General features: G+C 36.9%; 1 protein-coding gene and 1 pseudogene across 4 annotated transcripts; one reads left to right on the forward strand and one right to left on the reverse strand.

The window, feature by feature from the left end:
• Positions 1-2,403: 2,403 nt before the first annotated feature.
• LOC130879166 (cytochrome P450 2C26-like) lies at positions 2,404-32,664 on the reverse strand. 4 transcript variants are annotated; one of them, XM_057777341.1, is made up of 9 exons: positions 32,497-32,664; positions 30,639-30,801; positions 30,311-30,460; positions 25,451-25,611; positions 23,780-23,956; positions 13,930-14,071; positions 12,680-12,867; positions 8,765-8,906; positions 2,404-2,585 (listed from the first exon to the last, which is right to left on the reverse strand). In XM_057777341.1, exons 1-9 carry the CDS (start codon positions 32,662-32,664, stop codon positions 2,404-2,406), a joined length of 1,473 nt encoding a protein of 490 aa, XP_057633324.1. The 4 variants fall into 4 exon arrangements, with proteins under 4 accessions (XP_057633324.1, XP_057633325.1, XP_057633326.1 ...); XM_057777342.1 differs by having other exon boundaries at positions 25,451-25,580; positions 30,310-30,460; XM_057777343.1 differs by lacking the exon at positions 30,311-30,460.
• A 14,711-nt stretch (positions 32,665-47,375) lies between these two features.
• On the forward strand, positions 47,376-51,714 carry LOC130879272 (spermatogenesis-associated serine-rich protein 2-like; annotated as a pseudogene).
• The last annotated feature ends 2,698 nt before the right edge of the window (positions 51,715-54,412 follow it).

Genomic DNA, 54,412 nt, shown 5'->3' on the forward strand with positions numbered 1-54,412 from the left:
ATTTTCTTAAAATTAAACTATGTAAAAGATTATTCTGTGTTGTTTTAAGTATCTTGAAATATTTAGTGTTATAACTCACCAAGGCCAGCTGGCCTGGGTCTGAAAAAGCATGGGATAAAGCCGGACTTGCTGAACATAATGGACAATGAGGACTACTGAGAACTCAAGAACAATGGCAATGGGTTTTTGATCCTACTGCATGTACTGGCTTTGTGGGAGCCTAGGCAGTTTAGATGCTCATCTTACTAGACCTGGATGAAGGTGGGTGGTCCTTGGACTTCCCACAGGGCAGGGAACCTGGATTACTCTTAGGGATGATGAGGGAGGGGGACTTGATGGGGGAGGGGGAGGGAAATGGGAGGTGGTGACTGGGAGAAGGCAGAAATCTTTAATAAATAAATAAACAATAAAAAAATAAAAGTCTTTGGGCTCAATAAAGAAAAAGAAAACTCTAATTGAACAAAATATAAGTATCTTCATCCAGTATTACAGAAAACCTTATTTTAAAACATTTTATCTGTGCATAGATTGCATAGGTTTCATGAACATTGCTTCTGCACTGACACTGATGTGTATGTAGACATATGTCTGCATTCACCACTGCTATAGTGGCTAAGGGGGAACAGACAAAGTGGCTTTCTTTGGAATTGATGGGAAAACTTATGAGTGATGTCATATACCATGAGACATAAAAAAATTATAGCAGATGGAAATTGATATTTTAGTTGTCAACCCAACAGGAAGAATCTCTCTGAGGGGAAAACATCCTATGAAGTGACAGACAGAAACAAATGGTCTTAAAGAGTTTGTAGCTTCATGCTTTATAAGACTACATCTCTAGATAGATAACAAAATGATTGCTCCTTTCTTGGCATCTGTAAGGAACAGCTCACCAATTAGAGAGGTGACTGAGAAAAAAATGTTCCTTCCTTCCTATGTGATGAGTTATTTATATGTATTTCATGTGAGTTATTGGAATAACTCTGTTTTTATCATTTACTTAAGAATTGAAATGTGACATTCAAATGTTGCTCCTGGATTACTTGATAGATTCTGTTGGGTAAATATATCTGTGAAGAATACAGAAGAACTGAAGAATTCAACATAAGAGAATAAAAAAGGATCCATGAAGAGAATGTATAAGTATCTTTTCCCCCAAAATATTCAGGTAGAAAGTCTTAGTTGATTTCTTTCATACCTAGGCAGTTTAGGAGTTTGCTCTCTCTAGGTTGTGGTTGTTATTTCTCATTTAATAACTTCCAGTGCTGCGGGGAGAGAATATAGCAACTAACATAATAAAAATGATGCTGCTTCTGATTGTTATTCTTGCTGTAGAGAATATGGGAGCTTAGAGATATGATAAGCAATATGGAATTGAAATACATGCCCAGGACTAAACATGAAGAAACAAATCAAAAGCATATTTAAAATGTTCGCATTTTGTATAAGAGCAAAGCAGAAAATGGCCTTACTCTCCTGGTATATTCCACCTATTTCTCTACAGCTTGCTGCTGCTCCTGTTCACTGTTTATCTCTTTAAAATGCAAGTGCTTCCAGTAACTGTAAGGAATCCCCAGCCAGAGTGTTCTCACCCCATCCTCTTCAAAATTTCTTTTGCATATGTGTGTTCTGGGTAAGAGTATAGGCCTGTATTTGACTCTTTGTATGTTGTGTGTGTAAGTGTGTGTACCTGTACGATCATGTGGAGGTCTGAGTTCAGTCTTTGGTGTTGTTACAGGGTATCCCAGTGAGAATCAGAGCTTGGCAATTGTTCAAGACGAGTTGGCTCTACCCAGGGATGCTTTAGACTCAGTCTCCTACTGTGGTATAAATAGTAATCACCACCAGGTCTGACCTTTAGGTTTTGTTTTGAATATAAACGTATGTACTTGAGCCCTGTATGACAAGAACATTGCTGTCTGAGCCTTCTCAACAGTATTCCCACTTTACATTCTGAAAATCTCTTGTTATATAGTCCAGCAGAACCTTTGGGAACTCCTTGTTCTTTCATCTCTTATTAAAACTGATGGAAAGTCTGTTGAAATCAGAAATACAAATTTAATATGTTATTGTCAAGGGCATACAGGAGCCAGAAACATGATTGTGAATTATTATATAGTTGGACACTATACATTTTATGTGGAAGCCATGTTAATTACAGGTTTAGCTACAGGTGAGTACAAGGGACAGTAACAGTGCTACGGAGAATTCGAAATGGCAAATATCTTTGACGATGACTTCAGAGACTATAAAATGGAGACCAGATGATGTCCATGGGAAATTAGAGAACAGAAGCTGTGAGAATGTGGAGGGACACTGTATGCCTTCTGGGAAAGTGTTAAATGCAAACTTTGAAGGTGATTTCAGAGAAGAACACAGCAGGAACCAGGCATCTGATCTCCATTAGACAGGAATGAAGCAGAGCTGTAAAGGGGGAGGTAAAACAACAAATCCATTGACCCGTGGGGCATCATTGACATCTTTCAGGGGAACCAGAGATTTCAACTTGAAGTTCTGTAAAATGGTGGTCAGGAATAGAAACAGCTCCATGCGGGCCAGACTTTCTCCTAAACACATTCGTTTTCCTGTAGGGGAAAAAAAAGTCAAAAATGGTAACTATGTCTTGTATGTGAGTGAGTGTGGGATGCAGTATGTTTGTAACTAGCACAAGAGACTAATGTAAGTGCTGAGTAATTGGATGGTTGCTTAGTTTTATGGGTGGGTTAGAAGACAATTGCTTAAGCAAATAAATAAAGATAGCGTGTCAGGAGTTGTGTAATCCAGTCTCAGATCAGCATATATAAGCAAGTCCTATGGGTCTCTGCTAAGGAAGTCCAGTGGAGATAGTATGTAACTTGTCAGGAAATAGTGGATCTGGGCACACAGAAGAATAGTGATATATTTGCTAGCCTTGTGTGCACTTTTCTCTTTCACTATATTGATGATTTTTTTTTTTTTGGTGATTTTTAGTTTCACTTTGGCTGTCACACCTGCAACAGCTATAATTTTCCCTAGAAACTCCATTCTTTTTCAAATGGAATCCCCTAAGATTCATCAGGGGATTAATACTTCTCAATTTTCTTATTTGGAAATATTAACTGCAATGCCTTATTCTGGAACCTTTCCTGACTCAGTAGAGGCAGTAAAAAATTAACTAGGTATGCCTCATAATTGTTTTCAGGGAAAGGTAGATAGCAAAACACCGTGAAGAAAAGAACTCAGAACGGTAATGGCAAGAAATAATGGGTTCACGGGAGGAAACAACACCTGGAACATTAACCACACCTCACAGTTCTGAGAAGGAGATTGAGGACATCAATACACAGTACCACCAGTTGAGAATAAGTTTCCTGGATACCGAGTAGGATATGGTATACTACAAGAGGACAAAATATAATGCAAAGTCTGGAGTGGATAAATCATTTTTAACCACACAGGAGCAATTTGTTGGTGGGAGAAGAAAGGTACAGTGGAATGGGAGAAGAGTGTGTTGACAAACTTTGTCTTTTATAGAGCTAATGAGAGGAATAGCACCTTCTTGAAGGCCAGAAAAATATATAAAAGCATTTCCTACAGACACAAAAGAATTGCTGAGGTTTAAATATTGTTTTCCTTAGACCAATATACCCATGTCTATAACCTTTAACTTTTAAACTGCAAGTAGCTGCCAGCTTACATATGTGCTGTAAGAACAGTATGTGCTTGGCTAGATAGTTAAACTTGCAAAAATGCCAGACTCTATGCATAGACTGAGGTTGTATAAGGGATGAAAAAAATGTGTTTGGGTAGTAGATGAGGGGATAAAAAGGTTTTTATGATGGGTATGATGTAATTCTTAGAAGTCAATAATAGAAACCAATAATGAAACTATTCATGAAATCCTGGTAGAACAAGCTCTGATAATGTATAAATAAAGATGGCTCATATTATTTGGTGCTAAGTGTGTGTAATCATTATCTAGTCATTAAGTGGCCCTTAACTTGAGGCAGGATTCTGGCACTGAGTACATGTTTTTTCCAAATAACATATGATCTTAAGAAGTATATTGTTGAAGACAGGTTATCCAGAAAGAAAAGCAAACCAGAGGAATGCATGAGCCATATAATTATATAGCAACCTAAATCAAATTACCCTACCAGATATGCACTGATTATTTAACATAATCATTGATGATCTACCTTATTCTGAGCAGTTTATGAACCTTTCTCTAAAACTGAACACATACATGGACACAAAGCATTTTCAACAGATGCAAGTAAGTTAAAAAAAAAAAAAGACCTTGCAAACTATCTGATTGCCATGGACTAAAGACAAATACCACCACCTAAAGAAACTCTTGAAAGTTTAAAAACTCATGGAAACTGAATAAATCTCTACTGAATGAAAAATGGGTCAAAGGAGAAATTAAACACTTTTAAAGTTGAATAAAAGTGAACACTGAAAACAATGACCCACGATAAGTCCCTCCTAGGAGTTTAACTCGTAGACCTAATTGTCCAACAAAACAAAAGCAAGGGAGAAAAAGAAAGGGTGGTAAAGAGAAAGAGATACATAGAACTTGCATTAACTAAATGGCACACCTGAAAGCTGTAGAAGAAAATGAAAAATATGATACCCAGGAGGTAAAGATGGAAAGAATAATCAAACTGAAGGCTGAAATGAAATAGAAACAAAACAACAAGACAATGCAAAGAATCAGTGAAAGTTAGAGTTGACTCATTGAGAAAAACAATACACTTGATAAACCTTTAACAAATATACTAAATATACTAAAAAGAGAAGCAATCTAATTTAATAAAAGTAGATTTGAAAATGGCATAAGAAAAAAACACTAAGGAAAGTCAGATGACAATAAGGGTACAGTGTAAGAATATGTATCCAACTAAATTGGAAAACCTAAAAGACAGATATAAATTTTTGATATATACAAATTACAAGAGTTTAATCTGGTGCAAGATAAGAGATTTAAATAAACTTTTGACTCACAGTGGAAAAGAACTAGTAATTAAAAGTTTTCAACCAAAACAAGCCCAGGGTCAGATGGACTCTGTGAAGCAATTTATCAGTTTCAAAGAACAGTAAATAAAATTGACTCCCAACTACTCTGCAAAATAGAAACAAAAGGAACATTGCCTACTTATTTTTATGAGGTTACAATTACTCTGATATGGAAACACATGAAGACCTAACTGAAAAAGGGAATTCCAGGCAGATAGGGGTGGTGAGGCCCTTTACTCAGCCCTGGGTAGTCAGAGGCAGCAGTATTTCTATACATTCAAGGCCAGCCTGGACTTCAGAGCAAGTTCCAGGACAACCAGTGCCTTTACACAGAGAAACCCTGTCTCAAGAACAAACAAAACAAGGAGGAGAGAGGGTGACAGGGAGAAAGTATTGCAGAATTATTTTTCAATTTGCCTCATGACCATACAATTAAAAATTCCCAATAAAATCCTTGCAAACCAAATACAGGACCACTTTCAAACGATTATGTACAATGTTAAAATAGGCTTCATTTCGGAGATGAAGGAATGGTTCAATATACATATACAAATAATTTGATTCACCATATAAAGAAAGTAAAAGATAATGACACAGTTATCTTTTCATTAATAAAGGCTTTTTTTCCCAAACAGCACATTCCTTCGTCTGAAATAGACTAGGGATATTAAGAACTGAGGTCAAATTAATAAGAGTGACTTAGCGTTAGTCCATAGACAAAGTCAACCTAAACAGAAAATCTTAAAGCATTTCTAGTAAAATCAGGAACACAGTAGGAATGTCCACTTTCTCCATATCTTTTTAATATAATATCTGAAGTATTAGATAAAGTTATAAGACAACTGAAAGAAATGAAAGGAAGGCAAATAGGAAAGGAACAATTAAAATAACCCTTACTTGTAAATGTTATGATTATAGCTATAAATTGCTAAAATATACACCAGGACCATCAACAGCTGAAATGCTCTTTCAGCAAAGTGACAGTATACACAATTAACACAGAAAAATCAGCAGGTTTTCTATGTACAATTGAGAATTGTATTTAGAAGGAAATTAAAGAAAAAATGCTCTTTGCAATATTCTAAAACAATGAGAACAAGAACAACAACAACAACAAAAAACAAACTAACCAAACCAACAAACAAGCAAAAAACAAACAAACATATTTTTGAGTATTTCTAACAAAATAAGAGAAATATTTGTAATATAAAAACTTCAAGACATTGAAGAAATAGACAAAGATATCAGAAGATGGAAAGTTCTCCTGTGCTCATGGATCAGCAGGATTACTATAGTGAAATTGAGCACCATATCAAATCAATCTACAGATTCAATCCCATTCCCATAAAAATTCCAACACAGATGTTTATGAAAACTGAGAGAATTTTCAGCTTTACACAGAAACACAAAAGAGCCAGGATAACTAAAAGTATCTAGAATGATAAAAGAATGACTACAGGTATCACTATCTCTGATTTCAAATTATACTACAGAGCTATAGCAACAAAAATCAGCATGATATTGGCACAAAAAGAAAGAGGTTGAAGAGATCATGTTATGAGTTTATTGTAAAAATTATGTGATCCATGAAGGAACATCCATGTCAAGTTATATATCAGAATATATTTTGTAGGTGTGAAGATGCAATATTTGGGACCAGCACCCTGCTTGGTGGAGTAGCAGAGACTCCAAAGATTCCAATAGAGTCTGCTGCCACAACTACAGGATTCCATGACCTCATGGTGACCTGGAACTTTCTTACACCTAGACCTAGGATGATAATATATATGTGTATGTGTGTGCATAATGAAATTCTCTATTTTCTTTTAAACAATTAAACATGTTTGAATGTGTGGGTGAATGAATATGCCAAAGTTACTTGTTTAGGAAGTTCAGAGGATGGATCCTGGTCTCCTGGAGCAGGGAATAGAGGTGGTTGTGAGCTTCCCAGGATTAGCACTGGGCATTTGACTCAGGTTTATGGCAAAGGAAGCAAATTCTCTTATTTGCTGATTCATTTACCCAGCTCTTTATTACCTTTGCAAAAAATGGCTAACATTAGCCCAAACCCCAGCCAAGACTGGGAATATGTGACGAAGGAGGGTCATCTGTGTATCTGTTGCTTTTATTGGTTAATTAATAAAGAAACTGCTTGGCCTGATAGGTCAGAACATAGGTGGGTGGAGTAGACATAACAGAATGCTGGGAAGAAGGGAAGTGAGGCAGACAATATAGCTCTCCTCTCCAAGATGGATGCAGGTTAAGATTCTTCCTGGTAAGCCACCACCTCGTGGTGTTACACAGGTTATTAGAAATGGGTTAATCAAGATGTGAGAGTTAGCCAATAAGAGGCTAGAACTAATGGGCCAGGCAGTGTTTTAAAGAATACAGTTTGTGTGTTGTTATTTCGGGTAAAAAGCTAGCAGTGTGGGAGCTGGGTGGGAATGCAGCCTGCTGCTCCTTCTACAAATATGCTCAAAAGTCTCCCCTCTAATGAAGAGATACAGGCAGCTAGAGGCTACTCAAGAGTAGATCCAGTTTTCATCATGAATTTGGACAATTATAGGTTATTTATTTTTCAGAGCATGTCACTATTCTTAAGCACACTAGAAGGACATAGTGAACTCAGTGCTTTTAAGAGTGCGTTCCATTGCTGGGGCAGACTAAGGGGCAACTGGCAGTGGCACCAGGATTTATCCTTACTGCATGTACTGGCTTTTTGGGGATCCTATTTTATTTGGATGTATACCTTGATCAGGCTAAATATAGTAAGGAAGACCTTGGACCTTCCACAAGGCAATGTGCCTTGCCTTCTCTGAGGGTTGTATGTGGGTGGGGTGAGAAAGTTTGTAGGGGGAGTGGGCAGAGGGGAGGGAGTGGAAACTTGGATTGGTATTTTTTATTTTTTAAAAAAATCTAATAAATTAAAATAAAGAAAAAGAAAAGGGGTGGACACTAGAGGAGGCATAAAAGTGCTGCATACTAGTTGTATAGTAAAGAAACAACGTGTATGAAGTTGTAGTAAGACAATAGTGCAGGGCAAGAATTAAAGATATTTGATGATTGGCTTGAAATATAGGTGTGGTTTTGATGAGAAGTCATTGTGTACATATATAAAACTCAAACAATAAGAATGAGATTGTAAAATAATAATAATTTTGCCTTTCATTTATGTCCTTTTCATCAGATAGAAAGTCATAAATAACAATGTTGATTCATATTTGTGTTTTATATTTGAAGTATTAGAGAGAAAAATTGTGCCTATTTCTCCCTAGCAACTGTCTTGGTCAGGGTTGGGTGATTCTCTCTAAACACAAGTCCAAGCACATCAACCTCTTTTTCATCTGCTTCCCTGAGTGGGCTTCATACCATTGGAGCTTTTCTGTATTTTTTGGAATGTGTTTCTATATAGCTGGCCTGGAGAAGTGTGAGACAACAAAAAAAGTAAAATTATGGCAGTCTTTATTTAATGGTGATTGTTCAAAGGCTAGGTTACATTTATTCTCTATGATGATGTCTTTTGTATCCATCAGATGTTCATATAAAGGAAGACTGCAAATTGTATAACTACTAGCATTCTTTACTTTATTGAAGTGTGTGAGTAAGTGTAACCTCCAAATTTGATTCCAGCAGGGAAGAGCTGTCAACAACAGTGCATAGGTACTAATCACACACAAAATGCAATTCTATGATTCCCTTAGGTGTTACTGTCAAATTTCTCAGAGCTCCTCATGTCACCAAAGTCATGAAAAAGAGGTTATATTACCTGTTGAGAAAGGAATAAAGTAGTCACTTTTCTTAAAGTTTCCTTTTGCATCCAGAAAATGACCAGGATCAAACGTCTCTGGATTGGGGAATTCGTTGCTGTCATGCAGCACTGATGATAGTGATGTTAATATGGTCGTTCCCTGCAAACAACTCACACAAAGACACCAAGTTACAAAGATATTATGGCTCCATAAAGTAGGTACAAAGAAGATCAGGGCATTTCAACAGATAGAACATTCAGGGAACAGGGAGGAGTCTGAGAGAAGCCACAATGCTGTGGCTAATGTGCATTTACTATATTTGAAGTCAGCACTTAAGTTTTGGTAGTAATCCTTCTTAGTCTGTTCCCTTTCCCTGCACACTTGGACGCAGGTGTTTCAACACCTGCTGCTCTAGTTTATCAGTTGCTTTATATAAATCACATGGGTCATGATATCATGTACTGTATGTAAATAGTATAGGACCTCATTCATGATGGAACACCAACAAAGTCTAGACACACAAAAATCAATTGGTTTCTCTGATGGACAGAATTCAGATATAGATACATTCCTACAGGTCAACAAAGGAAGGGTTTCTTCTCACATATACTGTCTAAGTATACAAACATACATATAAAAGCAGGAGGGATGCTGCTTTATGAGGGACCAGAACTAATAGAACATAAAAAGAAGCAATGTAATTCTTTTTTATTTATTCTTCTTTCATATTCTGTATCCTCATCTCCTTCCAATCCCCTAGTCCCACAATCAACCCTCTCTTTCAGACCCGCTGCCACTCTGTTTCCCTTCAGAAAAGGCAGACGTCACAGAGATGTCTACTGAGCAAGGGATAACAATATGTAAGACAGCTATGCAAAGATATCCATATCAAGGCAGGAAGATAAAACATAATAGGAGGGAAAGAGTATCAAGGACAAGAAAAAGTGCCAAAGACACCTGCACCGCCAGTGTTTGCGGTTTCACTAGAAACCCAAGATAAACAACCAAAGCTACTTTCAGAGGACATAGTGCATGCAGATCCATACAGGCTCCATGACGACTGCTTCGGTCTCTGTGAGCACCTGTAGCCCTCCTGAGCTAATTCTGTGAACTGTGTTCTCCTGGCATCCGTGACTCCTCAGACTCCTACCATCCTCCCTCCTCTTCCACAAGAATTCCAAAGCTCTGCCTAAGGTTTCACTGTCAGTCTGCATCTGTTCACATCAACAGCCAGAGGAAGTCTCTCTGACGACCACTAATCTATATAGCAGATTATCTTTAAAGAGCATCTATTATTTTTCATTTTTGTATTATGCCAGTTTTTTTTTCATTCTACCCTAGGTCTCTGGGTCATTTAATTGTTTCCTGTGCACCCATCCAGCAGTATTTGACTTGGGTCTCCTCTCCCGGCATGGGCCTCAATTAGACAAGTCATTGGTTGGCCACTCTCACAAGTTCAGAGCTATCATTACCCCATAACATCTTGTAGACAGGACAAATTGTTGGTTAAAGGTTTTGTGAATGAGTTTGTATTCCAGTCCCTCACTGGAAGCTTTGCCTGCTAGTAGAAGATGGATGGTTTAGGCTCCTAAGCCCCTATTACTAGGAGTCCTAAAAACACACTTAGAGATTCCAGGGATTTCCCCTGAACAAGGTTTCCACCATGATCCCTAAATGCCACCAAATTTTACTCATCTTGCCCCATGAACTCTTCTTCCATCACCCCCCACACACATTATCCCTCCATTTCCCATTCCCATTGGCCTTCAGAACCCACCAAATCTATTCTACTATTCTTCCCAGGTTGATCCATGTAATTCCCCTTGAGCCCTCCTTGTTATTTTGCCTCTCTGGGTCTGTGGATTAACAGTTATCCATTAACTAATAGCTACTATCAATTTATAAGTGAGTAAATACCATGTTTGTTTTTTCTGAGCCTGGGTTACCTTACTTGGGATGATTTTTTTCTAGTTGCATCCATTTGCCTGCAAGTTTCATGATATAATATTTATAGCAACTGATAATATTCTACTAGTAAATAGACCACAATTTTTCTATGGGGTCTTAAATTAGGGGCAATCTATAATTTTTCCTGTTCATGGATCTTATAAGCAAAACTGCTATGAACATAGTTCTGCAAGTGTGGTTTTGGTAGGTTGGATCATCTTTTTGAGTATTTGCCCATCAAGTGGAAAATTTGGTTCTTGGGGTAGACTGATTAACAATATTCACAGAAACATGCATGTTAATTTTTGTAGTGTATTTAAAAGTTTGTACTCCCACTAGCAATGTAGGAGCATCCAGATTGCTACACATTCTTGCCAACATGTGTTGTTACTTGTGCTATTGATCTGACATTCTAACAGGTATAAGATGAAATCTCAAAATACTTTTGGTTTACATTTTCCTGATGGCCAAGGATCTTGAAAATTTAAGGTTTTCTTAGTCACTTATGATTCCTCTATCGAGGCATCTCAATATATATATATATATATATATATATATATATATATATATATATCAAAATATATGTATCCTATATTTAAGTGGAGTTTTTTATTTCTTATTTATAGCTCTTTGAATTCTTTATATATCTTGGATTTTGGCTATCTGTTAGATGTGGAATAAGTGAAAACCTTTTACCATTCTGTAAGCTTCTGTTTTCTCCTATTGAGGGTGTCCTTTGCCTTACAGAAGCTTTTCGGTTTCATGAGGTCCCATTTATTAATTGTTAATCTTAGTGACTTGGCTATCAGTGTCCTGTATAGAAAATCGTCTCTTGTGCCAGTATAGTCAAGGCTAATACGTATTTTCTCTTGTATCAGGTTTAGTGTGTCTGGTTTTATATTGAAGTATTTGATCCACTTGTTTTGGTAATAAGTCATTGCTGTCCCATTTTTTAGTCTATTTACTATTATGTAGTTATATGTAGAGAGTCATAAATTAAGTGCTGTTATATTATGCTAGACTTCAGTACTAAAAACCACAATTCATATCTCAGGAAGATTCTTTTGCCACAACTTAATCAGATATAAATAAATCCCAAATTATGCAAAGACATTGGTTTGACAGGTGGATTTTGCAGTTACATTGATCAGAAATGAAATGTGTGTTCCCTATTCACTCACTCAACTTCATCTGTGTTCTAAATGAATCATGAATTGAAAGCATAATTTACATTTGAGTTTCCCTACTCCCTTCTAGTCTCTGATTGCTCACACATTCTAAGTGTACTGATAAAAATTTTAAAACAGTCTATTTCAGTGAGGTTTCATGCTATCTGTAATTCATCAATTAGTTCAATAATAACATAAGCAATAGTAAAGAAAAAAGATTAAAAATAAAAGTATACATAAAATATTACACGGAAAAATCAAGTATAATGTACATTCTACATACATGTTAAGATAAAGCATTTGTTCAACTAGTAAAATATATGAGTTTGAGTAAAGTAAGATCAATATAAGGATTAAATCAATTTTTACAACTTTACTTAAAAATACAATTACAAGAATATTCATTATTCATTGAAACTCAAAGAAAATATTTCCAAACTACATCAGTGAAAACAAATCATTTTGGAGAATAAAACAAAACACAGGTAAAAGTATAATTTTTTTCTATTGCTTGAATAATGCAGGATATAACCTCCTCAAAGTTTTCATTAATTTTTTCTCTATGATAAAAATCACAAAATTTTCTTGAATGAATTTGAATGAAAATTGGAAAATCATGTGGAAATATAAAACCCCAATCCTTGTCTGAGCAAAGTAGAATTATCACTACTGTGTCCCTGCCTGCTGAAGGACTGCCTTCTTGATTATGAAGCAGCATAAGGAACCCAAAAAACAGTGTGACTCAGACACCGCAACCACACTGTGACCTGGGAGCATCACTAGCACAGAAGTGCAGTACATATGAAACAAGCTTACCTTGGGGATGAGGTAGTTCCTGAATTTAACATCGCAGGTCACTTCATGGGGTAGGTTGTTGGGGGCGATATCAATGAATCTCTGAACCTCATGAATCACGGCATCTGTGTAGGGCATTTGCTTCCTGTCCTGCAAGCAGGGACTGCGTTGTCTGCCAACCACACGGCCAATCTCTTCCTGGACTTTAGCTGATTAGGAGCAATGACAAATGTTGAAATAGGAGAAAAGTAGCAGTGTATGTGTGGGTCTTTGTACAGTTTTACCCCAGTTATCTCATTAATCATCAGTGGGCAGGTTCAACACCAAACACTACATGGAAATACATTTGTGTTTTAACAACAACTGTTTTTATATTGAGTTATTGGTATGGAAAAAGAAAATGTCAATTAAACGCACATTCTAGTTATAATTGCATATCTATTGATACAAACACATATCACACACACGTCAGCACACATGTACACATGCATCCTTTCACTTCTCGATAATAGATCTTAGATTATCATACTCAGTAATATGAACACTCATTTTGGAAAGAATTACAGATACATAAATAACATTCCCTATAACAAATATTAGAGTTAGATTTCATTTTTGATACTTATTTTGATTACTGCATGTCTTTTCACTTTAGTTTGTACTTTTCCCTTTTGTCATTTACAGTATATTAAAGGTGTTGCCTACACCACCAGATAGGAAAACTTTTGTTATGTTTGAAAAGATTATTGTTCAGCAGAACTTTTATAGTCTTTGGTAAAACTTTCAAATACTGATTTAATTTCAGCATCATTGGAAATATATTTCTTAATGTCCAAACAGTCTTGATTTCTTCACAGAATGTAAAATTTCACAGGAAAAAGCATAAAACACTAAGATTACTTATTAATTTATGTGAGGTGATTTCTTTTTTCTTTACCACATAACCAAATTTATCAGAATAAAGAAAGTAATTACAAGAATTCATCTTTTCTAAAAGCCTAACTTTGGGGAAGAAGTCAATATTCAGTCTCAGCTCCATAGATGCTTTAGGAGCCTAGAACAGCCTGCCTGCCAGGAAGCACAAACAAAGGACAATCTTTGATGGACATTTCTTCAGCTGTGGTTTCTTCATTTTTCTCAGTTGTGCTCCCCTTTGCAGCCAGTAGAACTGCAAGTTAAATATTGAGATTTTTGAATAACAGCACACAGGGTACTGGCAGCATCTTGCCAGCATCTTCCAGAATGCTTTGATTTACCACATACAGTCTCACCTGTGACATGTGGGTGCTTCAGCAGGAGCAGGAGAGCAAATCTCATTGTTGATTTTAAAGTATCTGTTCCACCAACAAACAAATCAATCAACGTGGCTGTCAGGTTTTCACGTGTATATATTGATTGCTGATTGCGATTCTCCTAAGGTTGATTTGATACTGTTTAACAAATTCTCTCCTGCCACAGCTAAGCTACAATTGAATATACAATATTGTACAATTATAGATTGTTGATATCACAGAATCTAGAAGGTACAGCAGTGTCTGAAACTAAATGGCATTTCAGAGACTGTGGTATAGATATCTAAACTTCATTATTCATACTTATATTTCCTGTTTGTCAAAATTGCACTTATAAGATTATATGCCTCTGTGTATGTATGTGTATGTGTGTGATTGTGTGGTGTGTGCACAATGTTACCTGTAAGACTGTAGAAAATATAAAGGGAAGCTGATTTTGTTTGTTGTCTATTTTCTCAAATTAAAACACATGTGTTTGAAGAATTTATGTTTCATTTTATATGGACATAAGAAGACTCATTTGTAAAAGGAAAGCCTGTATGCTACACATGGTAAGAGCATTGACAGGTACTTAACTCTAATGCTTCATGTCTACTGTATGACAATAACAACAGGGTTACAAGTCTCTTTATACCTGAGTTCAGTAGACATTTGATTTAAGGCACTCATAACTCATTTTTCCCTTAAATAAGGAAAAATTTGAATTAGAATTGGGGACACAATACTACCTTTCCAAAGGTCTTTCAAGATATTTAAAATATTCTCAAAGATTTTTATGGACTAAATATAGCTGTACATTCATTACTGAGTTCAAAGTGTTTAAACAGGTGAAGCACAGCTAGGAAGATTAGGTTCCCAGTCAAGATGACTTAGCTCCATTCCATTAAGGAGTAAAATAGCAACATGATCTATGAATTTAGGAAGGGTGAGTGAGATACAAATGAGATACTAAGTCATGAAGCTAGAACATGACTCAGTCATGGTCTACATGGAATAAATCAAAAGAATCAAAAGGCTGAATAATGCTTTGACTAAGCTGTAAAGATGCTGTGCTACAGGATTATCAACAATGTTACATCTTGAGATGCTGAGGCAAGTTTAGAGATGAATCATCATTATTTTATAATTATCAAATTGATAACATTTTCATGACTACAAAATGACCTCTAGTGTATTAATATTGTATAGCTATCACTATTAAAATAATTTACCTTCCCTTCACTGCAACTTCCCAAGAAGCTCATCTATTTCCCTTTGTAATACATCTTCATGTGATTTTCTAACCATAAATTGGCATTGCTTATGTCCAAATTAACTTTAATTAACTCTAAAGAAATATACTTAAAAACTAACAATTATATTTAAATGCATTTGGATATACAGTGGTGCAATTTTGGCTCATATTTTGTTCATAAGTACCACTTGTTGAGTGTAGGATTGCTCAACAAAGGGAACACATGCATGTTAGTAGAACCTTAGCTTCCTACTCTAGTGAGGAAATAGTTCTAAGAAAACAGCACCCTGAATGCAATTTGACAAACCAGTAAATTTCTTAATTGTGTCAAAAATATTTATCCTAATACCCACATAGTAGTGATCTGGGATATCCTTCTGTATATGTGTTGGTTTTATAATTGGGTAATTAATAAAGCGGCTTTGGCCTATGGAAGGGCAGAATATAGCGAGGGTTGAAGTGCTATATACAGGGATGGGGGAGGGAGGGAGAGAGAGAGAGAAGGCAGAGTCAGGGAGAAACCATGTAGCTGCTGAAGGATAGGAAGCCAAAACCTTACGGGTAGGTCATAGCCTCATGGTGATACACAGATTAATATAAATGGATTAATTTAAGATGTAAAAGTTAGTTAATAAGAATCTTGAGCTAGCTGGGCAGTGGTGGCACATGCCTTTAATCTCAGCATACAGAAGGCAGAAGCAGGCAGATCTCTGTGAGCTTGAGGTCAGCCTGGTCTACAAGAGTGAGTTCCAGGACAGGCTCCAAAAACTACAGAGAAACCAGGTATCAAAAAAAAACTGAAAAATAAAAGAAATCTGAGTTAATAGAGCAAACTCTGTTATAATTAATACAGTTTCAGTGTGATGATTAGGGTGTGTGCTGCCAGGAAACAAATATATAGTCCTTGTTTACAAAATGGCACCCACTCTCTGGGGCATGGATCCACATAAGTCCTAAAAAACTTAGAGAAAATAGGGCTTCTAGAACTACCACAATGGGAGCCAAGCACAGCTTCTTGGTAGCCACATTTTTTTTCAGATTTTTTTCTGCTAGCTGGTGGTGTGCAGAGGCATGGCTAGGCTCTTTTAATAGAAGACTTCTTGACAAAGCATTAGCAGCAAAAACTGCAGAGCCCTTTTATGAGCCAACACCCTATTTCATGCTGGCAGCACACAAATAGCTCTGTTTTTGATGGAAGGTCTTGTTATGGAGCATTTAAATGGGGTTTGTAAGCTGAGTGCTTCAAATTGCTTAATGGCAACATACACCCACTGTTTCCCTAGAGCTGGGGTAGTAAGCATGGCTGACAGAGCCTGTGAACATGATTCCACCGTGTTGGACTTGACAGAGCAAACAGTCAGGGCCATGAAGTTGGTCCTATTCATGCCTGCTTAACATTTAAAAAAGTGATTCTGGTCAGAAAATGATTACAGACAAACAGTAAAGAAAGATACAGACAGAAATAAAACTCTGAATGGGTCATAGTGTGTTTCGGTCCTAATACATGAACTGGCTTTGTGGGAGCTTAGCCGGTTTGGATGCTCACCTTTCTGGACGTAGATAGAAGGACCTTGGTCTTCCCGCAGGGCAGGGAATTTGGACTGCTCTTTAGTATCGAGAGGGAGGGGGAATGGAGTGGGGGGAGGAGAAGAGGAGTGGGGATAGGGGGAGGGAAGTGGGGGGAGGGGGCAATATTTGGGAGGAGGGGAGGGAAATGGGAAACGGGGAGCAGGTGGAAATTTTAATTAAAAAAGAATAAAAAAAAATTAAAAAAAAAAGAAAATACAAAAAAAATGTACATAGGTTTGAGAGAAAGAAGGAAAAGAGTATTGTTATGAAAAGAAATAGTTTAAAAATAAAACAACGTCTATAAAGAGACAGTAAAAGTAATATAAAAGAGTATAAACAGTTTTGTAGAAGGAGCAGTGGGCTGCATTCCACCGCCTGGTTCCAGCCACCTGGCTAGCTTATGCCCCGAAATAACAACACACAAATTGTATTCTTTGAAACACTGCTTAGCCCATTATATCTAGCCTCTTCTTGGCTAACTCTCACATCTTGACTAACCACAAGGTGGTGGCTTACCAGGAAGATCCTAGCATATGTCCATCTTGGGCTGGAGCTTCATCCTGTCTGCCTCAGAGAGGAGAGCTATGGCATCTGGCTCACTTCCCTTCTTCCCAGCATTCTGTTCTGTCTATTCTGCCTACCTAATTTTCTGACCTATCAGACCAATTAGTTTTCTTTATTGATTAACCAATGAAACAATAGATTGACAAATGACCTTCCCACATCACAGTTGTAGATTAAAGGAGTAAAAACAATAAAATAATCCACATAAAAATGGAATATACACAGGCAATCTAGATTATGTATATTATTGTGTTTTCCTTAACATTTTTGACTGAAGAGAAACATTTGATTCTGTGGGCTTCTAAATTAAACCAACATAAAGTCTCTTGAATTGAAAATTTGGATCTAAGATTATGTTGCTTTGGAAAGAACTTCTGCTTTTGTTTTCACAGAAGATGAGAACCTGTGGATTCCTTTCAGGGTTTTGATGGGACAAGATGCCCTGAAATGTCCCTGTGAACCCTAAAAATACATTTCCCAATGAATAGTAGGAAGCAATTTGAAGAAAACTATGCCCAAATTTTTCAAATGATTGATTATAAATATTTGTTTTCATTTAAAGGGGGATGTAACAAAGATGAACACTTTGCATTGGTATGGATGTTAGTCTATTGATACAATTTTAAGGTTGATTTTGTTACACTTTGTACATGTATTTCTGCTCTTGTTTAAGATAATATGTTTGCACAGCTAATTTGAAAATATATTGTATAATTAAGAAATACAAGTTAATAGATTGTCATCTACAATATCAAACTTCAGTCTTATTAGTTAAGTTTTCTAGATATATAGAAATATATTTCATTTAGATAGATAAACTTCAACACTTCAAAGACCTACAGAATATGGAATTTAAAATGTTTGAAGAACTTCAACTTTTCTTAATAATGATATATGTCAGCTTAGGGGAGCAACAATCTATTTAAAGAGGTTGATGGGCATTGAAGAAACTCGTTATGGAATTTGCCCTTCAGTGTGACAAGGCTAGCACTTTGGGTAAGAAATGCTCTTAGCTGGACTTTGTGATGGTAGCTATATGATCTGTATATACAGGACCCAGCAAAAATTGATTGCTGATCTTGCTAAAAGAAGATGAGACAGTACTTCAGTGTTCCTGCTCCACCAAAGAAAATGCCAGACATTATGATGGACACAAAAGAAAGTGACTATGAAGTACCAATATAGACTAACTAGTCTTTCAAATTTCCTGCTTCATGGAAGAGTCTGTGGGATACTATGAATCTATATGCTCAAGGTGGATGCCTCAACATTAGAGAAGAACTCTGGGTGATTGTCCTGGCAGCAAGATGTCTCTGTCAATTCTAGAAATTTGGAAGCTGTTTGCAATGCACTTCCTGCTTACTTAGGTAAAATTATTCTGGAGTCTTTGAAGAGTTGAAGACAGATATTTACAGTTACAGTTTTCCTTAGTTATGATAAAGGATAAACTAGATCTAAAACTTTTTAGACTCACAAAGATAGGTTAGATAATAGAGTTATTTTCTTAATTTGCCAAATGTAAATGGACTAAATATTGTAACTATTATTTTTGTTTGATAAATGTTTTGTATATTTTATTTTTATTATGTTAAAATTAAAACTTTCCTTTTTATTTAGACAGAAAAAGGGAGATGATGTGGGATGTCCTCCTGTATATGTGTTTCTTTTATTGGTTAATGAATAAAGTTGCTTTGGCTTGTGGCAAGGCAGAATATAATCAGGAAGGGAGAGATATATAGAGAGAATAGTCAGAGTAGGGGAGAGATCATGTAGTTACTGAAGGAGAAGGATACCAGAAACGTAGCAGTAGGCAACAGCCTTGTGGTGATACACAGATTAATAGAAATGGGTTAATTTAAGATGTAAGAGTTAGTTAATAAGAATCTGGAGCTAATGGGCCAAATTGTTTTGTAATTAATATAGTTTCTGTGTGATCATTTGTATCTGGGCAGCTAGGAAACAAATGAACAGTCTCAACTTACACAGTAGTATAGGATTCACATCTCACAAGTGATATGTTTTTTTCATAGCAGAAGGAGAAATTATCACCTATTAGCTTGTTGAAAACAACTGTCTATGGGATATTCAGCCCCACTTATAACATTCATGATAAACCCATTACACTTGAGGCTCAGGGTACATCTTAGAATATGAGGGAGAATGATAGCAATAATCAGATGGTAAGGAACTTTGCTACAGGATGACTTTTCTAGATATGACAGGGAAGCTACACTCATGAATTCTCTAAAATATGGCTGTTGAATATAACCTAAATAGTTATAACATCAAGTGAATTATGATGTTGTTGAGAAGAGTTACTTGGGATGACAAGACTAGATGATGAGTTGCAATTAAAATCCTTGGAGAAAGAGAGATGAGCACCAGAAAAGGTTATCCAATGTTAAGTGGTCAATCCTAAAATATACAGATGGTCAATATTAAATGTGATCACACTGTTGAATTTATATACTTATCCTTATGCACTTACACATGTAGCCACAATCATTAAAGAGCATTGGATCTTGAATATCAAAGGAAGCTTGGTGCATGGTAGGTGTTGGTAGAAGGAAAGGGCAGGAAGAAGTGGTGTAATTATATTATATTTAAATAACATACTAAAAATAACACTGACATTCTTTAGATCAGTTAAAAATAAAGAAGAAAAAGTAGTAGAGGAGTTAGATAACTCTGTAAAGGCCTATAATAAAGAAGATATGTAAAGATAAATCAGGAGAGCACTTGAGCAATGGTAAGAAACCCAACCTTCAGAAAGTGTATATAGAAAAAGACTAACACACATAGATCACATTCTTTAGAATATCTAGGTAGAAATTTTCCAAAAACTAGAGTGGGATATTAACATCTATGTATAATAGGTGTAGAGATATGGAATACAGAGACAAGAACAGGATCTGGCATGAGAATATATTCAAAATATCATAAAATTATCATATAACAAAATCAGAAAAGAAAGCAACTAAAAGTTGTAAGAGAGAAAAATAAAATTACTCTTATGACAGGGCTTTCAGAATTACATCAGGGTTTTTAACACAAACATTTAAAACCAGAGGGGTCCAGAATGATGTATTCCAGATTCTGAATGACAGTTCTCAACCCAGAATAATATGCCCAGCAATGTATTAAGGAGAAATACATACTTAATAAAATACCTTACATATCTTTTCTTTTTCTTCTGTTCTTCCATGTTCACTACTCTACTTTCATCCTCGCCTCTGTAGGAGAATACCTGTGGCAGCCTCCCCTGACTCCACTTTGATCCCATTGATTTTAGCCTTTCCCAGTTATTACTTTATCCCAGAAACCAAGTCCATCAGGTCAGCAGTAGGTTCCCCTCAGGCTTTGCCTGCCAGAAAACTAAGGAGTCTGCTTGCAGATATTCTCTTCTCTTTTGTTCTCCCATATTCAAGCTCTCATTCTTTTCTCCAGCACTGTAGCAGGATACTTGTTGCTGCATTGCCTACTCTCTTCTCTGACCTACTATGGATCGCACAGACTCCCGTCCTAGCCTCTGTCTCCTTACTTATTTCTTTATTCAAGACAGCACTTCCTGCTAACAAACAGACAAGTCCTGCAAAGGAAGCAGGTAGGCCGACTGTATATCTTCTACTGTTCCTCTGTTGCCCTATATCTAATCACCCAGTTTCATTTCCAGGAAATACATATGCTAAATTTAGCTACTCTCCATAGTAACTGCATCAAAGTCATATAAAGAAAAATCACAAGTTACAAAAGAAAAAATTCCTCATGTTCAAGTTGGGGGAAGGATGGAGTAGAGAGAAATGAAAGAGATATCTCAACAGAGGGAATCATGGGGTTCTGGAGAAACCTAATGCTAGGGAAATTCCAAGGATTCCACGAAAATGACCCATAGCAGTAGTGGAGAGGGTGCCTGAACTGACCTTCCTTTGCAATCAGAATGGTGAATGCCCTAACAATCATTATAGAAACTTCTTCCAGTAACTGATGGAAGCAGATGCAGAGAGCACATCAAGTACCAGGATGTGCTATGAGTCCAGTCAAAAAGAGGGAGGAAGGTTTATATGAGAAAATGGGGTCAGGCCCAAAATTGTGGAAAGTCAAGAACTCTAGACCAACAGCTGGGTAGCCTGCATGGGACAGAACTAGGCCCTCTTTATGTGGGTCACAATTTCGTAGCCTTTTTTCTGTGGGACCCCTTTCAATGGAACCAGGATCTATGCCTAGTGCATGAGCTGGCTTTCTGTAGCTGACTCCAAATGGTGGGATGTCTTTCTTAAACTTGATGCTGTTGGGGAGATGCTTAGTCCTCAACTGAATGTGCCAGGCCTTGTTGACTCCCCATGGGAGGCCTTACCCTTTCTGAGGAGTGGATGGTGTGGGTTAAGGAAAAGGGGTGGAACAGAAGGATGGAAGGGATGGGGAACTGTAGTTGGTATAAATTAATGAAAAAAATAGAAAAATAAAAATTTACCAAATCTAATGTTACATCAGTGCAATTTGAAGTAAAAAATTAAACTTAGGTATGACCTGTACTATAGAAATTAGTGAACTAAAATGAAATCAAAAGTAATCACATTTAAATTGTTGGGAAAGATTTAGTATTGCATAATTAAATGCATAAAAGATTGACACACTTAGAACCATTTTCGGCTCTAAGAAGTTGAAAATAAATAAATAAGTGGAAAATCAATTCATGCACAAATGTTGAAATTTGGAGTAGCTTTAAAATGGAGGTATTATTTCTCAAAGTAATCTAATGAGTCACTTCTATCTGTACTAAAAATCAAATAGGAAAACAAGTCCACAGATTCAAATGAAACTATGGAGAAAGATCTGAACCCTCAAAATGGAAACCTACAGCAATGAATGCAGTGTGGTGTTGGCACACACATCAAGATGCAAAATACTTTGATATCCAGATATACACAGGATAATGTGTAGGCAAGGAAAAAGGCAAAAATCCCTTACACATGAAAGAAAACTTAAAAGTAAAACAAAGATTCTGGGAGCTGTGAATCATAAACTGTTAGTTACAAATTTTGTGTGTTCTCCCCAAAGATAAATATGAAATGAATTTGAATCAGAAACTCTGTGCTGGAGATATGCACAAAGAAACTGAAAACCTGCCATCAAGAAACACATGCACACATGTCTCTGACTCAGAAGAGTCAGAGGTAGAAATAATGCAAAGACAAAGAATGACGATCGAGTGTGTTGTTCACATGCTTGGGAATGAAGGTTGCAGTAACAGGTGACCACAGTACAGAAACAAGCTGAAATTTTAGGAGCATCCAAGATTTTATGCATGTGCAGGAAGAGAGAAAGTAACCCCCCCTACTGAGAACTGGTTTAGATGACAATATACTCTGCCAGAGAGATACAGGAAAATCCATAAAGAGAAAAATTACACTCACAGTTACTAATAATGCCATGGAGTTTGGAGAGAAATTGTTAATGGCTTGGTATGTTTGGTAGAATGACACAACATTTTGAAACTAGAAGATCGTCAGTGCTTCAAATTGGAGACTGGCAACATATGTTAATATTATCTCTGTTTTTTAAATTGCCCAGTCCCCTTAGATGATTGACATTTTAAGTGCAGTCTCTGTGTGAATTTCCACTGGCCTCTTTACAAATATTGACAACATATCTTAAATTCATGTGGAAATTTAAAGGATTCAGAATGGTAAAGCATTCTGTCAGAAACATGTAGCAAAGTTCAGGGATTCACAATTCTGAATTTTAAATACTGATATAATAATTCAATAAAAAAGACTTCGGACACTGAACCAATAATAAAATATACAAACCAAGAAAATGGTAGTAAAAAGGACTCCCATAACATCAGAATATTTATCATTACTTTTTTTCTAAATAAGAGTGCAAAATAAATTGTGGAAAAACACTTTCTGAAATTACACATATCTAACAGTTAATCCTGACAACAAAGCCAATCTCTAACCGCACTGGTATTAATTTATTAACTCATGAGAAATTATACTCAAAGCTTTACTCTTTCATCCACCTACTCTTTCCCATGGTACACATCATTCATCCTTTAGAAGTCATATGTGGTGTCGATCAGTACAAATGTCTACTGATCTCTTTTAATCTGTATGATATGCAAGTGATCAAAACACAGTCATTGATCATATTGGTGCTCAAAGTAGACAGAAAAGTTTATGATTTATGACTATATTGAAATTTGTTTCCTTTTGTTTGCTTTTTGTGTTGTTTTTCTGCTATGCTAGATTTTTTTGAATTTTTTTTTTGGTTTTAAATGAAAGAACGGGGTCAATGAGCTTTTGTTAACAATTTTAACTATTTTTTCAGGCTTACACACACATAAACAATACTAAACTGATTTTCAAATGATACTGAAATGGTTTTAAACATCACTTCAATGAAGTATAAAATACTTTACCAATTTAATAATTGAATAAATGAATATTAACACTTTACCTGCCGTCCTTTAATTAGGAAATAATCAATAAAGTCCCGAGGGTTGGTAGCATCCAAGGATTCCTCGTGTTCTTTTATTTTTGCCAAAAGGAAACTCTGAATAGAAGTCAAGTTTTTATAAAATGTATTATGGGTCCCTGGACAATAATCAATCAGAACAGGGAACATATTGCAAAGCTGCAAGGAAATGCAAGAATTTACTAAAGATAGACGCTGTGTTGACCTAAGTAAAATATATTAGTAATCTGTCATATGAATGATTTGAATTGCTAGGTAGAGAAATGATTCACATTCATCATAAGAAGTTGCATTATTTACATTCATTATTCTAATAGAGAGATTTGAAGAAGAAATTTCTCCCATAATAGTTAATAATCTTAGTATAATTTCCATATTCACCATATCTCTTAACAAAAATTTTGTTCATATAAACTCATTGAAGGCTCAAATAAATTCTGTCTTACACTTTGAAATACATGTGATTTAAACACTCACACACTTTCAATGTGACAATAGAAGTTAAAATTTTGGGGGTAACATTTACAGAAAAATCTAGTGCCCCAGATTCAATATCTATTGATTATCTTCAAAATGCAATGACTCTTTAGAGGTGGGTTTGGCTCAAAGAAATGGGTGTGTGGTAAAATTAATTGCAAAACATATATCTTAGGGTTTTCTCTTTGATCAAACAATCATTTTGTATGCAGAGAGCAAGAAATTTTAGTTCAGACTAGAACAATTCTATGAGGATATTTATGGTCCACATAGCATTAAAACATATATCTATCCATTTTTACTGACACCCTGTAAACTAGAATCCCAAGTCACCCATTGAATTACAGTAATACTCAGTGTTTACTGACGGCTTTCTTTGCCATTAATATTCTTCCTCCTTTCAGAGAATTTTATGTCTATACTGAACTAAAGCTCCCTAGTAATATGTTCATAATTGGCTTAATGAAAAGAAGATAAAGTATTTGATTAGTAAAAGGTCCTTTGAATTGGTGTAGGAGGTCCTTCTGTCTATGTGTTGCTTTCATTGGTTGAATAAAGAAATTGCCTTGGCCTTTTGATGGGGCAAAACTTATGTGGGTGGAGAAGACAGAACTGAATTCTGGGAGAAAAAAAGCAGAGTGAGAGAGCTGCCATCGAGTTGCTAGAGTCAGACATGGTGAATCTTTCCCAGTAAGCCACGACCTCATGGTAACATACAGATTATTAGAAATGGGTTAAATCAAGATGTGAGAATTAGTCAAGAGAGGCTAGAACTAATGGGTCAGGCAGTGTTTAAATGAATACATTTTCTGGGTAATTATTCAGGGTGTAAGCTAGCTTGGACAAGACAGAACAAGGGGCCCTGCTCTCCGTACAACAGTGAATGACAGATCACTCTTCTATAAACAAATGCAGTATTTTAAGAAATAATTATGTAGTAATCAATAGGAAGATTCATGGATAAGAAACAATCAGGCTTGAGTTAGTTGGCATCTGCATCTAAGTTTTTGCTATTTGTATACTTATGGGTTTAGACCTCCCTTCCAAGAATTATTTCCATAATACATTAGCCCTTCTCAGCTGGTTACCTTCCTCCTTCATGATCCAAATTGAATTTGAGATGTAAGAAAGAAAGACCGTAAGTGTGTTCTCATAAGGAAAGGATATTGGCTTTACCTGCACCCAGCGAGAGCTCAGAATCTTAGAGTTCACATTCAGTTTTTCTATCAAGGTAACAAAAATTTGATCTTCATACTCAAAACGATTTTGGAAAATAATGGAGCAAATCACATTGCAGGGAGCACAGGCCAAGATGAAGGAGGGATCATAGGGTGAGCCTGAAGAGTTGGAAACAAATGCCAAATGTTACTAAAATATATGAAGAAGAAATGTTGCTTTTGTTAACTACTGAAAGTAATTTAAACATTTTAAATGGAATTGTAATTTTGAATATTCTTAACCACTATATACTTACCTGATGAATAATGCACAATCATATTTACCTTACATTTTAGTTAATCTTCAAACTTACTAGTTAAATAAGAAGAGATCACGTCTATTTTACTGGCTGGTTTAACCTCAAGAACGTGCTATTATCTGAAAAATGATTTTTATTTACTTATTTAATTCTGACTTTGGTTTTCCCTTCAAAAAAGACAATTGGGCATTGTGTAGTACATAGTACTCAGTAACAATTATTTTGGCAAGATCTTAACCCAAACCTGAAGTACAGGCTATTACATATAAATGTAAAAGGCATTAAATTGTAAGCTATTCTATGGAGTAAAGGGGAAGCATACCATACACAACATACAGTATGACTAAACATACTAAAATTCTATTATGAGATTAAAATGTGAAAAACTCTACTCACTTCTGCTAGAGAGTAAATGCTCCTTTTTCTGGATTTTCCTAAGTAGTAGTATCAGAGTTTATGTTTAACCACACATCAAAGCTTTACTCTCAGAACAAAGCAACCACAGAACACATGAAAAATGCTTGTTGGTTTATAATCACCCTGCATCATCCAATGTGCAATGAACACAGTTACAAAGCCTACTTTGGGGTGACCGTATACCAACTGAGAAGTCACAACTCCCTGACTAAAAATTTCGTATTAAAATAAGCAGGTCATTTTTACTTCTCGTGAGGATGTCATACTGTCATTTGATCATCTGACTGCCTTAGGCTGACAGGAATTAGCAGTTGCCCATCTGAAGGACACTGATGACACTTTAAGAGCATTCTGTATCCTAATAGGTAAGGTCACTAAAAAGTTTTTGTTTGTATTCTGCAGTTTGTATAACAGAAAATCTACCAAGTTCCAGGTTCTTACAATAAATGGCCCTACATCCTAAAAATTAGCCAATTACATTAACAGACTATTCACAGTCCAAAGATGGAACAATGACCAATATTAATTATTTATTTTGGTAGCTATATAAATGAGGTTTGATGAGTCTAATACTAGTGTTCTAAAACATTTATCAAATGAGCAAACTTCCATTACTCAGTAATACATAAGGACTCTCTAGCTATCTTATTGGGCTTAATCTCAGACCATTCACAATAATAGCATTTTCATATGAATTGTAACATGATATTAAACCATTTTATCTCTTGTATGTACATGGTGCACTGCTGGCTGATAATAAAAAAGGTTTTCCGGCAGTACATTTTTAAGTTAAGTTGCATCCATTTATTTATGTGGCACCAACATCAATGTCTTCATCTCATTTTTGGCAGATAACACCATTTTATTCTTTGGTATACTTACATTTTTAAATATACCACATAAATATGTTCAACGTTATCTTTTCTTTTATCATGAGAAGATACTTTCTCCACATCCCTCAAAATTTTATTATTGATCCTATTTGAACACAAATCACTTTGGCAAATCCTTTTGAAATATATATTTTTAGAGTCTATTACCATCCTTCTGGGAAAGATTTGTACCACTTAAAGATCTGCATCACACATCTCCTTTATGATATGTCAAATCCTTGTCTTCTTAACTTTTCTTTTCCTTCTTCAATTGCTGTCACCATTCTCACAAGGATTTTTGATAATGAATGTCCAGAATTTATGATGTATATGAAACCAATTTGATACCCACAGACATTGTAAGAATCAGTTATTGTTTGCTCCTTTGGCATGACATTCAGATCTGTTTCAAGATTCTCACACTCAGGACAGATAAAAACTTTTATGAATCTATCAAAAAGTCTTGCAGCGTATTTGTCTTATAAGAGCCATTGAAAATATAGTAGTGATTCTTGACATCAAAATGGGTCTGTGCTCCAAGGTCACAAACAAAATATTTAGGTGGAACTACTGGAGGCCTTTGAAATGTTATCCATGTTGATTATAACTGATTGAGATATAAATGAGTTGATTACAACTCTTTTGATTCTAGTCTTATTCCTCATCCTTGGCAATCAAATGAGACAAGTTATTGTAATAAAAGTTTGAGACAGTGCGATTGACTTCGATAGGTACTTTGGCATATCAGTTGTTTTAACATACAGGTGAATGTTTCTTTCATTGTAATTTGTTATGTTATGTTTTGTTTTTCTAAAGAATAAGGTCTTGCAGCTCCTGCAGCAAGGACTGACATAATTTACTTCAAGTGTTCTTTCTTACTTACATGAAAACATTTTTTACCACTAAATTTTAATCTTTTTGCTTCTGTGAAGTGTTTTCTGAGAATAGGTACCATTGACTACTCAACATCTCCTTTCTCAAATAAAGATATAAGCCCTTGGGGCTCATCATTGATAGGGAAAAGAGTCCCTGAAATCTGTCTGGATTGGCAGTTTTTCTGAGCTTGTGTGTGCAGGGCTGAGAAGCCTATGGGCCAATCTCAGCAATGTTCCCAAGTGTGTCAGTAGTGCCTAATCCTGGAAAACTGGAGAGGATAATTCTGTGAGTCATGGGTGAATCTGAGTTCCAGGGAAGCCTTGTCTACAGATCTACTTCCAGGCCATTCAGCTCTACACAGAGAAATCCTATTTCAATAAGCAAACAAGAAAAAAAACCCAAAGCAAAACAAAAATAATAATCTATTGTGCTAGTAATGTGGAATATGTGGAATCATGTAGAAACATCAAAGAATTAGGAGGAAAAAAATGAAAAACAGGGAACATCAGCAATCTATGGGAAGAAAATGTAAATGCAACAACTTTAATTATGACATGATCTGTTTACATAATTAAATTGTATCAGAGCCTGTATCTGCAAAGTCCATTACAGGTAATGCAAAAATCACGAGAAAACTATTGAAGACTCTCCTTTGCACATATTCATGATTAAAACTGTGAATTTTGCTGCTTACAAAAGAACTATTTCATGTTAATACCTCTAGTGAAAGTATGATAAAAGCAAAATTAAATGGTAAGTAGAAAAAATGGAAGAAAATGGAGGAGAAAAAAATCAGTGTGACTTAAAACAAAGTTCATGATCTGTCATTAGAAACTTGTCTCCATGGTCTCATCCCAGAATCCAGTAGATTTTCAACAATATAAAGAAATATTATTTATTATGGCCAAACTTCACATTAAATACATTTGGGCAAACTGACAGTTGTGGATATTTTCATTGCTACTTTAGAGAAAGTATCAAGATAGTGTATTCAGAAATGACTAAAATGTATATAGTACATAGATCATGTGATTGATTTCACAAGTATAGAAAATGAGTAATCAGGTTCTGTGTTGATTTGTTTTAGTTAAGTTGACACAAACTACAGTTAGCACAAAAGAAAAAAAATCGGATGAGTAAATGCTCCATCAACCTAAACTGAGTTCTTATCTTTTCATGCTCTTCCTTCATTTCTGCTGATGTGGAAAGAGTCAACATCCTATGGGTGATATCATACACTTGGCTGGATTATTTTTATGATCACACAGAAGAGAATAAATAGATAGGAGAAAATGATTATTTCTGTTTTTATTCCTTTCAGTGGTGAATTTGCTGTGACCAAGAGACAAAAATTGTTTGTATTGAAGTTGATCCTAATTAATATATACTCAAATAAGGGCAATTGATTTAATAAAGTTGAACTAGTAAGCATAAGAAATTCTTAGAACTTACTGATATTTTACCATACAATTAACATAATACAGTACTCTAATGCTTTGTTTAAGCAAAGCATATGGAAGGTAAGACTTTGAGATTGTTATTGTATGTGTGTATGTCAATCATATATGCAATCTGATAGTAAGTCTTTTATTATATTTTCCAAGAATGCTAAAACAAATTCACTTAGGGATGCGCAGACATAATAAGATTCTTCATTCATAAGCAACAGGAGTAGCATTGAGTGTTGGCATAGAAACAACCATCACTTTTCTAATGCAAACACTTAAAGGGGAAAATGACGTGAAGACTGAAGACACACAGGGAAATGCTAGAGAGCCAACAGTGCCAACTTTTTAAGTAAAATTACTAAGTTTAGTTATTTCCACATGTACATTTATTTTGAATATTAGTGTTGAAACATGTTTTATTAAGGTCAGAAATCAAACCACTAAATGTTATGCAAGAAGAAATAATATCATTTTGATACCGTGCAAACAGCTGAGATACACTAATCAAAAAGAATTCTACTACACTCATATGAGAAATGAAATTATTACATCATACCACAGTTGCCAAACACTACAAACAAAATACAAGAAGGACCCTGAGACACTTTAGAGAAGAAGTCTAGACCATTGCTATTCAAGAAAGAAAGGAAAAGTGTAGAAAAGGAAGGTGAAGAAAAGAAAGCTAATTCAATCTTTGCTAGAGTTCTTATGTTTTATCAGTAACTATTGCTATTGGAAATTGTATTGTGGTGAGATGATATGCAAAGGAAAACCCTATTTTTGATGAGTGGAATGTATGGCTCCATAATGCTATAGAAAATTAACATGAGACCCGTACCCATGACATCTCTTTAGAAAACAATGCTTTGAATAGGATGGGAAAAATTGACTGATGCAGATATACATAAAACATGATGTAAACGTCAGCTTATAAACCTGCACCTACCATTGGTTTTCTTCAGTTCCTCCACAAGGAACTGGGCTTCCTCTTGAATTTGGTTCTCAATGCTTCTTTTCCCCATGCCCAGTTTTCTCAGGGTTAAGAGTGAGAAGTGCTTTGTTTCTTTCCATGCATCTCCATTGCTAAAAGCATTGCCTAAAGAAATAGGAATAGAAGACTAGGGAGTATGTCTGAGAGATAGATAAAGGAACAGACTGGTCGCAGACCTAGAGTCCCAAACTTATTCCTGAAGAGCAAACATGACCTCTGCTTTCCACCCTCCACCTCACTATGTATAACTACCCAGTATACACAGAAGCACATGCATACTTACCAAGGCCTTTCAAAACCGTATCAAAAATTGGGACACTTCCTCTTCCACTAAACTCCTCCCCATGACCTATGAGAGCTTCTTTTATTGTCTCATAGCCATACAACACCACTGCGGGTTTCATGCCAAAATACAGAGTGAACACAGGGCCATAGATTTTAGAGAACTGGAATGATAATAGAAAACACAAATATTCTAAAATTGTCACTGTAGTTGACCTCTTCATACTGGCAATAGAACTGTGGTAAAACATTTTTATGCAGAAAAACTAAGTTTGAACTTTGTATATACCTTTCAATATGATGATTGTTTCATATAAATGACCTTCTGGGTGCCAAGCAATATCCCAGGCCACTTATAGTCTAAAGAGAAAGAACCACCTTACTATGATATTCAACAGATCACTTTGTCATATTTTACAAAGTACCTGAAGTAAAAATTCCACACTCATTTCCTGGGTTCTAATGCAAAGGAGTAGAGCCTTCAAATCCACACTATGCTTATCCCTTTCTTGGATAATGCCGATCATTCTCATGTTAGCTACATACTGAATCAATAGTCACATAACTTCTGTGGACCCAACTGTGAAATACTTTCTGTTGAAAATTACAAAACCTGTGAAGAAGGGTAAACATCTAAACTCTTGGGTCACCACAAGAGTTCAAATTCAGTCCTCATCTATTGTTACAAAAGTGCAGAGTAAGTGTCACAGAAGCTGCACCACAATATACAGCACCTGTAGAAAAAATATTCTCATCATTCACTATTTTTAGTCCCAGGCATAGGCTTTGTATGGAATCAAAGGAGATCAGCAAACCACAGTATAAGCTAAGTCACACTGTTTATGGTGTCCTTTTCCTGTGTGATCCCATGCCCATTGCTTTACTTTTAATCAGGATCCAATTAATTCTACAGAGTAAGGCATGAATGAATAATCCAAGAACAATGTATCTCTACAATTATGACTCATTTAAATATATATTCATTGTAATATTGATTCCAATTGGTCTTAATATTAAACACCTAGAGTCAGATATTAGGGGGTGAAAGCTGAGAGATCAGAGAAGCAGTGCAGTCAGCCACTAGAGGGACTTTTACCTCTGCAGAATCCTCAGATTCAAAGGGGTGACCCTGTCTTTTGAACCTCAAACTGCATCTCCAGACTGAATCCTCAGAATGAATGCTCAGACTGTATTCTCAGAAGGCCTGCTCAGAGCACATCTAAGCTCTTGTCTCCTCCGCCTTATGTCCCCTCTCTGCCCAACTATATCACTTCCCTTCTCTACCTCCCTGGTACTTGATTTAAAGGTGTGAGCCACTACCACATGGCTCTGTTTCCTTTGAGACTGGACCAGTATAGTGTAGCCCAGGGTGGCTTTGAACTGACAGAGGTCTGTCTGCCTTTGTCTTCTAAGTCCTGGAATTAAAGTTATGTGCCACCACTGCACATATCTTTAATTAATTCTAATTTAATGAACAAATACATGAAATTAGTTCTGCACTTTGTTCTTTAGGCAATATTTATTTGTTAGATCACAAAATCTCACTATAATACCTCAGCTTTCACCATCAGTAAAATAATAGAAAATGTTTATGAAAGAAGGATTTGAAAAAGTAGATAAAACTTTTAATTCTGTGATTATATTATAAAATTAGTGTCCTTAATATTCTGTAACCTGAAATCTTGTTTATTTCCAACTGCAGTACTACAGGCAAGTCTCAGAAAAGACAAAAACAACTTTACTGTTTTTCACTTTACACCCATTTAAAAAATATTTTCTCTAGTACTAGAGTTTCTCTGAAAGCAGCAAAACTTGTATCTCTCTTTACAAAGTGCCAGACAAGCATGAAGTGTACTCACATTGGTAAAGGCTTGGTGAACATTTTTTGCATCTATCTGGTGGATGTTCCCAATAATTGGCAGAGGAGTAGGTCCAGGAGGTAGCTTCCCTCGCATAGAACTTTGTTTCCAATGTGAGAAGAGAAGCAGACATGTCAGAATGAGCACAAAGACCATTACTAGATCCATGGTTAGCCTTCCCACAGGCACAAGTGTGATCATGTAGTACAGAGGTTTTATAATGCAGCCATAGAACTGACCTCTTGTACTTTGGAGCATCATTGAGAAACTAACTAGGCACTGTTTGAGCTCTCTTCAGAGTAGACTCTGTCTCTGTGATAACAAAAATTAAAAATGAACAGTTATTTCACCTTGTCCTTTTTAGGGTGCCTCTTAGTGATTTTCACCTATTTTTACAGAGTTATGATGAAATATTGGTGATAAATATGAACAATGAAATTGATATTTTGAAATTCTGTCTTTAATTGAAAATAGTTAATTTTTAGAATATTTTATTCTGAAATTATAGAATAATTTTGTCATTTTACAGTTTCATTTTCTTCATCCAAAAGTGTCCATATTTGCATTTCCTTGTTATCTTTCTACTGTGTGTCCTCTTTTGTTTTCTTAGTTTTTAAAATAAGATTTATTTATTTTGTATACAGTGTTTTTTCACTTATTTTACATACCAAACACAGTTTTCCCTTCCCTCCTCTTCTCCCAGCCTCCCCCTGCTTTCCATCTACTTGATTCCCTTCCACTCCTCCCCTTTCTCTCTTTAGAAAGGGGCAGAACCCCACAGGCTGGAATAAAGCATGGCACATCAGGATGAGGCAGGACCTAGCTCCTCCATTTGCATCAAGGTTGGGCTAGGTAATCCTCCATGGGGACCATGCTTTCAAAAGTCAGCTAAACATCAGGGACAGGTCCTGATCTCACTGCTGGGAGCCTTACATAGAGACAATCTGCACAACTGTTACACAGATGCAGAGGGCCTAGGTCCATGCCGTGCAAAGTCCTTAACAATTGATCCAGAGTCCACTAGCTCCCACAATCTCAGATCTCTTTGTGAGTTCCCCCACCATGACACCCCTGGGCTCTTACAATCCATCCTCCTTTCTTTCATGAAGATCCCCAAAGCTCAACTCTGTGCTTAGATGTGTCTTGCATCTGTTTTCATCAGTTTCTGGATAGAGTGTCTCTGGTGACAATTATTGTAGTCACCAATCTGATAACAGTAAACCGTGAGTTCAGGTACACTCTCTACTATTCCTAGGAGTGTTATTTTGGGTTATCCTTTTGTATTTCTGGAGGTTTATCTGGTACCAGTTTCTCCCTAACACCAAAATGCTCCCCCATCAAGATATTTCTTTAGTTATCTATTGTTCTATAAGATGATGAATAAACTGAAGGAAAACACAAATATCTGAATCAACATATTCTTAGAAAAACACTCATGCCAACTATAATCCTCACTTCTATAACTGTTCATGTGGCCGTATCTGATATTTATAACTAGATTCCTCTCCTACACATTTTGGTTTTGCTCCAATCTCAAAAAGCACCACAAACAGCCTTAGTTCCTTGCTTGCAAAGACACCCACACCTTCATTGCTCACTAATCTACGTCATCCTGCCAGGTTTAGGCAGTCGCAGTTTTCAATTAATCTTAATCACTGGACTTTCTATAAGAAAAGGATGCTCGAAGTGATTTCTTTCACTCCAGACATATCTTCCTATCTCTATTGTGATGCAGCAGTTCAATTTCCCCATTGTAATCTATATCAATCACTCCTCCTAACACTGTTATTTATTTCTAAACCTTTTAGTTCAAGGGCACGAAAACCTAAAGTGGCCAGGGCAAAGACTGAACTTACAGTTCAAAGAAATGTTTATTATGTTTTCTGGCAGGATTGTTCTCACAACTGTATGTAAAACTTCTAGTCCAGAAGAACTCATTGTGAATGGAAAGGAAACAAAAGTTTTTCTAGTGTGTCAACCATGAATACCTGACAATTTTGTATTGCCACCCAGATGTTCAGGTAAGATTTTGTGGTTTTATTTGCTGACATTACTAGGATATACCTTCTCATGTGTTAACTTTTAGATAAGAAAATTGCTCATATGTCTGTAATCTAAGTTTATTTCCCATTTATGAACATTTTGTGTGTTTTATGGTGTATGTTTTTTCTAATAAGATCTTACTGTGCTCTTTTTGCTGGCCTCAATGCCACAGTCCTTTGTGTGCTTCCTCTCATGTCTAGATACACATGTACACAAGACCCCATACACATATTTCATAAGATATTTGAAATTGTTCTTGCTAATTTAAACCTTTGGATATGTGTTCTTAAAAATGGAAGCCTAAAAAGACCATAATGTATGCTGAAGGACATTTTTGTTAGGACAAAAATTATCACCTTTTTCATAAAAATATTAAATTGTAGCTTAGTGAAAGCTAAATGAATTTTACCACTTTAGAACTTAATGGTGTATAATCCGGGCTATTATTTTTTGTTGTTGTTATTATTTTTTTAATTGGCAATAGTGTAACAAAAGGACTGCCAGTGTCTCTCAGCTCATATCTAGAACTGAGAATTTAAGATGATTGTCTTATGGCTCCAGATATTCCCTCTGTTTTACCCATGGGTTGCAAGGATTAGATTTCTCCATGTCTCATTAAGTCAGAAGTGAGGCTGGTGCTGCAAAACTGAGCAGAAGACATATGTGCAAGTTCTTGAGAAAATGCAACTGCTAGTCTTTGAATCCCCCGTAGACACATAGCCTCTGTTCTTATTAGTCTCGTGTTGATAAGAATCGTAAACAGTGGGTGCACAATAATGAAGGTTTGTTAAATGTAGAGTAGTTGCCAAAGCATAGGTGGTAGTTTGTAGAAATCAGCTGTTTCTCAAAGTTGCTTGTTTGTTTCCCAGCTGCTCCAACCTGAAATAACTAAAGAGAAATCGGTATAAACTTCAATATTGTTTGACTAATAGCTTAAGTGTATTTCTGTTTACCTGTTACATATTAAATTAATACATTCCTATTGATCTCTGTATTGTCATGTGGTTGTTATAATTTGCTGACCAGGAGCACTTCTTTTTAAATGCTAAGCGGGCATGGCTAGGACCAACTCTGTGATCCTGCATGTTGCTCTACCCAATACAACATGGCAGTGGCATGTTCACTGCCTCTGACACCATGCTCGCAACCCCATTTTCAGGCAAACCGTGGGTCTATGTTGCCATAAGCAAGTTATAGCATTCTTCTCACAAAAACCATTTAAACCATTTAAATGCTCCATAGCTGAACCTCCCCAAAGAGCCAGAGCCCTTTGTGCTGTCGAACCAGGGAACTACCATTTTTGAAGAAACCACAGAGTTTTTGCTGCATCTCCATTGCAAAGAGAGCCTATCTGAAAAAAAAAATGCTGTTACCAAGAAGCTGCTCTTGGCTCTCATTTTTGTGGGTCTAGAAGCCATTTTTTAAAGCTGTCTTACACTTGACATTGGAATTCTGCCACTCTGGGACTCAAATCTGTTGCTAGAGTTAATGTGTTCATTTCCCTTCTGCTCTGACCTGAAATAACCACACAGAACAGAGACCCACACTGGAGCACCGGACTGAGCTCCCAAGGTCCTAATGAGGAGCAGAAGGAGGGAGAACATGTACAACGAAGTCAGGACCACGAGGGGTGCACCCACCCACTGAGACAGTCGGACCGATCTATTGGGAGCTCACCAAGGCCAGCTGGACTGTGACTGAAAAAGCATGGGATAAAACCGGACTCTCTGAACATGGCGGACAATGAGAGCTGACAAGAGGCCAAGGACAATGGCATGGGGTGTTGATCCTACTTCAGGTTCTGGCTTTGTGGGAGCCTAGACAGTTTGGATGTTCAACTTCCTAGATCTGGGTGGAGGGGGGAGGACCTTGGACTTTCCACAGGGCAGGGAACCCTGACCGTTCCTGAGACTGGAGAGGGAGGAGAAGAGGAGTGGGGGGAGGGGGAGAGGGGCGGGAGGAGGGGGAGGGAAATGGGAGGCGGGGAGGAGGCGGAAAATTTTTTTTTTCAATAAAAAAAAAAAGAAAGAAATCTGTATTAATTACAATACTGTTTGACCAATAGCTTAAACGTATTTTTGGTTAACTCTTATATCTTTAATTAACCCATTTCTATTAATTTTTGTATTGTGATGTGGCTGTGGCCTACTGGCAAGGTTCCAATAGGCTCAAGTAGTAGAGGCGTCTATCTCCAGAGGTGGCTGCATGGCTTCTCCCTGACACTTCCTACTCTTTCTATATGTATCTCTTTCTGCCTGGCAATATTCTGTTAAGCCATTGGCTGAAAGCAGCTTCTTTATTAACCAATAAAAGCAACACATATACAAAGAATATGTAGAGAAAAATTAAGGTACTTGAATACCAGAAGAATTATGTTGGTTATTTGAGAGGTAATTGCATTGGTCAAGCAAAGGCTCCCTCTGTAAATAAGGTATCTCTTTGTTCTGATTGATCTAAGCAGTTTCTCAAATTTCTTTAGTATAGGAAATTATCCTTTTGATACTTGCCAACATCACATTTTATCATTCATTCCTAAACTATTTCTGTTATTCTCACTCATTTATTTATTTAAATGGATCAATTTTCTTTACTGAAAAAAATATTAATCCAATTTGTGATTTAAATCCTGGGAGATAGAGATTCAAATTTCTAATAAAACTAGAGCCTGGAGGTGGTAGGAAGTGTAGGGCTTGAGGCCACACCACTCGAGCTTCACATCTTTGTCGGCACAGAAACATTCCACTTAATTGTAACAGTTCCTACCAACTTTGTCTAATGTTCAATATTGACCTTACTCAGTGAAATTAAAATAAACAAGAATCTAGTAAATAATGTCAACATTTTTGCAACAACATTGCAAATTCATTTGCAATGAATTTCACAACAGTTTCATTTTGTAAATCATTGAACATTATTGAGCCAAATTCTTGAGTATTTCCTTTATCTACAAACAGCAAGCACTGCTTTCTAACTGACTTATATTGCTATAAAATTCCCAAATTTACACACTTTATTTTGGTCAAAATAAGCTCAGTATGCTTCTTTAAAAGCATCATCATTTACTACAGGAGAAATAGTTGTTGTTTCTCAGTGCATCCTTTATTTCTGTGATGAAGATCTGTACAGATGGTTTGTCTCCTAGAATGCAAGCATTGAGTTTCTTTTAGAGAGTTAACATCCTTAAAAATACTTTCATAAATTCCATTAATTTTGTCCAGTGCATTGAGATTCTATTTATTTCTACCTGATCATCATTGATTCACCTATCATTCCACATCCATCAAATGATCAACTAACTCCATAAGGAGCCTCTTTAATGTCCATCATCCTCTTGAAATAGCTTGGTACTGTCAGGAAAGGATGTGTCTCACTGCCATAAAAAGTCTTAAGTTTTTAAACATTTTAAATACCATATTCTTAAGGACTCTGAAATATTTGAAGAATACCTATCTAACTGAAATGTATCTCTACATATCTAAAAAATCTAACTAACATGATTACAAGCTTGACTATTATAGATGGCTAACTATTAATCTATATTAACCTAAGGCTGCTTGTTTGTTTCCTGGCTGCTCAGACCCAAAATAACCATACAGAAATCTGTATTGATTGAAATAATGTTTGACCAATACCTTAACTGTATTTCTGGCTAACTCTTATATTTTAAATTAACCCATTTCTATTAATCTATGTATCACCACGTAGCCTACTGGCAAAGTTCCAATAGGCTCCAGCAGAGGCATCTGTCTCTTGTGGTGGTTACATGACTTCTCCCTGACACTTCCTACTCTCTCTATATATATCTCTTCCAGCCTAACTATATTCTGTTAAGCCAATGACTGAAAACAACTTCTTTAATAACCAATAAAAGCAACACATATACAAAAGGACTTTCCACTCGAGTAGAGAAAATATTGAAGTTACTTGAATATCAGAAGAATTATTTCAACATGGCCTGGTGGAAATTCTCATATCTCTGGAACTGCCTAGGGTATGACTGTCAAATATAGGTTTTATCTCAGTCTCTATCAATCTATGTACCAGTAAAGACTCAGGAGTCAGATGTGGAGGTAAAATCTTCCCAGATCAGAGAAACTAATAAGCAACTAACTGAACTCCCTTTTAGGCCAGACACCAAACAAGAGTAACATCTCCTCAGACATCCCAAATGAAAGAGGAGATGAATCTCTAATTGATTCCCTTCTTTTTCTGTGCATCTCTTTATCCTTATTTCTGACTCCTCTGTCCTTTCTATGGTACTTCCTGTCAACGAGTCACTTGCTCAGCCCCCTGTCCCAAGGTAAATTTTATTAACACAAATTTGGAGTTCCACAGTGTGGCTACATATCTTATAACTAAACCACTTTCTATCATAACTTTTGCCATCCTAAAAATATCCTTTTATACTAGCATAGTTTCTTAGATAAAGAACTAAAACTTTTATTTCTCTCAACCTAATAAATTTTACAACTTTTTTGCAAGTTTCTCTTCTGAATTTGACAACAAAAAAGGTACAACTATTTAGTTATAAACATCTTTGAGAGACACAAGCTCAAGAAGGATAAAATATTACCTGAAAACAATTTTATTTTGAGATTATTGTGTAATCATATAATTTTCGATGTACCTTTTCTCATCCAAAAGCTTCAATTTTTGTATTTTCTTTTTGTATGGTTATCTTTCCAATCTATGGCCTCTTATGTTTTATTGGTTATTATATATACATATAAATAATATAAATATAAGTTATTGTTTAAATTCATAAACACACATATATTTTTGTATATACATATACACACATACTGTAGAAGGCATAGCTGTTATTAAAGTGTGTCTTCCTGTCTCAATATCCAGATTAAAGACATGCATGTTACTGACTCAAGACAAACATCATAAGAATATCTTTCTGTTTCAAATTAAGGAAAAAATCTCTCATTGGCATGCTCATTATTTTTGGAATATAATTAATTTTGGCTGAATTCAAGTTGAAAACTAAGAATAATATCACACCCTGCTCCCTTTTCACAATATAGTATGAAAGTTATAAATATACCATATGTATATTTATGTAGGGACATAGCCCCACCCATTGGGGGCGTGTTCGCCTCGGGCTAATGTTTACGGATAAATCTGCCGGGCCTGAGCCCAGCAGCCCTTTTTCTTTTGCTCCGCTTTTTCGGTACACCGCGGGAACCTTAAGAAACTGCCTTGGCCCATTTATAGGCCAGCCCTTAGGTGGGTGGAGTAAACAGACAGAATGCTGGGAGAAAGAAGCTGAGTCAGAGAGTCGCCATGATTCTCCCACTCCAGACAGACGCAGGTTAAGATCTTTCCTGGTAAGCCAGCTCGTGGTACTACACAGAATATTAAAAATGGGTTAGATCAATATGTAAGAGCTAGCCAATAAGAGGCCGGAACTAATGGGCCAGGCAGTGATTAAAAGAATACAGTTTCCGTGTAATTATTTCGGGGCATAAGCTAGCCATGCGGGCGGCCGGGTGCCGGGGACTCAGTCCCATCCGCTCTTATTACAACATATTTACATGTTTTAGTTTACACATATGAGAGGGACAACATAATTTTTGTCTGTTTAAGTTTAGAGTACTTCTTTATATATGATGATCTTTAGTTTCATGTACTGTTCAAGCTTACATTATTCCATTCTTCATTATGGGTAGATATAAGATTCTATTGGTAACATAGTGATATCTCCCAAATTTGTATCTTCCTTCTTTATTAATGGTTGTGACAGCCATACTTGTATAAAATATGTATTTCAAAATATATAAATACATACATTAATTCTGTATAATGTTGTTTTTATGCAAGTTTCTTGAAGAAGGAGCTGTGGGATGCTTCCCATCGCCTGGCTCCCAGCCACCAGCTAGCTTTATCCAAAATAATTACACAGAAACTGTATTTATTCATTTAAACACTGCTTGGCCCATTAGCTCTAGCCTCTTATTGGCTAACTCTCACATCTTAATTAACCCATTTCTATTAATGTGTGTAGCACCACAAGGTGGTGTCTTACCGGGAAGATTCTAACCTGCAGACATCTCAGAGAGGAGAGTTGTGGCGTCTGACCCACTTCCCTTCTTCCCAGCATTCTGTTCTGTCTATTCCACCCACCTATATTATAACCTATCAGGCCAAGCAGTTTCTTTATTAATTAACCAATGAAAACAACACATAGAAAATAGAGCTAGTTCCAGGACAGGCACCAAAGCTACAGAGAAACCCTGTCTCGAAAAACCAAAAAAAAAAAAAGAAAGAAAGAAAATAGACCCACCTACATCAGTTTCTGGGACTAAATATTTGGTATTTGCTACACCAATATGTAAAACTCTTCTTGGGAAAAACAATTTCTCACACCCTTTACATTCTATTTTATTTTAATTAATTAATTAGAAAATAATTAGGTTTTCTCATTTAACTACCAATCCAAGTTCCTTCTCCCTACCCTCCTCCAGCTCCCTTCACCTTTCTCCCATCACACTCACCATCCATTCCTCAGAGACGGTAAGGCTTCCCATGGGAAGTCAACAAAGTCTAGTATATTGCTTTGAGACAGGACCAAGTTCTTCCCTACTATATATAGACTCCTTCAAAAAGAACGTGTACCAAAAAGTCAGTATAAGCAGTAGATATAATCCTGGTCCTACTGCCAGTGGTCCCTCAGTCTTCCCCAGCCATACAACTGTCACCCACATTCAGAGGACCTAGTTTGGTCTTATGCTGGTTCCCCAACTATCAGGCCAGAGTCAGTGAGCTACCATTAGCTCGGCAAGCTATTTCAGTGCATATCCCCATCACGTCCTTGATGCCTTTGTTTATAAATTACTCCTCCCTTATTTTGACTAGACTTTGGGAGCTCTGCCCAGTGTTCTGCTGTAGATCCCTGCATCTGCTTCCATGAGTTGCTAAAGGAAGATTCTATGATGACATTTAAGATAGTCTTCAATCTGACTACAGGCAAGGTCAGTTCAGGCACAATCTCCACAATTACCTAGGGTATTAGCTGGGGTCACCTTTGTGGATTCCTGGGAATTTCTCTAGTGCCAGGATTCTTGATAGCCCCACAATGGCTCCCTCAATCAATATATCTCTTTCCTTGCTCTCCCTCTTTGTTCTTTCCCCATCTCGACCATCCTGTTCCTTTAAGTTGTCCTCCTCTGTTTACTTGTCCCCTCCTCCTCCCCTTCTGCCCTACCTTATCCTTCAACCACTATGCCCCCAATTTTCTCAGGAGATCTTGTCTATTTCCCTTTCCTATAGAGATGTTCATGTTTCTCTTGATGCTCTCCTTGATACCTACCTTCTTTGGGGTTGTGGACTATAAGCTCATTATCTTTTGCTTTACATCTAATATCCACTTATGTGGGAATACATACCGTGTTCCTCTTTCTGGGTCTGGGTGATCTCATTCAGGATATATTTCCCTAGTTCCATACATTTGCATTAAAATTTCAAGATGTCATTGCTTTGTACTGCTGAGTAGTATTCCATTGTGTAAATGTACCACATTTTTCTTCATCCATTCTTTGGTTGATTGGTATCTAGCTTGTTTCTAGGGTTTTACTATAACCTTCTTAAATTGAAAGGTTTTTTTCCTGGTACTTTTATGTAGGTTTTAATTGTCTTTATCACATTATGTCTTACTTTCTACCTATATTGTGATTGATAATTTTTCTAAGTATAATAGTCAAGTCTGTCATTTTAGGACTCTGAGTGTGTGCAACACATCATTCCAGGCCTATTCTGCTTTTAGAGACTCCATTGAGAATCCATTGTCATTCTACTAGGTCTGCCTTTATATTTTTCTTGTTCCTTTTCCATTCCAACTTTTCATCTTCTTTCTTGGTTCTGTACTTTGAGCCTTATTATTATTATTATTATTATTATTATTATTATTATTATTTGGTGAGGGTACATTCTTTTCTGGTTGAATCTATTTGTTGTTTTATACCCTTTTTGTACCTTTGTAAGCATCTCCTTCTTTGGATTAAGAAAATTTTATTATATAATTTTGTTGGAAACATTTTCTGAACTTTTGAGGTAAGCTTCTTCTTCCTTTATCCTTATTATTCTTAGGTTTGGTCTTTTAACAATGACCTTCCTGTCTGCTCTGATTCCAGAAAGAACCACACAGAAACTATATATTTTAAACACTGCTTTGCCCATTAGCTCTAGCTTCTTATTAGCTAACTCATGTTAATTTAACCCATCTCCATTAATCTTTGTATCACCATTTGGCAGTGGCTTAATGTCAAAGTTCTGGTGTCTGTTTTTCTCTTTTCTGCTTTTCTGTTTAAATAAAAATAGGTTTTAACTTTAACATAGTAAAATTACATACAACAAAACAAGTATCAAGCAAGAATTACAGTCATAATATTTAGATCTACTTTAACTTTTATCATAACTAAGAATTACTAAAACTATAAATTCTTCAACTCCATCAAAGACTCCAGAAGATTATAATTTTAACTAAGAAAACAGGAAGTACATTGTAAAAAACTTTCAAAACTCTAGAATTGACAGAGACATCTTGCTGCCTGAACAGCCACCCAAAGTTCTTCTGTAATGTTGGGACACCCATCTTCAGCCTACAGGCCCATAGTATCCATCAGAATTTTTCATGAAGCAGGAAATTTCAAAGACAGTTCCACCCATATTGGCAGTTTTCAGTCACTTTCTTTTGTATCCTGAAGAATGTTTAGGAGACTCTTTCATGAAGCAGGAACTCTAAAGGACCATCTCACCTTTAGCCAAGTTCAGCAGTCCTTTTTCTGTGGGTCTGCGTGTCCAGTTAAGCAGTCACGGAAAGAGTAACTTCTTGCCCAAATGGCTATCAAACTACATAAGGAGTCTCTCAATGCCCATCTTCCTCTTGAAGTAATTGGTGCTGCCAGGAGCAGATGTGTCTCACTGTCATTAAAATTCCTAAGTTCTTAAAAATTTTAAATACCATATTCTGTAGTTTTTTTGAAAGGTTTGAAGAATGCCTATCTATCTGAAATTCATCTCTATACAACTAGAAAATCTAGATGATTATCAATTAACCTATATTTCTTAATTATATATGATTTTTTAAATGAACTACACAGTCCCAATACCTTAATCAAGAACAGAAATATATATAAATATATGTATATATATACATATATATGCAAAATTGGCCTTATATTTTTATCAATAAATCAAGATCTATACCAATGTAAATTTCTATAGTATATCCCCCTTTAAATGTAAACAAACGTTTATAAACAATATTTGGGAATATGGTCATAATTCTTCTCCAAACAGCTTCCTGATATTTATTGGGCAAAGTAATTTTTGAGGGGTATTCAAGGTAATCTTTCAGGGGGTATTGATCCATCAAACCACATTAGTCTGGAAAAATTCCACAGGTTCTCATCTTTAGTTGGAACAAAAGAAGAACCTCTTTTTCAAAGCAACATATCCTTAGACACATATTTTAAATTCAAGAAACCTTTAAAGTATATACGTTGGCTCCTTCACAGTGAATAAAATCAAAGAAAACATAGTAATATATATATATATATATATATATATATATAATCCAGATTTTCTGTGTATTTTCTATCTTTACATGGCTTATTATACTCTTTTAATCCATTACTGTTTGCTCTCTGTCTCTTAAAAGACTTTGTTTTATATTTTTAAACCATTTAGTTCTTTTCCAAATCTCTATACTCTTTTTTTCTTTCTCTCAAGCCTATGTACATTTATCCAATACTGTAACTCATTTAGAGATCTTTTCCATCTAAAGTTGTCTTTATTACATATCTGTAATTATCTTTTTCTTACCAGAAGTGTGTAAGCTGTTCTTATGAACTTAAGAAGCACCATTGCTAGGGGAAATGGGGCACTGCCTGATTGCCCTGGCCAGTCCAGCATGGTGGAGCTGTTTGCTGCCTCTGAGAGCCATGCTCACAGCCTCACTCTTAGGCACACAGTCAGTCTATGTTGTCCTTAAGCACATTGTAGCCCTCTGTTCACATACCCCATTTAAATTCTCTGTAGCGGAACCTCCAGCATTTCAAATTTTTGGCTTTTATTTTTTCTGCTACTGTTGAACAGAAAAACCTCTTTTAAAGGAGTCACAGTGTGTTACCAGCAAACAAAGCCCATTTGGAAGAAAAAATGCGGTAAACTTTGTTTTTTAGCATCTAGAATTACTAGAAGCCTTCTCAGGTTTTACATGGATTTTACTTTGCCAAGTGGGCGCAAATTTATTGGGGGAGGGCAGCTTGTTTTTTTCCTGGCTGCTCAGCCCCAAAATAATCACACAGAAGCTGTATTAATTAAATCACTGCTTGGCCCATTAGCTCTAGCTTCTTATTTGCTAACTTCTTCATATTAATTTAACCCATCTCCATTAATCTGTGTATATCCATTTGTAGTGGCTTACTGGCAAAATTCTGGCTTCTGTGTCCTGCAGGGCTACATGGCTTCTCCCTGACTCTTCTTTCTTTCTCCCAGCATTCAGTTTAGTTTTTTCCCGCCTACCTAAGTTTTGTCCTATTAACAGGCCTTTATTCATCAATGGTATTCACAGCATACATATGGGAATGCCACATCAGTGACCCATATTTTCCTGGATAATTTGTTTTACAAGGGTTTTTTTTTATATAAATTTGCTTTGAACAATATATCCATTTCCTCTAATCTATGTTCAAAGTCTGAGGATAGCTTTCCATTTTCTTGTATTCTGTGTATGAAACTTACCTCTGTAGTTCCTGTTTATCCTCTAATTTTTCTTATATAGAATTTCCTCTCTTTTGTGTTCTTTATTGATTCTCTTTTCATTTTCAGATCTTGAACAGTTTTATTTATTTTCTTCCTTGGTTTGTTTATGCTTTTTAAAATTTCTTTACAAGATTTATTGTTCATTTTCTTAAATCGTTAATGTTTTCCTGGATTTCTTTATTAGATTTATTCATTCATCACAATATTTAAGTTTTCCTGGATTTCTTGAAGGGACTTATCAATTTCTGCTTTAAATAATTATCATTATCCTCTAGTTGTTTTATGGTATTTTTCTTGTGCTAAAGTTATGTTGGAATAGTCAGGACCTGCTGTCGCTGTCTATTTGTGCTCTAGAGGCATCACCTTAGTCTGTCTAATATTAATTGTGTTCTTATGCTGGCATCTAACATCTGGGTTTGGGGTCATTATAGGTTTAGGTACTAGTTTCTGGAGTTGTCTTTTTGGGTAGGTGTTTAAATGCTTGATTAATATTTCCTCTCAGGAGTTTCAGAGAGTTTGTTGGCTGTATATAGTTGATATTGTTGTTTGCTCAGCTGGAACATTCACAGGAAACTTTGGTTAGCAAAGGTGCCTGTTTGTCTTGGTGTTGTAATTCTGTCCTGATCAGCTGGAGTGTTCCCAATGAATGTCTACTGGTGTTGGAGGCTGGGATGATGGGGTGAACTTAGTGAAAAAAGGTTGAGGAAGAAAATCTTTATGATTCACTGTGGGGGGTATTACGGAGGAAAGGGAAACATCAGGAATTTTCTTGCTACACAGCTGGGTCTGAGTCTGAGATATTTCATCCCAAGAGCAGAAATAATGGTTTAAGTCTCCTTTCAGTCTACTTGTTGCCCTGTGGGGTGAGGCTCTTGGAATAGAGTACCTGGTGGGGCTGGGGGCTGGGGTAAAACAAGGACAGCAAAAGAGATTAGAATGGGAAAACTGGGAAAATGCACAGGAAATGGAAGTAGGAAGAGGATACAGGGCCAGGGAAGGCTGCAACAGGTTCTCTGCTACAGAGCTGAGAATGAGACTAGCAAGACCGGCTCTCAGGAACAGAAGGAAAGGTGTAGATCCACCTTCAGCCTACTTGTTGCTCTGTGGGGAGAGGCTCTTGGGATAACAGGGGTTACCTGATGGGGCTTAGGTCTGGGGAAAGCAAGAAGTAGGGTGAAGGATATTAGAAAGGGAACCATTTGGGTGAAATACATAAGCTGTGGTAGATAGGGTGGGGGAATCTCAATAGAGATTCTGCCACAGAAGTGGGGCTGAGTGTGTGGGATTGGATATGGGAGAACAAAGAGTTATTTTTTTAAAGTTATAATCACATAATTTGTCCCTACCCTTTATTCCCTCCTGAGCTTTACATATACCCCGCCGACCTCTTTTTGAAATTCATAGCATATTTTAAAAATAATTTGTACTATATACATATTGCCAATCAGCCAGGAACCAGCCACATGACAGAAAGAAATGCCACTCCATCTCCCACCTGTTCAGTAGTTATCATCACCAGAGTCCAATGTGAAGTGCAATTAGTAAAGACCAGTATGGCACATTCCCACTGCCATCATGGTCACATAGTTTCCCTATGGATAAGTGCTACACTCCCCTATATATCTCCTACTATCAGAGCCTCCTCTTTCTCTCCTTCAATGCCCTCTTAGAGGAAGCCTTTGCATTTATCACCTTCCCCCCATAAATCCCTTCCATGAAGTCTGTGGCATGGTATGATTTTGTGTTATTTCTTTGTCTTCCAATTGCCAGAGTACCTTTTCTTACATAACTTTATACTGGTGGAGAGATGTGAATTGGCTCTCCTGAGGTATGTACTCCCTATGTGTTTCCCTCTGGGATCTGAGCCACACTAGACCCCACCCATCCATCTCCCACACTCAAAATGTATCTTCTGGCTCTCTGATTGCTCAGTGATCCATCAAACACTGGCAATCGGTATGTTGCCACGCTGGCTAGTGCAAACACTTCCCTGAATTTAAACAAGCTCTCTTTGAATATTCAGCACCCCTCTGGTACTCTTGGAGGCAGAGGTACTCCGAGCCATGACGATTAAGGTTACTTTTGACACTTTTTACTGACCTACCATCTGACTCTTCCCCTCGAAGCTTCAAATTTTAGTTCAGTTTTTGCCTTTTTACTTTACTTGCAAGCACAGGTACCAGGTACCTAGTCTCCTCTGTCTTTTAGAACTGACCCCCACTGAGTGTGATGATTCTCCACTGAGCACTTTGTGTTTCTTGTTCTTCTCTGAGTTCTGAGTGTGCCCTCCACTTCAGGATTAGGACCTTCTTTTCTTTCTTACCCAAGGAACGGTGTCATCTACACCTTTTGGATGCCCCCTTGGAATACCTCCTGGAAACCTTCTCACCTATCTTCCTGGCACATGACCTGAAGAATCCCAAATTTATTTGGTTCTGCAATCAAATCTGGAATCATAATTTCTTAGGCAATCAATCCAAATCTGGCCCCTTTGATCCCAATGTTCAGGATATTTACAAATACTGCAAGTGCTCAGAGTGTCAAGGAATAAAAAGAGGTTTCCTATTCTCTATTTCTCTTTTCTCTTTACTAAGCCCTATATGTTTTTGTCTGCTCCACCCTACCCATTCCTTGTGTAAATGTTCTGTCTTTAAGATACCATTGATGGATCTGTAGCTTTGCTGCTAAAAGGTAATCAGAGCTAGAGGAGGGGAAGAAAGCAAAGTAGGCCAATTGCAACTTGTTCTCACCTGGCATAAGGTCCTCCCCGGCTGGTGAGTCTCTCTGCGTCTTCCTGAAGCACTCTCTGTCTATAGCCAAGGGTCAAAATTTCTTATGTCTAAGTCTTCTGTCTGCTTTTCTTGTTTCCCCAAATTCCCTTCCCCTTATAATCCAGGCATTTTGGTTATCTATTTCTTTTTTGTCTACTGTCTTTGTCAGTCTTGGTCAGGTTCCCCTTCTTTTGGTAGGAAGCTGCTCTAGACCTTCTTCCTTCCCTTATCCTGATTCCCTCACATGATTTCAGTCTGTATTTACTCTGGATTTATCCCAGATATTCCTGTCTCTGATTATATTATCCCTTCAGTTTACAATAACCTTTCTCCGTCATCATACCTAGGAATAACCCTATCCCCTTTTTTTCATTTATTATATTCATTTGTTTGGTACCAAAATCATGAGAATGCCATAAATCAGTTCTCTTCCAAATGAACTCAACTGCTCGAGACCAAGCTGCTGATCAATTTCTCCTACAGTACGGAAAGATCATTTGTTTCAGCTGTTTCTGCCACCCACAATATTTGATTTCAAATAGAGCTCCACTCTTCAGCTGCTTTGTCTCTTCCCTCTACTTGATTTCTAACTATTGACTCTCTGGGCTCTTGCCTGCTATGCCCTTCACAAGAGCACCTAAGTGTTTGTCTGTCTCCTTCAGCCTGCTATGCCTCTTGCCTGCTACCCCCATGTAGATAACTACTTTTTTATGTATACTTTTTTGTTTTTTCTTTTTTTTTATTTTTCCATTCAAAAATTTACACTTCCTCCCCTCCTCCCATTCCCCTTCCACTCTCCCACTCACCCTTCTCTCCCCCTCCCACCTTAAGAGAGGGCAGGGAATCCTGCCCTGTGGGAAGTCCAAGGCCCTCACCCTACATCCAGGCCTAGGAAGCTATGAAGAGACTTGGGGATAACTACTGTTTCTCCTTCTCTGACCCCTCTCCTTCTCTAGCTACCTGCTTCATTTCTGTCTGTGCCTTTCTCAGCCTCTACACTGGAAAATTCTTTGCCTTTCCCTAGGAGCTGCCTGCTAAGTCCTACAGCTCTCTGAATTCTGCGTTTCCATGACATTGTCTTTCCTGTCTCTTACACCCTGCTGGAGTTCCTGTATCTTCTGTCCACCCATCATGGCTTCTATAGTCTTTCAAGATATTTTATTGAACTCTGACACTTCTGAGACTGTCAATAAAATTTATCTTGAATCATAGGGTGACGCTATCTACTAGCTAACCAAAATTAGCCATAGTGGTTTTGGAAGTCAAAGAACACAGAGAGAAACTTAGAAAGTACTAGGAAAGGGTTTAAAAATCTTGGCTGTTTTACATGGAGGAAGGAGACAGAGGAGGTCATTGGTCCCTTCGCCACTGCTTCTCTGATCAAACAGGTTCTTACCCCAATATCTGACTCACCTGTTTTATTGATAAAGAATAATTGAATAAGCATTTCAATCCAGCAATAATAAGCAGTAATTTGTTGATTACACACATTGACCTAAAATCCACATATTCACAAGCTTTACTTTGGACAAAACAAGCTCAGTACTTTTTTAAAGAACAACATCATTTTTGCCCCCTGGAGAAATGGCTATACCTGCTTTTTTTCACCTTTTTACCTGGAATAAAGCTCTGTACCAATTTTTCCTCTCTTAGAATGCCAGAAATGAATTCCTTATAGAGAGAGACTATCTCTTAAAACATTTTTACTGATCCCAGACCCAGGAGCATCTGGAATGCAGAGCCAGAACTGGGGAACTGGGTGACTGCAGGGATCCCGGGGTAGACGCTCCCTGGAAGAAGACATGACGGTCGTCCATGATACATCATGACAAGAAGTTAATGCCAGAAAAGGAAAAGAAATTGACAGCTAGTGAACAGAATTCTAAACAATCAGGATTTTGCATTTGTGGTTTCTAACTGCAGACTTCTATTGCCCACTTTTAAATTAGCAAGATTCCCAGAACTTCTGTATATTTTCTTTGACATTGGTAAAACTACAATATCTAGGAATTAAGCCAGAAGGATTTCTCATCATTAATATTTGATTTGCAGTCCAATACTGTATTGACTCATGACGGAACTTTTGAGAGCACAAAGGAGAAGATAAATGCAGTTCATGCAATAGTTCCTAATAGGAGCAACAATAAAATCATTGTGGTTTTGCAGCACTTTAACAACTGTGTGAACAAGACAGTACAAGCATTTATGGAAGGCAGTGCCAGTGATGTACTCAAAGAACAGATAGTAGCAGGCAAGCAAAAGAACAAAAAGAAGAAAAGCAAACCAAAATCTGCACCAGAAGCAAATAACAGTGCCCCAGACTCCAGTAAGTCAGTATCTATTAAAAAAAAAAAGCAACCTACTTCTACAGAGGAAAGTGGGATTAATGGTTACCATGTTAATGGTACCATCAATGATGTTGAATCTGTGGAGTCACTCAGTGAAGGTTTGGAGACACTTTTCAATAGATGCCATGGAATTGCAAGATCCTGAATTTGCCACACCAGATACACTGGATCGGACCGGATCAGTGCTGGAGTTGGGTGACTCTGACTTTGAGCCCAAATCTTTGACTATGCCCTCTATTCCAAATGCCCAGAAATCCTGGAATATTGACAAATCTCCCTCAAGAGTCACCACAGGAGACCAGGTTCAAATCTAGGAATGGAGAATGTTCCACTGTCTTCTACCAATAGAAAACTAACTTCAGATATTGAGAAATCTGTGAAAAACCTCCAATGCTGTACTGTGTCTCTTACACGACACCAAATCATAGTCAAAGAAGAGAGGGAAGTATCCATTAAGAAAATGAAACAAGTTTTTGCTGAGTTGCAAAGCTGTTTAATGGATCAACAAGTGGCATTGCTTGCTGAAAGGGGCAAAGTGAAAGCAGAAGCAATGGAAACTTTGCTCAGCTGGCGGAAGAAAGCAGACGTCCTGAAGAAGATGACAGGCGCGGCTGTAAGAATGGCAGAGGAGCAGCTGGTTGAAGTCAGGGCTAATATCAAGCACTTTGTTAGTGAGCAGAAATATGATGATGATCTTGGAAAGATAGCCTGGTTCATCTGTGGTGCGGAGACTCTGAAAAAGAGTATTGATTCATTTGGACAAGTGTCCCAAATGAAGAACAGCTATTTGGCCAGCTCTCGATGCAGCTCAGTGGAGTGGTATCTGTCCTTGAACAGCCCAGGTGACAAATCTGCTGCTATCTCTTGGCCCTGTGCCTCTGTTCCCAGCCTTTCAAGTGCAAATAAGATACACTGTCCTCCCAGAAGTTACTTTAGCAGCCGTGGCAAACTCCAGTGGTTGGTTCTGCCAGGTATTTCCAGGAAACAGGCAAGGAGGACAAGGCTACAAGCCACAAAGTCAGAAGGTCACTGTCCTCACAAACAAAGTGTGGTATGGCAGTGCGGGTCATTACAGAAACAGCTCGTGGTATTAATTCATGCCCTGCCATCAGAATACTCCACCTCAGGTCCTAGAAAACGCTAATGAATGGAGCTAGGCTTACTCTACAGGGACCAATAGAATTGAAGCTAGCATAATGCCTATCCCACCCAAGCCTTCATTCAAAAAGGGACTCCCATAGCACAAACTGAGGACCTCTCAGGCTGAAGAAGTGAACTCTTGAGGGAAATTGCAGTTGACTTCACTCTTCTATACCAGTCTGTCCAAACTAGCAACTGGACTTTAGGAAATGTATACTTAAATTTAATAACAAAAAGAAAGTTATGTGTATCACTTTTGGCTATTCTAAGTATTTTTGCTTTCTCCTCTCATTTTCTGAAAGAAAACTGTTTCTCCTTGGCCTTTCCTAGTGATATGAACTGACTCTGTTAGTCATTTTCACAGGGAATGAGGACAACTATTGTCAATTTTCCCAAGGGTAAGCAGCCTCTCTCCTGGTGCACCTGTCTTCCAACTGCCTGAAGAGTCCTTTCTCAGCAAGCCCCACCACAGAGACTGTCTTAGAGGAAGAATGACAATGTCAGTCTGTCATATTTCCATTTGAAGCAGATGCCACAGGCACTGCCAGGTTCCCACTCGATGTCAGTTTAAACAGGGGCAGCAATGAGGAGAGTTTATACAATACTGAATCAGCAAAAAAAAAAAAAAAATGAACCTTAACGTTAATGTGTGAAGATAGGAGAACACGAGGAAGCATTTGAGGACATGTCTCTCTTTGGAATGTTCCTGAGATCTGATATCAAATCAGGGTATCATTCCCATGCTTGGCACTGTACCTTAGCCTGCAATTGCTTCAAAATGCCCAAGCCCAGTTTCCTTATACCTCAGGCTGCAATCCAGTCTAAAGAAGTCTGTGGGAGCTTGGCACTTCAAGTTTTTAAAAAGGATATATATATATATATTCACTTCAGTGTTTGGAGTTTTTGTTGTTCTTGCCCTTCCCTAATCTGGTTAGGAACCAATGTCTAGTAATATACTTAGTTTTAATCTGAGGGTTACTCAGAGCAATTGTTGTAATCATATTTTTGAACATTTTTTATTTTGTTTATTTTTTAAAAAGAAATACATTTACCTTTTTTTCATTTTACAAACCAATCCCAGTTTCCACTCCCTCCCCTCCTCCTATTCCTTCCACCTTTCCTCCAACCCAGACTGAGCAAGGTATCCATGCAAAGAGAATGTGTTCCAAAAAACTAGTACAAGCAGCAGGGACAAATCCTGGTGCCATTGCCAGTGGTCCCACAATCTTCCCAAGCCATACAACTGTCACCCATTAGAGGGTCTAGCTTGGTACTATGCTGGTTCTTTCTCTGACTGGAAAAAATTGGTAAGCTCCCATTAGCTCAGGTAAGCTTTTTCAGTGGGTGACTCCATTATGGTCTTGATCTCTTTGCTCATATTCTCATTTCTCCCATTCTTCAACTGGACTTTGGGACCTCAACCCAGTACTCCATTGTGGGTCTCTGCTCATCTCCATCAGTTACTGGATAAAACTTTTGTGGTGATTTTTAAGATAGTCATCAATATGACTTCAGGGCAAGGCCAGTGTGGTTTCCCTCTCCACTATTACTTAGGGTCTTAGCTGGCATCATCCTTGTGGATTCCTGCTGTGGAATCCTTTTGTCTATGTGTTGCTTTTATTGGTTAATGAATAAAGAACTGCTTTGAGCCTATAGCAGGGAAGAACAGAACTAGGCAGGGAAAGCTAGGCTGTAAGCTGGGGAAAAGAAGGGTTGGGTCAGAGAGAAGCCATGTAGCCTGCCGAAGACAGATGCTTGGAACATTAGCTGGTAAGCCACAGCCACATGACAATACACAGATTTAAAAAATTGGTTAAATTAATATGTAAGAGTTAGCTAATAAGAAGCTAGAGCTAATGGGCCAAGCATTAATTTAATTAATACAGTTTCTGTGTGATTATTTCAGGTCTAAGATAGCCAGGCAGCCAGAAACCAACAAGCAGCCTCCTTCCAACAAATTGGCACCAACCAAGAAGCTTGAGAATAGTGAAGTAAAGTGTGTATTATATTGTTAATAGAAGAAAACATAACTATAAAATATTGATACTGTAGACCATTTTTACAGAGCCACATTTTGTACAACAACAATTTGTATATAGATTGAAAACATGTGAATGTATGCTTGTGCACTACTGTATGTGCTGACATATTTCTGCAGTTTGCTCCAATGTAAAAACTTAGCAATACTAGATCAAGTGGCTCTTTTGAGACTAAGACAGGAAAGGATAATTAGTAACGTCACTTCTCATTTGTTTACTTGTAATGCAGTGAGAAGGGAATACTGCATCTAGAAATTCTAGAAATGTGACTTTTCCTTGAACAACTATTCTTTTAGGAAGAAAAGGAAGGCATATGGAGATATGGTTATCAATAGGAAAGCAAAATGCATGGTCAGTTCTAACCTTAGAACAGCAAATCAAAAGGAGGTTTAAAATTTTACCTTGTATTGACACTAACCAGCAAAGCAGGGCATGGCCTGACCCTGCATGTGCATTCCTCCCTGTGACTTATCTTTTATTTGTTTCAAATATAAAAACTTCCAGTGACTCTAAGTAAGCTCAGCCAAAGAGCTTTGGTACAACCTTCCTGTTCACATTCTGTTTTATATGTATGTATGTGGATGTGTGTGTATAATCAGATATATGTGTATATGTACATACACATATGTGGAAATCAGTGGTGACCCTTGTGTGTTGTTTCTTGGGAGATGTCAAGCTTATTTTTAGAGATAGTGTATATCACTGGGAAACATAGAACACTAATTAGGCTGGATTGGATGTCTACAAGCTCCCAGGATCTCTTGTTCTGTCTTCCTAGTGTTAGCCTATGTTGGTATAACAA

This window comes from Chionomys nivalis, chromosome 8 (genome assembly GCF_950005125.1).
Source record: "Chionomys nivalis chromosome 8, mChiNiv1.1, whole genome shotgun sequence".
Classification (NCBI taxonomy): Eukaryota; Metazoa; Chordata; class Mammalia; order Rodentia; family Cricetidae; genus Chionomys; species Chionomys nivalis.

Excerpts from the sequence above, each read along its gene's own strand:
- LOC130879166 (XM_057777341.1), bottom strand. The coding sequence starts at position 32,664 with ATGGATCTAGTAATGGTCTTTGTGCTCATTCTGACATGTCTGCTTCTC. Across the intron at positions 23,957-25,450 it reads TGAGCTCTCGCTGGGTGCAG|CTTTGCAATATGTTCCCTGT; the intron begins GTAAAGCCAATA and ends ATTTCCTTGCAG. Across the intron at positions 8,907-12,679 it reads GGAACTACCTCATCCCCAAG|GGAACGACCATATTAACATC; the intron begins GTAAGCTTGTTT and ends AGTTGTTTGCAG.